Raw genomic sequence first — 72,089 nt, 5'->3', positions numbered from 1 at the left:
TCCATAACAGCATATAGAATGGAACCTGCAAAATTAAAAGAGTTAAAAGTGCAGTTGCAAGAGCTACTTGACAAGGGCTTTATCCGCCCTAGTGTGTCACCTTGGGGAGCTCCAGTGTTGTTTGTTAAGAAGAAAGATGGCACTCTCCGCTTATGCATTGATTATAGGTAGTTGAATAAGGTGATAATAAAGAATAGATATCCTTTGCCCCGTATTGATGACTTGTTTGATCAGTTAAGGGGTGCAGTTGTGTTCTTCAAAATTGACCTGAGATCAAGTTATTATTAGCTGAAAGTACAAGAGCAGAGTATTCCTAAAACTGCCTTCAGAACCCGCTATGGCCATTATGAGTTCTTGGTCATGCCATTCGGGTTAACTAATGCTCCGGCTGCTTTTATGGATCTGATGAACACTATCTTCAGACCATACCTTGACCAGTTTGTAGTTGTGTTTATAGATGATATATTGGTTTATTCGAGGAATGCAGAAGAGCATAATAGATATTTGCGCATTGTACTGCAAACTTTGAGGGAGAAACAACTATATGCCAAATTGTCGAAGTGTGAATTTTGGCTGAAAGAAATATCTTTCTTGGGGCATGTTGTATCGATAGAGGGTATCAAGGTAGATCCAAGTAAGATAGAAGTTGTCCTTAATTGGAGACCACCCATAAATATTACGAAGATTCACAGTTTTCTGGGTTTAGCTGGATACTACCATCGATTTGTGAAGGGATTCTCCATGTTGGCATCTCCATTGACCGAGCTGCTTAGGAAAGATATGAAATTTCAGTGGACGGATAAATGCCAACAGAGTTTTGATGAATTGAAGAGATGTTTGACTGAAGCTCCAGTCCTGACTTTACCTACTCCGGGTAAAGAATATACAGTTTACAGCGATGCTTCTCACAATGGGTTAGGTTGTGTACTGATGCAAGACCGGAATGTTATTGCTTATGCATCACGCCAGCTAAAACCGCATGAGAAGAACTATCCGACACATGACTTGGAGCTTGGAGCTATTGTGTTTTCTCTTAAGATCTAGAGACACTATTTGTACGGGGAAAAGTGTTACATCTATACAGATCATAAGAGTTTGAAGTATTTGGGCACTCAGAAAGAGTTGAATTTGAGACAGAGGAGATGTTTAGAGTTGATAAAAGATTATGATTGTCTGATAGACTATCAGCCAGGGAAAGCTAATGTTCTGGCTGACGCCTTAAGTCACAAGACTATGGCAAGTCTACGGGTTACTCCTTTGTCTTTGGTACATGAGTTGAGATCATTACATGCTAGCTTAGAGATTAATGATGAGGGGAAAACAGCAGTTGCATGGCATATACAGCCAGTGTTGATTGATCAGATCAGAATGGCAGCTCAAAATGATCAGAAGTATCAGAGGTTGTTAGAAGAAGTCAGACAGGCTAAGAAACCAGAATTCTTAGTAAAAGATAATGGCCTATTGCTTCACCAAGGCAGAATGTGTGATCCTAATAACGTTGACTTACGACAGATCACTTTAAAGGAAGCACATGAGTCTCCTTTTGCTATGCACCCTGGTGGCACAAAAATGTATAGAGGGCTAAAAGAGCACTACTGGTGGATGGGTATGAAAAGAAATGTAGCAGAATTTGTTTCCAAATGCCCACCCTGATGGCACAAAAATGTATAGAGGGCTGAAAGAGCACTACTGGTGGATGGGTATGAAAAGAAATGTAGCAGAATTTGTTTCCAAATGCCTAACTTGTCAACAAGTGAAGGCAGAGCATCAAGTACCATCTGGTTTGTTACATCCACTACCAGTACCAGAATGGAAATGGGAGAGAATAACAATAGATTTTGTGATGGGACTTCTGAGGACACAGAAGAGTCATGATGCAGTATGGGTCATTATTGACAGACTGACCAAGTCTGCTCATTTTCTGCAAGTTCGGATGGACTACAGTTTAGAAAGATTGGCCAAGTTGTACATTGATGAGATTGTGAGACTACATAGAGTGCCAGCATCCATCGTATCAGACAAAGATCCTAGGTTCACTTCTAGATTTTGGGGTAGTCTTTAGAGAGCCCTAGGAACTAGATTAAACTTCAGTATGGCATACCACCCATAGAACGATGGCCAGTCTGAGAGTGTAATTCAGATCTTGGAGGACATGCTATGGGCTTGTGTGATTGAGTTTGAGGGTAGTTGGGACACGCACTTGCCTTTGATTGAATTTGCTTATAACAACAGCTACCAATCAAGCATTGGGATGCCTCCATATGAAGCTTTGTATGGCAGAAAATGCAGAACACCCCTATGTTGGGATGAAGTAGGTGAAAGAAAGATGATTGGGCCCGAAATTATTCAGCAGACTGAGGAGAAGATTAGGGTTATCAGAGATTGACTTAAGACTGTATCAGACCGTCAGAAGTCCTATATTGATCTGAAGGAAGGGATATTGAATATGCAGTAGGTGACAAAGTATTCCTCAAGGTTTCCCCATGGAAGAGGATTATGAGATTCGACAGAAAGGGGAAACTGAGTCCTTGCTTCATTGGGCCATATGAGGTTCTAGAAAGAGTGGGTCCTTTGGCATATCGGTTGGCACTACCTCCAGAGTTAGAGAAGATACATAATGTCTTCCATGTGTCCATGTTGAGGAGGTATCGATCAGACCCATCTCATTTACTACCAGTAGAAGAAATTGAAGTGAATCCAGACCTCACATATGAAGAAGAACCCATAGAGATTCTGGCTTATGAGGTGAAGCAGCTATGGAATAAGCAAATACCATTAGTGAAAGTGCTATGGAACCATCATTCAGGCCAAGAAGCTACTTGGGAACGAGAGGAGGACATGAGGAGACAGCACCCACAGCTGTTCAGATATTGATACCAGGTAAAATTTCAAGACGAAATTTATTTTAAGGGGGGGAGAATTATAACACTCCTATTTGCATAGCCTGGTATATTTCACTATTCCGGTGATCGGTGTCGGTCCGGATAATTTAGGGGATTCGAACCACATCTAAGATACCTAGACAAGCCCTGAACACAAATAAATAGTAATTGCCAAATAGTTAAGTATAAATAAGAAAAATAGAATACAAAAATTTAAATAAGTCGGGAGTCACAGCGATGGGTGACCTTCTCAGGAATGACTGCGAGGTCAGTCTAAACTCAAATTTCAAATCGTAAAATGTGATGACGCGGTCCTTAGGGCCATTGTGAACACAGTGAAAAAGAGAAAATCACAAAAAAGAATTGTTAAGCAGGTCAAATAATTAGGTCAGAGATCCGGAAGAAATATAGAATAACTTGCAAACCAGATAAGACCGGCGAGGGGCAAATTGGTCAGTTGACCCCTAGAGGTGACTTGTTACCTAACCGTCCAATAAAATGTGAGGAATTAAAATTTTGATGTATAGATTTAAATTTTGATGTATAGACCAAAACTGAAAATTTACCAACCCAATTGGTGTGAGGCTAATTGGGAATGAAACTAGACACAAAATGACATATTTTTCATTTAGGAATTATGCTTAGAAAGTGACCATAACTTAGTGAACAATTAGGCCAAATCCAGAATTGGCAAAGTGACCTGTACCAAAAATGACGAAATGAATAGTAGTTACGTAAATGACCATAACTTGGACTAGGAAGGTCCAAATGACCTTAATTTTTACTAGTAGAAAGCTGAGACATAGCCCTAAAACTTTCATGAATGACACAAACCCAAATCATTTGGCCACCCAAAGTTGGTGACCTAAAACTGTCAGAATAAGTTTGGTGCCCAAAAATCTGGGTTAAGTCCAATCCGGCAGCTATGATTCAAATGGCTATAACTTGAGCTATAAAACTCCAGTTGGAGTGATTCAAAAAGGAGAATAAAGTTAAGACAATAAGGATGAATTTCTATGAAGAAAACTTAGCCCAATTTTAATAGTAAAATGACCAATAGAATAGTGCAACATAAGACACCAAAACTGAAAAATTGTAAATTTACCTAAAAGACTTAGAATTTGAGTAAACAACCAAAACCAACAAAATTGGTGATCAAAATGTGGTTTGTGAGTATAGTTGGAATTTCCATATCTATTAAGCTTTAGAAAGTCAACAAATTGACTTGAATAGTGTAGTGAATAGTAACCCCAAAATACAAATTTTAAAGAACGTCAAGTTTAGCATATTAAAGCTAGGTATAAGTGAATTCAAATTTTTTTTTGGACTAATGATGAGTTATGATACTAAAACACCGTAAAACTGTGTGTTTCAGTGGAAAAGAACACCGAGAAAGAACCCGAGGAATTGAGTCAAGGCCAAGAGGCGACTCGTATAAGGTTTGTGCACAACATAAACATTCTTTAAAATTTCTTTGCAAAGTGCATGAAATGATTTGTGGTTTATTTATATTGTGAAATAATGATTGAAATGTACACCGTGCTTTTGATCTAAATTATTGGAAATTTGATGATATGTGATTTAATTGTCAATAAATGTTTGATAAATTGATAAGATAGTTTTGAAACCACAGTGTTATGACCATATATTTGAATGTCTCACTAGCATGACTAGTGGAAGAAATTAGTTTCGAATTTTGATTCCTTCTCTGGCTGAAGTGTTGAGGTGTGTGCTAGTAGAAAAAGAAATTTGAATGGGTACCCATATATTTGAGCTAGCTAGCCTTGTGATGTGACTTCTCCTTAGCCTCTGGCTATTGAGATGATATTTGTTTCGAATGGTATTTTTATGAAATGTGTTTTGAGACTTTGAAATAAAATTGTTTGAACTAAAATCTTGTAAATCATGTTTTGTATTTATATCCCATGTTCAATTTAATTTTTGAATAAATATGTTTTAAATTCTGCATAATGATTATGTTAGTATGCTGTGCACAACTGAGTCCTAGTACTCAGCGATGGCTGTTATTACTATCGCAGATATAGAGACTAGAGGAGTAGCAGATTGAGCTGCTAAGGATTGAGGAGCTACCTGCTTTGAAGTTATCGGGTATATTTTATATCCTGATTGTTAAAATTTATTTTGATGTATGTAATGTATATAAATGTATGGACATGTAAAATTAGTTATGAGCAGTTGTATAAAACTTGTAATAAATTTTGGTTTGGATTTCTCTTAATGTAAATTTTTGTAATGATGTATATAAATTGTTTTATCTTTAATGAAATTTGAATAAAAGTATTTTGTTTTAATCTGAATGGAATTGATTAATAGTATTTTGATGATTGTTGAATTTTTGAAAATTGATAAATGATGTTGAAATTGATTTGGATAGTTGTGAATTTGAAGAAGTTGTTGAGACAAATTATTGGAAGTGCTTTTTACAGGAATTTGAAGAACTGTTTTTTCAAAATACAGACAGCACTCTGCCAAAATTTCTATAAAATTTGTGTAAAAATAAAATAGACAAAAATTTTAGCTAGCTTTAAACTTATATTAAATGTAAGAAAATGCTCACCACTTTCAATAAGTAAGAAAAAGGTTTTTAAAATCTCTTGTAGGGTACTTAATGAGTTATCAGTGGGTAAAGTTCGGTAGTTTATAAGGTATTCTACGGGATCATGTTATGCCTTACAGAGGGGTAAGATGTGACACAACTGATGGGATTAGAGTAGATCTCAAGAAAATAGAAGCAGTAATGGAATGGAAGCCTCCCAGAAATACAACTGAGGTCAGAAGTTTCTTGCGGCTAGTTGGGTATTACAGAAGATTTGTGAAAGGATTTTCTTTAATAGCTGCTCCAATGACTAAGTTGTTATACAACAATGTTAGATTTGACTGAAATGACAAGTGTCAAACCAGTTTTGAGAAGTTGAAGGCTATGTTGACAGAGGCACCAGTGTTAACACAGCCAGTGTCAGGAAAGGACTTTGTGGTCTAAAGTGATGCCTAGCATAATGGGTTAGGGTGTGTATTGATGCAAGAGGGGAAGGTGGTCGCCTATGCTTCCAGGCAGCTAAGGCCACATGAACAGAATTACCCTACCCATGATCTAGAACTTGTAGCAATTATCTTCGTACTGAAGATATGGAGGCACTACTTATATGGTGAAAAGTGCTACATTTACACAGACCACAAGAGTCTAAAATATTTGCCAACCCAGAAGGAGCTCAACCTTAGACAGAGGTGATGGATTGAATTCCTGAAGGACTATAATTGTGTGATTTACTACCATCTCGGGAAAGCAAATGTAGTTGCTAATGCTTTGAGCAGAAATTCCATCACAGCTTTGAGATCACTAAATGCCCGTTTGACTTTAGCTCAAGATGGAGCTATTTTGGCTGAGTTGCAAGTGAGGCCAAACCTGCTACAGCAGATTTTAGATGGGCAGAAGGTAGATGAGAAGTTAATGGCTACTATGAGCAAAATCTCAGAAGGAAAGGCAATTGACTATGAAGTGAAAGCAGATGGGTGTCTGTACTACAAAGGAAGAGTGTGTGTACCAGATGATGGGGAATTAAAAGCCAGTATTTTAAAGGAGGCACACACCAGTGTTTATGCTATGCACCCAGGAAGTACAAAAATGTATCATGATCTAAAGCTTCATTATTGGTGGCCTGGTATGAAGAAGGACGTAGCTGACTATGTGACTAAATGCTTGACATGTCAACAAGTCAAGGCAGAACATCAAGTTCCATCGGGTTTGCTCCAGCCTATATGCATACCTGAATGGAAATGGGATCAGGTCACCATGGATTTTGTAAGTGGTCTACCTCTCACCCAGAATAAATATGATGCAGTATAGGTGATAGTAGATAGATTGACGAAGTTAGCACACTTTCTGCCAGTTAGGACTGACTACTCATTGGAGAAGTTAGCATAATTATATATCAGTGAGATAGTTAGACTGCATGGAATTCCACTTTCCTCATATCTGATGGAGACCAAAGGTTTACATCAAGATTTTGGAAGAAGTTGCACGAATCCTTAGGTACACAACTCCACTTAAGCATAGCTTTCCATCCTCAGACGGATGGGCAATCAGAAAGAGTAATCCAGGTAAACATTGCAACCAATTGTGATGAGAATCAAGCTACATCCACACCAAAGGATTTCATCCAAGGTCCAATTACTAGAGCTAGAGCTAAATCACTTCAGAATTTAATTTGTGAAATCATAAGGAGCAAGGATTATGAGCTGGAATAGCATGAAGAAAATTATAAAGAATTAAATTTGGTGAAAATTAAGCTTAGAAGTGACCAGGTGTCATGTGGAGCATTAGGTTACATGGAATAACCTGTAGACATGCATGCACCAGATCCAACCCATGTACATGCATCTGCTGGCACCTTTTTCAAGGAATATTCCATCTGTTATAACCACCTCTCTTTTGGACTTAAATGCCCTTATTTGTTGCTGTATTAAATTTACTTTTTGTAAGGAGTTTTAGTCTTTTGATAGATTAATTTTTGTTTGGACTTAAAGCTCCTTACAGCTGTTATTAAAGTAGGGATATTTTTGTCTTTAGCTTTGAATCCAAGAGGCTATAAATACAAGTGTAATCAGAGAGTGGAGGACACACTTTGAATATTAATGAGAGATTGTTTCTGCTCCTTTAGTGAGTAAATTGGCTATTGCCTTTGTTCTTGTGAAGCTCATTAACTTGCTGAGATTCTATCTTGCAAGGATTAATGTGCATAATATTCTTGGTTTATTCATTCTTCATATGAATTAGGTCAAGAATCCCATTTCTGAAATTTTCTTTGAATTACACAACAATCTGATTGTGCTAGTTCAAAGATTCAAATTCATACATCTTGATTTGGTGCTTTCCATATTGTTCATTTAATTCTTGAATGTGGGTTTTCAAGTTACCAATTGCTTGAAGGTTCACATCAGTTTTGGTATCAGAGCAAAGGGACGTCCAAACAAGGTAGATTCTCTATTTTCTTCTTATTCTTTTTGTTTGTTACCTTTTTCATATTTGCTGTTTGGCTCTAGTTCCATATTTGTTTCTTCTTCTTCATCTTGCATCTGGTTCTTTCTTGCTAAACCTTATTTTGCTTCTTATTGTGTTTCTGTTATTCACATTTTTGTTCATTATATGCTTGACTGAAATTGGCTCTTGGGATTTAGTATGACTTGTTTGTTTAAAAATTTGTTTTGTTGAGTTTGTCTTAGGGTTTTGGGTTAATCAAGTCAAAGCCATTATTCTAGCTATACATCTTGCTTCCTTCATTTTGAAATCAAGCATGAGAGATTATTTGGGTCATTGAGTTCGACTTACTAATTTGGCCTGAAACTGTACCAGCATTATTTGGGTGTGTTTAAGATGTTGGGTGTAAATTATGGGGGTTGTTTGATATCGTTTGCCTGCTGAACCAAAATTTTGCGGTAGACCCGATCAAATTATGTTCGCATAGCAAATAGATCCAGAAATTCCTGAAAATTTACAGGGTGTTTATACCCCATATCAGTAGTTCCAAAATTAAATTTCAGCTTAAAATTCAACCATTTGTATAGGGAACCAAAATTTTGCGGCAGAATCGATCAAAATAAGTTCACATAGCAAACATACCCAGAAATTTCTGAAAATTTACCGGGAGTTTATACCCCATATCAGTAGTTCTCAAATTAAATTTCAGCTTAAAATTCATCCGTTTGTGTGGGGAACCAAAATTTTGCGGCAGACCCGATCAAATTAAGTTCACATAGCAAATCAGCCCAGAAATTCCTGAAAATTTACAGGTTGTTTGTGCCACATTTGAGCTATTCTCAAATTAAATTTCAGCTCAAAATTTAATCGTTTGTGTGGGGAACCAAAATTTTGCGGCAGACACGATTACATTTGATTTACATAGTAAGTCTGTCAAGAAAAGCCTAAAATTCTACCAGTAATTAGTCAGTATTGGGTTGCATTTGCCTACTCAATTTCAGATCAAAATACACTCGTTTGCTTGGTGATCCTAAATTTATGCAATTCTTGGTGTATTGTGTGAACTGCTGGTAATTGTGATAAGTTGGTGGCAAACTTGGATATTTAAGCTTGATATCACTTCTTTAGGTGACAACTTTTCCAGCTTATTGCTCTTTTATTTTGGTGTCTTCTTTCTTGATTCCTTATTGCATTGCATTTCCATACTTGAGCTTTTCTTTTCTTGACTTCTTGAGTCACATTATTGTTTTTTTTTATTACTCGTTTTGATCCGTCACGTTCAAGAATTTTATTGTGTGTTAAATTTTTGTGAGTACTGACTTTTAGTTTGAGTTACTTGAGTTTGATAAGAACTTGTGGACATAGCCAAGAGAGGTAAAAGGCACAGAGTGGTGAGTTCATAAGAGGGGAAAAGCCTTGTTGAGTTAAACACGAGTGGAGTGTCCCCTGTTGAGTGTAAACACGTAAGGGAGTGAGTGAGGTGTTTTCTTTACACTAACCATTTTCTTGCAGGTCTGAAAACATGTCTAGAAGGGGTGATGGTAGTGAGGGGGAAGGTGAAAATCCATTCTACATACAGGCTATCAGATAACAATTTGAAAGAATGAATGTTGTGTGCAATGGAATCATAGATAGGTTGGAAAGATTGGAGCAAAGAGATAGGCAAAATGAGAAAAGGCCAAATAGGAGGGATCTTGTACCTCCAGTAGTTGAATCTGATGAAGATGAGGTTGATAACTATGATTTTGAGGTTGAAAGACCTAGGAGGGGTAGATATGGGAGAAGAGCTGAAGATAGGAGGAATGGGGATAGGAGGATAAGAAGAGAGGAAAGAGAGAGGAATAGGGTAGATAAAAATATCAAAAGTATTAAAATGAGCATCCCTTCTTTCCAAGGGAAAAATGATCCGGATGTGTATCTAGAATGGGAAAGGAAGGTAGAAGCTGTCTTTGATTGTCATCACTATTCAGAGGAGAAGAAAGTAAAGTTAGCAGCAGTAGAATTTACTGATTACGCTTTTGTATGGTGGGATCAAGTGTTGATTAGTAAAAGGAGAAATTATGAGCAATCAATTGCAACCTAGGGTGAGATGAAAACTATAATGAGAAGGAGATTTGTTCCTAATCATTACTATAGAGAGTTACATCAGAGGTTACAAAGATTGACTCAAGGTTCTAAAAGTGTTGAAGATTATCATAAAGAAATGGAAATTGTTATGATTAGAGCAAATGTAGAGGAGGATAGAGAAGCCACCATGGCCAAATTCTTGAATGGGCTAAACGAGGAGATTACTCATATTGTTGAGTTACATCACTATGTTGAGTTGGAGGATATGGTCCACATGGCTATGAAGGTAGAAAGGCAACTTAAAAGCAAGTCAAAATTTGGAGGAAATACAGGTACTTCTTCATCTTAGAAGTCTAACTGGAAGAAGGAGGATAGGGAAAATGCTGTTAGCAAATATAAGAAAAATGAGGAAAAGGGAAAGAAGGTGGAGAAGAAATTTGTAGAAAGTAAAGGAAAGGAGGTTGCAACTACTACCCGAAATAGAGATGTGAAGTGTTTTAGGTGTTTGGGCAGTGGACACATAGCTTCTCAATGCCCTAACAAGAGGGTCATGGTCATGAGAGAAAATGGTGAGATAGAAACGGAGGAGGAAATTGTGAGTGATTCCACATCTTCAGGGGAGGAGGATGCAGAGGTAGAATATGCTGCGGAAGGAAGTGCTCTAGTGATTATGAGAGCATTAAATACTCAAGTAAAGGAGGATGTTGGTGATGAATTGCAAAGAGAAACAATTATCCATACAAGGTGTCTTATCCAAGACAAAGCTTGTAGTGTCATCATTAATGGGGTAAGTTGTGCCAACGTTGCTAGTACTATTTTGGTGCAGAGATTAGGGTTGAGGACTTTGAAACACCCTAGACCCTATAAATTGCAGTGGTTGAATGAATGCGGTGAGGTGAAAGTAACAAAACGAGTGCAGATTTCCTTTGCAATAGGAAAGTATCAAGATGAGGTTATGTGTGACGTGGTCCCAATGCAAGCTGGCCATTTATTACTTGGCCGACCATGGCAATTTGATAGAAAGGTGATCCACGATGGGTATAAAAATATGTATTCTTTTGAAATGAATGGAAGGAAAATCATTTTGGCACCTATGACACCAAAACAGATTTATGAAGACCAAACAAGGCTTAAGCAAGCAATGGGCGAGGTAAAATCAAGAGTGGCCGAAAAGAGAGCAGAGAAGAAAAGAAGGAGTGAAAGGAAATTGACTGAAAATGTTGTGAGTGAGCAAGACAAGGGTGGTTGTGAGGAAAGAAAAGAGAGTAAAGAAAACATTCCAAGAGTGCTTGAAAAAGGTGAAACTTCGGCGCAAAAGGAGAGCTGTGCGGAAAGAGGGGAGAGAAAATTAAGCTTGTACGCTAAAGGAAGAGATGTGAGGAATGCCATGTTTGCCAACAAGCAAATGTTATTAGTTGTGTTTAAGGACTTTTGTTTATCCACATCTGACCTTGACCCCAATTTGCCTAGTGTTGTTGTCCCCCTTTTGCAGGAATATGAGGATGTGCTACCTGAGGAGATGCCAGCTGGACTACCACCTTTTCGAGGGATTGAGCACCAGATTGATTTTGTACCTGGAGCAGTTATTCCCAACCGTCCAGCCTATAGAACTAATCTTGAAGAAACCAAAGAATTACAAAGGCAAGTTGAGGAATTGCTAGCTAAGGGTTACGTGAGAGAAAGTATGAGCCCTTGTCTGCACTCCAGTCCTTTTGGTACCAAAGAAAGATGGCACATGGCGTATGTGTGTGGATTGTAGGGCGGTCAACAAAATCACTGTAAAGTATCGCCACCCTATACCTAGATTGGATGATATGTTGGATGAACTTTGTGGTGCTTGTGTTTTTACCAAAATTGACTTGAAAAGTGGATATCATCAAATTCGCATGAAAGTAGGTGATGAATGGAAGACTGCATTTAAAACAAAACATGGACTATATGAGTGGTTAGTGATGCCTTTTGGGCTAACTAATGCTCCTAGCACTTTTATGAGATTGATGAATCATGTGTTGCGTGCTTTTATTGGAAAATTTGTTGTTGTTTATTTTGATGATATATTGGTTTATAGTAGAGACATGAATGAACATTTGCATCATTTAAGAGCTGTATTCGATGTGTTAAGAAAGGAAAAATTATATGCTAACTTGAAGAAATGTTCATTTTGCATGGAAAAGGTTGTCTTTTTAGGATTTGTCATTAGTGCTAATGGTGTTGAAGTTGATGATGAAAAAATTAGAGCTATTAGAGACTGGCCCATTCCAAAGATCGCATCCAAGTACGTAGTTTTCATGGACTAGCTAGTTTCTATAGAAGATTTATTAAGAATTTCAGTACCATTGCAGCACCATTGAATGATCTTGTCAAAAAGAATGTTAATTTTGTTTGGGAACAGAAACAAGATGATGCTTTTTTACAAAATTAAAGAGATGTTATGTTCCGCTCCTGTGTTGGCTTTACCTGATTTTTCTAAAACTTTTGAGATTGAGTGTGACGCATCAGGAATAGGTATTCGAGCCGTTTTAATGCAGGATAAGAGACCAATAGCATACTTTAGTGAGAAGCTTAATGGAGCAGCTTTAAACTATTCTACATATGATAAGGAGTTGTATGCATTGGTACGTGCCTTGGAAACATGGCAACATTACCTTTGGCCAAAGCAATTTGTCATCCACACAGATCATGAGTCATTGAAGCATATCAAGGGGCAAAATAAGTTGAGTAGGCGTCATGCAAAATGGGTTGAGTTCCTTGAGACCTTCCCATATGTGATTCAATACAAACATGGGAAAGAAAATGTGGTGGCTGATGCCTTATCTCGAAGGTACAACCTTCTTGCCCTTCTTGATGCAAAGTTATTGGGATTTGAATATGTGAAAGAATTATATGCTGAAGATAATGACTTTGCTAGAGTGTATGCAGCTTGTGAAAAGAATGCTTTTGAGAAGTTTTATAGGCATGATGGATATTTGTTTAGAGAAAATAGATTGTGTGTGCCTAAGAGTTCCATGCATGAATTACTTGTGAATGAGTCTCATGCTGGTGGATTAATGGGTCATTTTGGTATTGCCAAAACTTTATATGTATTAAAGGAACATTTTTATTGACCGAATATGAAAAGAGATGTTGAAAGAGTATGTGTTAGGTGCATTGTGTGTGCTAAGGCTAAATCTAGAGTTTTGCCACAAGGTTTGTATACACCTTTGCCTACCCCTAGTGATCCTTGGGTTCATTTGTCTATGGATTTTGTGTTGGGATTACCTAGGTCTAAACAAGGCCATGATTCAAATTTTGTTGTTGTTGTGAGTTTTCAAAATGGCACATTTTACTCCATGCCATAAAACTGATGATGCTACAAATGTTGCAAATTTATTCTTTAAAGATATTGTTAGGTTGCATGGCATACCTAAGAGTTTAGTTAGTGATAGGGATGTTAAATTCCTTAGTCACTTTTGGAAGGTTTTGTGGGGAAAATTGGGCACCAAGTTGTTATTTTCCACCACTTGTCACCCACAAACCGATGGTCAAACTGAAGTAGTAAATAGGACACTAACTACTCTTTTTGCGTCTTGTGGTTAAGCAAAATTTGAAGTCATGGGAAGATTGCATTCCACTTGTTGAATTTGCATACAATAGAAATGTGCATTCTTCTACTGGCTATTCTCCATTTGAAATTGTGTATGGTTTTAATCCTTCAACTCCTTTGGATCTTTTACCTTTGCCTGTGAACGAGCTTGCTAGTTTAGATCGAAAAAGAAAAGCAGAATTGGTGAAGAAAATCCATGAACAAGCCAAGCTTCAAATTGAAAAGAAAAATGAAAAATATGCTAGTCAAGCCAACAAAGGAAGGAAGAAAGTCACATTTCAACCTGGAGATTGGGTAAGGGTTCACTTGCGCAAAGAAAGGTTTCCCTCTAGAAGGAAATCAAAATTACAACCAAGATGTGATGGACCTTTGCAAGTCCTGGCCAAAATTAATGATAACGCCTACAAAATAGACCTGCCTGGTGAGTATAATGTCAGTGCCACCTTCAATATTGCTGATTTATCTCCTTGTGTTGATGCAGGAATAGATTCGAGGACGAATCCTTTTGAAGCAGAGGGGAATGATGAGAATCAAGCTACATCCACACCAAAGGATTTCATCCAAGGTCCAATTACTAGAGCTAGAGCTAAATCACTTCAGAATTTAATTTGTGAAATCATAAGGAGCAAGGATTATGAGCTGGAATAGCATGAAGAAAATTATAAAGAATTAAATTTGGTGAAAATTAAGCTTAGAAGTGACCAGGTGTCATGTGGAGCATTAGGTTACATGGAATAACCTGTAGACATGCATGCACCAGATCCAACCCATGTACATGCATTTGCTGGCACCTTTTTCAAGGAATATTCCATCTGTTATAACCACCTCTCTTTTGGACTTAAATGCCTTTATTTGCTGCTGTATTAAATTTACTTTTTGTAAGGAGTTTTTAGTCTTTTGATAGATTAATTTTTGTTTGGACTTAAAGCTCCTTACAGCTGTTATTAAAGTAGGGATATTTTTGTCTTTAGTTTTGAAGCCAAGAGGCTATAAATACAAGTGTAATCAGAGAGTGGAGGACACACTTTGAATATTAATGAGAGATTGTTTCTGCTCCTTTAGTGAGTAAATTGGCTGTTACCTTTGTTCTTGTGAAGCTCATTAACTTGCTGAGATTCTATCTTGCAAGGTTTAATGTGCATAATATTATTGGTTTATTCATTCTTCATATGAATTAGGTCAAGAATCCCATTTCTGAAATTTTCTTTGAATTACACAACAATCTGATTGTGCTAGTTCAAAGATTCAAATTCATACATCTTGATTTGGTGCTTTCCATATTGTTCATTTAATTCTTGAATGTGGGTTTTCAAGTTACCAATTGCTTGAAGGTTCACATCAAATTGAATTAATACAAATATTGAACTGAAATGATAATAATAACATGAGATATATCCTTAAGGATATGCTGAGGAGTTGTGTCATTGAGTTTGAGGGAAGTTGGGATAGATATCTCCCACTGGCAGAATTTGCATACAACAATAGCTATCAAGCTAGCATCCAAATGGCCCCGTATGTAGAACTCCAATGTGTTGAACTGAATTGGGTAAAGATAAACTGGTAGGGCCAGACCTGGTGGAACAGACTGAGGAGAAAGTAAAATTAATCAAAGTTAATTTGAAGGTTGCCTCTGACAAACAGAAATCCTACGCCGACCTAAAGAGAAAAGAAATATAATGTAACACCCTCATTTGTATAGCCTGGTATATTTCACTATTCCGGTAACTAGTATCAGTCCGGACAATTAAGGGGATTAGAACCACATCTAAGACAACTAGAGAAGCCATAAACACACATAATTAGTAATGTTCAATTAGTTAAGTATAAATAAGAAAAATAAAACATAAGAAGTTAAACGAGCTGAGAGTCATAGCGATGGGTGACCTTCTCGGGAACAACTGCGAAGTCATTTTAAACTCAAATTTCGAACCGTAAAATATGATGCCGCGGTCCTTAGGACCCTTATAAACATAGTGGAAAAGAGAAAATCACGAAAAAGAACTATTAAGCCAGTTAAATAATTAGGTCAGGGAGCCGAAAGAAATATGGAATTAATTGCAAACCGGGATGAACTGGCGAGGGGCAATTTGGTCAATTGACCCCGAGAGCTGACTCCTGACCTAACTGTCAAATAAAATCGGAGAAAAGAAAAGTCTGGGATCAAAAATTAAATTAAAGAACTAATAGAAAAATAAATAGGAAAAAAAAAAAAAGAGAAAATGGAAAAGTCGAAAGGTGATGACATCATGCATGACCTCATGCATGATGCCATAAAGAGTAAAATTAAGTTATTTACTTATTTGGATTTTTGGTCTTTCATAAGACTAAAAACAAAGAAAAGAAAAAAAAATTAAAATCATCTCATTTCTTCTTCTTCTTGGACGTCCCATATCTCTCTCTCCCTCACCACCATGTGCAACCACCATTGATGAATGCATCAAGCTTCCATAACTTGATTTTAGCTTTTCAAAATAAACCCTAAACCCTAAAAAGCTTCCAATCTACACTAGAAAAGAAGATTGAGGGAGAAGAAGAAAGAAGAAAGTGAAAGAATTGGTGGATTGTAAATCAAAGAATTAAGGTTAGTGCTTTTCTTCATTTTCTCTTTGAATCTATATTTAAGTAGTTAAGTTATACTTGGAAATATGCTTAAATGAAAAGAAAATTGGTTGAGAGACTAAACTGATTTTCGGCCTGCTTGGTTATAAGGATGATTTGCATGAATTGAATGGTTTGAAAGGGGTATATAAACCTTAGTTAGTTGAATGATTATGGTTAAAGGCATGGAATCAAGTAAATGCAAAAATTAGTGTGAATTAGGGTTTAGGGACCAAAAATGTGAATAAGTGCTAAATGATGTCTTTGACATAGTTTAAGGAGAGAAATGGTCATTTGTGACCTAATTAAGTGTGTTAGACGTGTTTGAATCAAAGCCAAATTCGGGTTGGGTATGCACCATGACTAAAAGTCAACTTTGAGGGATCAAAAATGAAATTTTACAAGTACAATTGGTATGAGACCAATTGGGAATGAAAATAAGTACTAAATGACACAATTTTCATTCAGGAAGCATGCCCAAAAAGTGACCAAAACCTAGTGAACAAATTGACCAAAGTTGGAAAATTATAGGCTGCCCTGTATAAACTGACCAAATGAATAGTGTTTGTTCATTTAGTCATAACTCGAGCTATGCAGGTCAAAATGACCTGAAATTTTACCAGTGGTTAGATGGGATTAGACCTAAAACTTTCATGAAGAACACTAACCCAAATTATGCCATTAACCCAATCAAATTACTGAGCAAAATTGGATCACTGAATCTGCAGGACTGCAGATTTACCATATGAATAGTAAAGTTTCAATGGCTATAACTCTCTCTAGAAAACTCTGATTTAAGCGATTCTTGAACCGATGGAAACCTAAGACATAGTATAACATTTCATATGAAGAAAATTAGACCAAATTATGGACTTAACTTGATCAAATTACTGAACAAAGTTGGAGCAATAAATCTATAAAACTAAAATTTGCAGCATGAACAATAACTGTATTTTGGCTATAACTTGAGCTATAAAACTCTAATTGGAGTGATTCAAAAAGGAGAATAAACTTAAGATAATAGGGAACATTTTCTATGAAGAAAGTTTTGCCAAATTCCAACAGAAAAATGACCAATGAAACAGTGCAACTTAGGACTCCAAAATTGAAAATTTGGCAATTTTGCCTAAAAGACCTAAGTTTTAAGAAAATGACCAAAACCAATAAATTTAGTGACCAAAATATGGTATGTGAGTGAAGTTGGAGTTTCCACACCTATTAAGCCTTAGAAAGTCAACAATTTGACTTAAATAGTGTAGTGAATAGTAACTCGAAACACAAAAATTTCAAGAACGCCGAGTTTAGCACATTAGAGTTAGGTAAAAGTAAAGCTAAATTTATTTTGGATTTATGTTAAGTTATAGTACTGAAACATTATAAAATTGTGTGTTTTAGTTTGAAAGAATACCAGGAAAGAACCCGAGGAACCGAGTCGAGGCCAAGAGGCGACTCGCTTGAGGTTTGTGCACAACATCACTATGCTTTAAATTTCATTAATAAAGTGAATGAAAATGAAATATGCATTTTACTTTTGCTTTGAATTGTTGAAAGTTTATTGTGACCTTATTTATAATATTTTGATTTAAATTGTGAAAGTTATTGTGTATATTTGAAATGACAATGTTTAGCAAATTGTTAAGATAAGTTTTGAAACCACAGTATCATGACCATATATTTGAACACCTCACTAGCACGACTAGTGGGGGTAATTAGTTTTGAATTTTGATTCCTTCTCTGGAGAAGTGTTGAGGTGTGCCAGTAGAAGAGGATTTGAATGGATATCCATATATTTGAGCTAGCTAGCCTTGTGATGTGATTCTCCTTAGCCTCTTGCTATTGAGATTATATTTGTTTTGAATGGCATGATCTAACTGTGAGTTTTATGAAATGTGTTTGATACTTCGAAATGAAATTATTTGGAATAAAATCTCATAATTTATGTTTTATGTTTAACTCGCATGCTCAGTTCAATTTTTGAATAAATGTGATTTAAATTCTACATAAAGATTATTTTAGTATGTTGTGCACCACTGAGTCCTAGTACTCAGCGATGGCTATTATTGCTATCGCAGATTTAGAGACTAGAGGAGCAGCAGAGTGAGCTGCTAAGGATTATCGAGCGACTCATCCTGAAGTTATATCGGGTATATTTTATACCCTGATTGTATAAATTTATTTTGATATATGTAATGTACATAAATATATGGACATGTAAATTTGGTCTTGAGCAGTTTGTACAAAGTTTGTATAAAGTTGTAATAAAATTTAGTTTAGATTTTTCCAATGTAGACTTTAGTATGATGTATATATAGATTATTTGTCTTTAATGAATGTAAATGTTTTATTTTAATTTGAATGAGATTGATAGATATTATTTTAATGATTATTGAATTTTTGAAAATTGAGAAATGTTGACTGTTGAATTTTGAGACTTGAGAAATTGGTTGAGATTGATTATGAAATTGAAGTAGTGGTTGAGAAAAATTATTGGAAGTGTTTTTTACAGGTATTTGAAGAACTGTTTTCTCAAAATATAAACGGAACTCTGTCAAAATTTTTATAAAATTTTGACAGAGTGAAAAAAATAAAATAAAATAAAATGAGCTAAAAGTTTTAACTAGTTTTAATTTTATTTAAATGTTTTAAATACCTATTAGAAAATGCTCACCACTTATCAAAAATAAGAAAATTGTTTTAAAATCCCTTATAGGGTACTTAATGAGTTATCGGTAGGTGAAGTTCAGTAGTTCATTAGGTATTCTACGGAATCATGTTATGCCTTACAAAGGGATAAGGTGTGACATATAATATGCAGTTGGCGACAAAGTGTTCCTCAAGGTGTCACCGTGAAAAAAAGTATTGAGGTTTGGAAGAAAAGGTAAGTTAAGCCCTAGGTTCATTGGCTCATATGAAGTCATAGAAAGTGTGGGACCAGTAGCCTACAGGCTAGCTTTACCACCAGAGCTGGATAAGATCCACAATGTGTTCTACGTATCTATGCTAAGAAGATACCGCTCAGATCCTTTACATGTCATCTCCATGGAAGAAATTAAAGTACAACTGGATTTGACATATGAAGAATAACCCATACGGATCCTGGCTCGAGAAATGAAAAAGTTGAGGAATAAGCAGATTCCACTAGTAAAAGTGCTTTGGAGGCACCACAACACCGAGGAGGCAACTTGGGAAAATGAAGAGATGATGAGGCAATAGTTCCCTCAACTGTTTGCATCAGGTAAATTTCAAAGATAAAATTTAAATTAAAGGGGAAGAGTTGTAACACCCTTATTGAAGCAATTATGTGCATTCTACTGTTCCGGTGATCGGTGTCGGTCCGGACAGCTAGAATGTTTGGAAAAAAACACATTTAAACTAAAGTGAGGAACCATAATTAACTCAAATATTAATAAGAAAAATTTAGCAAAAATTTTAGAAATAAAATACAACCAAGTTAAATGAGCCGATGCCCTAGCGATAGGTAACCCAGTGGGAAGTTACGGCCCTCGCAACTAGAAGCCTCAAACCCGAGAGAAAATTCATAAAATAATTTTTAGGACTCTAGAGAAGAGTCATTGAGATTTCTATGGCATTAGAATGCCAAGAAAATGCTTAGAAAAGTTTTTAAATCGGTACAGATGATTTTGGCTCAATAAGCCAAACGGATCACATTTTGGTCATTTCATCTTCAGAGATGATTTTTGGCTTACTTATCCGTTTAAGTAAATAATTATTATGATCTAAAATATGAATAAATATTACTAAAAATTTAATTGAAAATGAATAGAAAGAAAAGAAAAAAAATGAAGAAAAATGGGACTTTTGACATCATATGATGTCATTTTAAATCCTCCCACCCAATCACATTGTGACACATGGCAATAACTCATTTAAAATGACTAAATGGGCAGAAAATGAAAGAAAACAAATCAGTTTCTTCCACCTTCCTCAGCTGGCTGAACCAGCTCCAAGGTATTCCACTATTGCCATCACCAACCAAGCTTCCTTTCCCACCATTTTACACCATAAAATCCCTTGCTCCTTTCATTAAAAATTTTCCTTACACCTAGAGCAAGTCTTGGGCAGCAAAAAGAAGGAGGAAAAGAGAAGTTATCAAGCTTTGGAAATTATCTAAATCAAGGTTAGTGCCCAATTTATTCTCTCTCTCACTCAATTCATGTTTAAGGACATGATATAAGTTGAAATTGTAAGTTTCATGCATAAATTAAACTTTGAGAACTTGGAGACTTAAACAAAAATAAGGTTTGCTCATGTAATGGTATATGAACATTGTAATGGTTAATTAGTGACCATTTGACTATATGTGAGGAGGAATTGAAGTGATTTAGGACAATGGAATTAAGGTTAGGCATGCTACCCTTGGTGACCTGTAGGACTGGGTGTGAGTCCAGCAGCTTTGGGTAGCTATAACTAGAGTTGTGTAGGATCAATTGGTGCAAGGCTAATTGGACATGAAACTAGACACATAATGGCACAACTTTGGTGAAGAAACCCTACCCAGAAAACCAAACCAAGTTGACCTAAAAACTACCCTAATCCGGGTGACCAATATGCAGTCCCTGGAAAATGACCAAATGAACAGTGTTCATTTATTTAGTCATAACTCAGTGTAGAAAGGTCCAATTAACCTGAATTTTTACCAGTAGAAAGCTGAGACATAGCCCTACAACTTTCATGAAGAAAACAAACCCAAATTTTGACCATAACATGTCCAAAAACTGACTTGTAGTCAGTGTATAAAAACTGCAGAATTGATTCTGCCCAGAATTTCTGGAAAAATTGCAATCCGGCCAGTTATGGTGTTTAGGCCATAAGTTGAGTTAAAAAACTCCAAATAGAGTGATTCAAAAAAAGAAATGTAACTAGGCACAATAAGGAACAACTTTGATGAAGAATATTTAGCTAAATTCTCATTATAGAATGGCCTAATGGAACAGTAAACTCTAGCACCAAAAACTGAAATTTTTTATTTATTTACCATTGGTTAGAAGTATGGATTGACAACTAATGCAACACTTTTGGGAACCAAAATGTGGTAAATTTATGTGATTAGGACTTATGTAGCTATTATGCATTGGAAGTCAATAATTTGACCTAAATAGTAAAATGAATAGTAACCTTACTTGTAAAGCATGAAAATTCAATCAATAACTTGGTAATGTGCCCTAGTACACCTAGTAAGATTGGTTTGGATAGGTTGGCATGCCAATAGGGTTCAGTTGGCAGTACTGCACATGACATTATGTGTCACACCCTACCCCTCTGTAAGGCATAACATGATCCCGTAGTATACCTAATGAATTACCAACTCCGTCTACTGATTACCCATTAAGTACACTACAAGGGATTTTAAAAAACTTTTCTTACTTCTTTTACAGTGGTGAGTACTATTTATAGGTGTTAAAGACTTTGATGAACTGAAGTGAAACAACTAACTCATTTGGTTTATTTAGAATTTCTGTAAAAATTTTGGCAGAGTGCCATCTATATTTTGGACAAAACAGTTCTTCAGAAAACCTGTAAAAAGCACTTCAATATGTATTTGCAAATCTCAACTCCAACATATTTTTCAACACAACATATTTCTCAACTCAAATCCATAGTGATTTTTCGAAGACTGAGATAAAGGAAATATAATACAAAACTATTCAAGTAAATGAAATCTCAAATTTACATTTACAATAATTTACATTTAATTACATACCAAAATGTTTTACAAGAGTTTTTATACAACTGCTCAAATAATTTACATACATATTATTACATGCTTACATCAAAACCTATGTACATGGGTATATCTATGATATACCTGGAGCTGATCTGAATGTATCCTCAAAGCAACTTAATCACTGCTCTATGCTCTTCTTACCTGCGACAGCATGCAAAGCTATCACTGAGTGGTGAACTTCGATGGTGCACAACTATAATTTAAAACATAGTACAATATACATTGACAAATTTTCTGATAAATAATTTGAGAATCTGAATACTGATCAAATTCCAAAACTCAAAATATTCATTGCCAATAATGTAAATCATTTGTATAAATGACTTGGAGCACAAAATTCAATTTATCAAATCATGACTATCCATTTAAGTAATTCCAACAAAATCAATTATACATAAATCATAATTGAAATCACCATTCCTTACCATTCAAAAGCCATTCTGTATCTCAAAAATCATTATGTATCTCAAAAATCATACTGTATCTCAAAAATCAATCTTTATCTCACTAACTATGCAAGACTAATCCGAAAGGGCCATATTCGATGTGATTCTAACTCCCTATGGTCGGGGAGGTCGAATCTGATTCTAACTCCCTATGGTCGGGGAGGTCGAATCATCGTGCCTGATACCATCACAATAATGAATCTTCCGCAAGGGCCATAACGATAAAATAAACTTAGATCTAACCTCAAATCGGAGGAAAATCTAAGCACATTACGCGTACCATGGTAATCAAAACACAACTAACTCCATTGTCTTCTCAACAAATGAGAGAGACGGGTAATAACCTAATCAAGCATCTATAGTGAGATATAAAACAATATCACAATCCATTTAGTGAGCATAAATCACAATATAATTCGATTCAAAGTCAATTCTAATATCCAATAATTTTTATGCTCATCACAATTCAAATCATAAATTTGCATTTTTCCATGAAAATTACCTTCACAATTCAAAACATGTTCTATCACAATTTTCCAAAACATAATTTGTTCAATCCATAACAATGCTTAATACTTGTGGAAATACCATTTCACAAAGCTGAATTCATACATACTATAACTATTTTCAATAATCATTGAATTAAATCCAATGCTTGTTAAACATAATACATAAGAAAAATATGTCATTTAATCATATGAAATATTCAAAACAAAATCAGTTAAAAACTAGTTGTGCACAAACCTCTGATGACTGTCTCCCTGATCTGGACTCAGTGTTTCCTTCCCTTTTGCTGAGTCCTTGTTAACTGAGAAACACAATTTGAAGTGTTTCAGTGCTAAATTAAACTGTCTCTATCGATGGTGTTTGGTAAATAATGCACTGAACTCAATTATTCACTTAATCACCTAATATACCGACCCTCATTGCGTTTTAGGTAAATTAGGTTTTAGTGTCGTTAATATGTCACATTCGATAGGGTTTTAGGTTTGGTACGTTTTACCAAAGTCATTTCCTTGTTTAGTGCATTTTAATGCAAATTGCTGGATTCCGGAACACTGGTTTGACCTAACCGGACGATCTAGTTCCCTCGGTTTTCGGGTTTCGGTCAAAACTACAAACTTGTAGATCTATGTCTTATTGCACGCGGTGCAAAATTTCAGGTCAATCCGAGTTAAGTAGACCAAGTTATGGTCATTACACTATTGCTGGTCAAGTGGTACCATTTTAGGTCAATTTTAGGTCAAATTGGTCAATTCTGGTTCGGCCAGTTTTTGGACCCGAACTTGTGCAAGTTGTTTGACTTGCTTATGGTCATTTCTGGGCTTTGGTGTCTTCATAAGACTTGTAGGTATGGGTCTTAACTATTTTTGGTCAAAATTTCAGGTCAATTGGACCTGGTTTGAGTGAGTTATGGCCTAAACACTCACTGCTGCCCAATTGGTCATTTTTCAGGTCCTAATTGCACCTAATCCGAATTGGTCATTTTTTTAGGTCACCTTGCAAGCAGAATTTTGGCATGGTTTCTCAATGAAAGTTGGCACATTTTGTGCCTAGTTTCACCTCAAATTGGTCTCATACCAATTGAGGTTACACATTCAAGGTTATAGGCTAAAATATACACTGCCCTCAATATGCATTTCACACCCCAACTTCAAACACACACTTACCTTTGCCATTTGTTTACTTACCTACCAAACTGTTTTGGCACATTACCAAAAGCATTTTCTACATTACATTAGCATTATTTTGGGCAGATTCCAATCACCCTCAACACACCAAATATCATTCACAATTACAATTTCTAAGTACCATTACAAACACACCTAAACATTACAAACTTTACATACACTTTACAATGTTAATTTACATACATATCATCAATCATTCTAGGTCAATATTCTGCCCACACTTCCTTCAATATATACCATTACTCAAGTGTCCACAAGCTGCCACAAACCATTCTTCAACATCACATTGCCGTCCCATATACCAATTCCCATCAAAGTGCATAATTCACCATATAAACATGAAATAATTCACTAAGTTACTAAATCACCATGATTAACATTATTTCTCATCAATTATATGCACAAATACCTCATCAAAAACGTGACTCATGGCTGTCCAAAATGAAGACAACAATAACCCTTCAAACTCAAAATTTTCCTTCACCAAACTAACACCCATAACATGAACATAAACTTTAACAAAGAATTTCTCAAAAATGCAAACTTACCTTTAATTGTAACTTGCTAAACCTTCACCAAACTTCTCAAAATTGGTATCAATATCTTCCTTGTGGTGTGTAGACCATTTTTCATGAAGCTATTTAAGTGATTGGAGTTGAAAATGGGGAGTGCATGGAGCTTTGAAGAAAAACGTTAATGGTGGCTTTCTCCTTTCTTTAAATTCGGCAACATTTAATCCAAATGGGGAAGATGAAGTTTCAGCTGGTTAGTGGACTTACATCAGCCATATTTATGTTTAAATAAATCCCTAGTGGTCCACTAACTAAGTTTAAATCATTTTATAAGTTAAACTTTCACTTAATCCCACATTAACCCATGATTTTAGTTATTTACTTTAGGTACCACCCAATTAATTTTTCATTTCATTTTCTAAGTGTAATATTATTTATTTTTAATGGACATTTAGGTCAAAAGACACTTCGGAATGTCAAATGACCATAATGCCCCTGTTCGGGTGGCATTCCCGATTTTTCGGTATTATCGGGTTTTGTCTGTTTTTCGATTTCTCACTTTTCTTTGTACTAATTATTTAATTTTTCTTTGATCTTTCTAATGATATTTATTCTTCAATAAGGTTCTATTTAAGTCCAAAAAATGTTTTCCAGGGTTTCCATGATCGAGGAGCTAGTCAACGGTCCACGCCGTGACTTCCCGGTGCGGTCACCCATCGCTAGGTTTCCCGGCTCGTTTAACTTGATCACATTTCTTTGCTATTATTTTTCCTTTGTTTTTCTTGTATTTTCTTTTCTTGTATTTCATTATTTTATGTCTCCTCCCTCGTGTCAAAGTGTAGTTCTAGGCATCCTAGCTGTCCGGACAGCACTGGTCACCAGAACAGCAGAACGCACCACCGAACTTTGGGGTGTTACATTATGCCATTCTGTGATTTTATGGCTTTTAGCCATTCTGATATTATGATGATACTTGGCCTTGTGCCTAATATTATTACTGTTTATTAGTTGTTCTATTGCACACCGGGAGATACATATGTGACCGATGGTGTGACTGCCCGAGGTACTTGGTACCCAGTGCCAGTTTACCCGTTTATCCAGTCCAGTCATCCAGTAAAGGTTACTTGGGCAACCTAAAATGAAAGTTGATAAATTTAATAAAATAATGGATATAACAAGTACCAAATAAATAAGACTACAAATAATTATAAAAAATTTATTTGCATGAGACATCAATATATAAACTACATATTTATTTATTTTTAGTTCTTTTTATTTTATTATTGGCCTCACTAAACATTATTGCTTAGCGAGTCGCTTTTTGCCACGTGTAGATTCTGGAGAGACAGACAGAGAGCCCAACAGACCACAGACTAGGTGAGGTCACAGATCTGCATAGAGTCAGAGTCACCTCTCCTTTGCAGTGCATCAGTGGTAAGACCTTTAGGTCCCTTTTGAAATTTTATTTTTGCATTTTGTAATAAGTAGTAGTTTGTGATTTATAAATTATGAACTCATGTAAATAGTAAATTTATGTAATCATATATTGATGTACATATTTTGTAAAATTTCGTTAATTAATATAGTTTGAGAATATTTTCATGAAATTAAATTTGATTTTGATCTAAATGAAATTGTGGATTTATGTTGAAAACTTGAGATGGTTGTGATTGTTGAAAATTGTTGAGACCAAGTTGATGGTTATTTAAGTTTGAGAATATGGATGAATGTTTTGGAAGTGTTTTTTACAGGTTCCGAAGAACTATTTTCTCCATTTTTAGCCGGTATTCTGCCGAATTTTCTATAAAATTTTTGGAACCTCAAATAAATTTATAATTTCAATAAATGACTTAAATTAGTTAAATTTCACAATTGCTCTTCATAACCATGAAGAAATAAATTAATGAAGGATAAAAATAATTGAAATAAAATATGGTGTTTCGATACACTGTGTGACATATCTTACTCAGCTATACTGTAGACGGGTAAGGGGTGTCACATTCCCTCGGGTTTAGGGCTACTAGCTGTGAAAACAGCAATTTCCCGTTAGGGTCACCCATCACCGGGGTACCGGCTCATTTAACTTTATTGTATTTCATTTCTAAAATTTTTTCTTAATTTTTCTTACACTTATTTGAATTATTTATGACTCCTCACTCTAATCTAATTATAATTCCAGACATTTTAACTGTCCGGTCAGATATTTGTCACCAAAATAGTAGAACATATGAACTATCTAAAGTGAGGGTGTTACATTTCTAATGCCAGAAATTTCGTCTGAATTACTATGTATAGACTTGTAATATTTTATGAGATACTCTATGCTTATTATTTACTATTAGAGAAATTATATATATCTTTATCACTCAATATTTGAGAAATAAAATTTAAACTACACATTTGAGGCAAAAGTCTAAATTTGTAGTTCTATAAAATTTTTTCAATTGCAAAAATTTTGGTTTAATTGTTTAAAATTTAAAGATTTGTATAAAATAAGCAATCAACTCAATGGTTTGAATTTTCTGTTCAATAACCCATAAATAAATTATATTTTAATTTAATATTATTTTTATAATTAAATTATTATTATTATAAAAATTAATGAAAATTTATTTAAAAAAATTAATTAAGTATATACAAGGAGTACAAATGTGCGACGCACATTACAAAAAAAATTAGTTGCAGGTTCACCCCTCCTCCTTCTCTCTCTCTCTCTCTCTCTCTCTCTCTCTCTCTCTCTCTCTCTCTCTCTCTCTGTGTGTGTATTAGAAAATAAAAATAAAATGCATTAGAAGTTTACTTCACTATTATTTGTAAGTTATATAAAGTAAACTGAAAATCGCAAAAGTCACATATTAAGTAGATAATAAAACTAAGAAATTATATATAATATATACATATTAATTATTATTAATAATCAACAGAATAAAAAATAAAATAAAATATATTAAATTATATATATATATTATTGAAAAATAAAAATAAAGTACATTAAAAATTTCTTTTACTATTATTAATACGTTATATTAAGTAGTAGGAATTAAGAAATTACATATATATTAATTAATGATAATAATAAAACTAATAAATTATATTTAATGTGTATATATAACAACTATTATTATTATTATTTTTTTTTTCTTTTATAAATCATCATTGCATTAAAATCAAGAGAAAGCAAATGAGCTATAGAAAACGGCACTTCTTCGATCCAAACATACTAAAAAATATCCTGATTATTGTCCCTAACCTTAGCTAATGCATGAGCAATAGAGTTCCCATTACACTAAGATAGGAGCAAGTGCAAGCATCCAACTATTTAGCTCTTTCATTGCAGTCTTGCAGTACAATACCCAAACTATTATGGAAGCAATCTGTCACCTTGTAACAGCTCGATAACTCTTAAACAATCAGACTCAACAATCAACATATGGAAACCCAAATCAAGAGCTAACTAAAAAAAATAATATCTAAAAAAATATAACTAAAAATTTAAGTGTATCACTTAACGCACTCTAATATCTAAAAAATGAATTTGTGGCAATATCTCCATAATGTTTTTTATATATCAGACTTTGTGTAAATAATAACATATTTATATAATATATAAATTTAGGAAGGAAGAGGAACATTGGAATTTTCTAAAATATCTTACTTATTTTTATTATTTACAATTATATTATTTTTTATTATCTAATTAATTTTAGAATTTATATAAATTTAAAATTTATATATCTCATTTTGTATTTAAATTTTATCAAATTAAGTGTTTTTACAATTTAAAATATTTATTTATAATTATAAAATTATTTTTATTATTTACAACTATATTTTTTTATTATCTAATTAATTTAAGAGTTTATATAAATTCAAAATTTTTAGCTCTATTTGTATTTAAATTATATTAAATTAAGTATATTTATAATTTAAAATATTTATTTATAATTACAAAAATTAAATGTTCTATATAATATATAAAAGGGGGAAGATTAGAATTTTTAAAAATAGATTTCATTATTTTTATTATTTACAAAAATACCAAAAATGCATTTCTAGCACAGAAAAATAATTTGTGGCCAATGACACAGCTAATTCTTATCCTTTTGTCGCTAATTCCCTCAGCGACACAAATTCCATTGCTAACACTTTATCGATGAGTTTATTCATAATATCATCTTTTAGCGACACAAAGTTAGTTGCTAATATTTCATGAATGAGGTTATATAATTAATAATATTTAGCGACAAAATACCTGTCGCTAAATTCATAAGAATTTTAATTTCTAACTGACTAACATAAATTAAATTTTTTATATTATTTTAATAATAATTATACTTAATCATAATATATAAAATTATTTCAATAAGAACGTAGTATCAAAAGCTTATTTAATATTGTCGTCTGAACCGCTATATTTAATGCATTTTAAATATAATAATTAAAAAATAATTTAAAATTAAATTTAATAAATTTTAATCAGCAAAACGTCCCGAATATTGAGGCTGAACCGCTAAAGATCCGCTAAAGATAAGTTACGGACATATTTTACCCAAAAAATGGGACCTTTTATTGTAATTCACAATTAGCACCGTGACAAGAAGTTTGGCTAATAGGTGTTCCTAAGCAATCTGACTTCAAAAATATGACAAATTTTAAGCATGGGAGAAGAAGAAACCCTAAAACCACAATTTGGCGCCAGATTTCAAAACCACACGAGAAATTCCCACCCACTGTTTTTGTTTTCCCAAATCCAAAACCTTCTTCATTCTTACCTCACTTTGCCCTATAAAACCATCTCGTCTTTCTTGTTCCATATTTTTAATTTTTCTTCCCCAAATTCTGTCCCTATTGCTAATTAAGTACGTTCTCTGTGCTATCTGCACTGATCGATCTCTCGTTCTCGGTCCTTTGGCCATGACACATGGTATAAAGTCGCTCGATGTATCGACGGAATTGCCTGAAATCGAAGGCAATCACCCGGAAGCTTGTGGGTCCAAGGAGCAAGATGGAGGCGGCGATGTTCTGCCACAGGAAAAGGAGAATGTTTTGGAAAACCAAGAAGCCGAATTTGGAGGCCGAAACGGCGAGAAACTGGAAGGAATTGAAATGAGAGGGACGGAAATTTGTGGTTATGTGGACGAAATGGAAGGTGGGTTTATAGATAATAAATTACGTACTAAGATTGGGGAAGTGGAAACTGATCAGAAAGGGAAAGAACGTAGTGAGAAAGCAGTAGAAAATTTTGATTCTGGTAAGGACGGAGGTAGTATGTTGGTGAAGAAGCGTGGTAGGAAGCCAAAGAAACAGGAGGAAACTGAGCAGAAAGGGAAAGAAAGTAGTGAGAAAGCAGTAGAAAATTGTGATTCTCGGAAGGACGGAGGTAGTCGGTCGGTGAAGAAGCGTGGTAGGAAGCCAAAGAAACAGGAGGAAACTGAGCAGAAAGGGAAAGAAAGTAGTGAGAAAGCAGTAGAAAATTGTGATTCTCGGAAGGACGGAGGTAGTAGGTCGGTGAAGAAGCGTGGTAGGAATCCAAAGAAGAAGGAGGAAACTTTGCAGAAAGGGAAAGAAAGTAGTGATAAAGCAGTAGAAAATTATGATTCTGGGAAGAACGAAGGCAATAAGTTGGTGAAGAAGCGGGGTAGGAAGCCAAAGAAAAAGGATGAAACTTTGCAGGTTCAGGAGGCTGAGCGTGGAACTGGTGAACAGAGTGGTGAAAAAGTGGAAAAGCTTGAAGAGGAAAGCTCACAGAATGGTCAGGCGACAGAAGAGAAAGGTGAAGACGAAGGGGCTGATGCGGAGAATATTTGTAGAAAGGGTAGAAAGAAAGGAAGCAGAAGTGGCGGCAAAGTTTCAGGCTTAAAGCAGAGACAAAATGGGTTTGTGTTTCAGAAAGGAAAAGAAGATGATGAGGAATTGCAAGATAATGCTGGAAAAGATGAGGAAAATCGAAACAATCTAAAAGGAAAGAAAGAAGCGATGTTTATTGATAATCAAGAAGACAAAGAAGTAGAGAATGAAATAGATGGTAAATTAGATGAGAAAAGTGAAGTTTTTCTGAAGCAGGAAGACGAAGTTTCTCTGAAGGAGGAGGGTATAAAGCCTAGGAAGAGGGGAACTGATTTGGGAAATCAGGAGATGGATACTGAGGAAGCGCAGGAGAATGGTGTTTCTGTGGAAGTGAATGGAAATTCTTACAGGAAGAGACTGAGAGCTAATGGGAAAAAGGTTAGCTATGCTGATTACGATGAAGAAGATGAAGAGGTTTCAGTCAGGAAGAAGCGTGGTAGGAAGGGGAGGAACAGGACTACAGTAACAGGAAAAGAAGGTTCAGAAATAGAGGCAGTTAATGACAATGGAGATTTGACTGAAGGAAATGGAAAGGAAGTCAGTGGAAGAGGGCCGCAAAAAAATACAAAAGAGAAGGATGATGGTGGAAGGAAGTCTCTAACAATCAACAGTGGCATGGGTTGTTCTTTGCGCGATCTGAAAGTGTTGCAGCAAGATATGAAGGACGTTAAAATTAACAAGCACAGTAAAGAGGTTTCTAACTTGCTGCGTGCCATTTTTTTTGTAATATATAATTCTTGGTGGTTTGTGTTTCTGATTTTTTGGATTGCAGTTTACTGCGGAGGTTTGCTTAATGTGCCATCAGTGCCAGAGGAATGATAAAGGCCCAGTTGTTCGGTGTCAGAAATGCAAGAAGAAGCGTTATTGCATCCACTGCTTGGATAACTGGTGGAGTTTACTGATCTAATTTGTTTGTTTGTTTCTTTCTCCTACTGTATTCTTTTTAGTTGCATTCTTCTGTAAGTAATATTACAGTTAGCCTGAATTTTAATTTCGTTTATCTATATCATATGTATGTGCAGTCTTGAGGCCTTTACCATGTGCAGTGCTTTAAACGGTTGCAATTGAATAATAAGTACTTTATTAATGCTATATAAATAGTTGTAATTAACGTTTGTAAAAAGCTAGTACATTGAACTTATTATTAAAGGTAATTTACAGTTATAGCCAATTAGGAATGAAAATTGTACAATAAATCTGCCAATTTTAAATTTAAAAGATCAAGAGCTTGATTTGTTGGAATAACTTATTTCTATTGGCAAAGCTCTGATCTTTTGAAAGAATTAAAATTACTAAAAACTACATATTGAAATTAGTTGTTTCTGCAATAACAATTATGTGGAAGGCTGGGTCATATCTAGTCTTACATGATAGTGTTGCTGTCATATTAATTTCATTAATTTATACTCTTTTTTTTTTTGGGAGGTGTATTTTTTCTGTTGGTCTTGTTGTGGAAGTTAATAGGAGGTAACCTTGATTGTGCTTTGATATTTTTTCCCAAAATGCAACCCATTTGAGGAAATACTCAACCATTTGTGCAGGAGATATCTTATGGGATTTATTTGTGCTGATATATCTGAGCTAAAATTTTGATAGTTTACATTGAATAGGAATATCCATGAGGCATCAGGCTTAGGACTTCTTTTCATGCCATTGAAGATGAAAGCATAATGTGGATATGCTAAAATTTTTGTTGAACAGGATCATGTTTTACATGTTACTGAAAGAAGGGGTTACCATTAGTTAATTTCCCATTAGTGTTTCTGCTAGTAAAGTCTTTTTTTTTTTGGTTCATGTTGTAGGTATCCTAAGATGACAAAGGTTGAAGTTGCTGATGCTTGTCCAGTTTGTCGTGAAAATTGCAATTGTAAAGCTTGCTTGCGTGATACACCAAATGAAGTCAGTTCTCACCTTGCAACAATGATTCATTGGCATTTTCATCATATGCACTTAGTGTGCACTTGGCACATTATTTGTTTTCACCCCCCTTGTTTTGCATATTGTTGCAGTTCCTGAATAAACTCAAGAAAATGGTCGGCACTGATGATAGAAAAGTACTGCATTCAAAGTATTTGGTCCAAGCACTTCTCCCATACCTGAAACAGTTAAATGAGGAACAAATGGTGGAGAAAAAGATTGAAGCTAGGATACAAGGTACTTTTGGTCAGTGCCAGCTTAGCTTGGATTACAAAAGAATGTTTTAGGTCTGTTTGAAAATTTTGTGCTTGTAGCAATGGTTGTGTTAAGCTATTCGTGGCTGGTAGTTGAAGGCCCAAGTAGTAACAGTTAGAAATTCCTACTTTTAGCTGTCTAATTATGATTTTGAGTTGCTTATATCTTAAAATGCTGTTCCCACTGATATGTTTACCAAATACCCCAAATTAGCGGTTAGGAGTCCAAATGCCAACCGTTGGGCGTTGGCTCTCAATCAATCTTCCAAACAGGAACTTAGAAAAGCGAAATTTTGTTAATGTGATAGGTATACTCGGTGTTTTATTGCCATCACTTAAATGGCTAGATAGATGCCTGAATCTGACAAATTTCTCCTTAAATTACTCCTTTATTTATTTTATCTTGTTATACAGGAGATTTTTTCATATTACTACTTTCTGCAGTGGCTTCCAAAGTCATTGCTCTTTTCAGAAAGCAGTAGATTATTGGTTCATATTGAGAAATATATATCCTTTTATATTTTTTTTATGCATATGAATGTTTCTGACATCATTTTGGAGAAGCGAGCGGATGCAGGTCATGTGAGATTTTGTACTTGTGTCTAAGCATGAATGTTTAGGTTGCTTGTAGGCTTGTGTGAGAAATGTGGTATTTGATATTTGTAAAATGACAGATTTCATTTTTGCAGGTATATCACTTGCAGAGTTAGAGATACAAAATGCTAATTGTCCTAAGGATGAACGCATGTATTGGTAAGGCCTTCTACAGGTGTTAAGCTTTGAAGTTAAATCATGTTTTTTATTGTCTTGTCTCCCTTCTTCCTCACTTTTTTTTTTTGGTTGCAGTGACAACTGTGGAACCTCCATCTTTGATCATCACCGAAGCTGTTCAAACTGCTTTTCTGATCTCTGCCTTGTCTGCTGCCGAGAGATTCGTGATGGACACCTACAGGGTGGTGGGGAGGAGGTGGTTATGGAGTATGTTAGCAGAGGATTTGAATATTTGCATGGTGGAGAGAGCAAAGTTATTTCACAAGATGGGGTGCCACCTGGAACTACCTCTGAGGATTCTCTGAGGTCAAACATTGGATGGAAAGTGAATGAAGATGGAAGGATTGTTTGTCGTTGTGGTTTTGGAAACCTAGACCTGAAATGTTTGTTTTCAACAAATTGGGTTTCAGAGTTAGTAAAGAGAGCAGAAGATGTTGCACAAAGATATGAACTTGACATGGCTAATACAAATGTTGAATGTGCATGTTTTAATTCCTTAGGAGATGTTGACATAGGAAGTAATCAGTTGCTAAAAGCAGCATCTCGTGAGGATTCTGATGACAATTATTTATACAATCCAAGGGCCAGTGATATCAAAAAAGAGGATTTGAAGCATTTTCAATACCATTGGATGAGAGCTGAGCCTGTGGTAGTTAGTAATGTTCTTGAAACTGGAACTGGCTTAAGCTGGGAGCCAATGGTCATGTGGCGTGCCTTCCGCCAGATAAGAAATGAAAAACATGATACACTTTTGGATGTGAAGGCCATTGACTGTTTGGACTGGTGTGAGGTCAGTATAGTTCATTATTTATTGCAATATACTAAAGAAGATGCTGCTCACTTGATTACTAGATGTAATTTTATATTTAATCATAATATTTAGCTCTGATATTCACCAAGAATGTCAGTACATAATCTTTAAATAGAACATTTGCTTTCTTTTATGTGGAGGTGGTCTATTGTGGAATACTTTATTTTCTACAGAGATTCAGCCTTAATATTAGATTGGTGGAACTAGCCATATTTATGGTGATGCGCAGTGCAGATAACACCAGCAAAACATTTTCTAAAAGAAAAGATACAGAAGTTTTGTTGTCTTTATGGTAATGTGCTAGTATTTTTCCTACATTGAGTTTCAAGTGTTGAATAAGGCTTAAAATTAAGCAGTAGCATTCATTACCCTAGAAATTTTTCAGAAGCCAAGTCCTCATGTGTGCTCCGCAAATTGAGTTGGATTACTTTTTCATGATATGAATCTTATTTTCCTTGAAGCGACAAGCTTAACACAAATAGAATACATTCCATCTGGTTTATATGTATGATGTTATCATGTTTATAATATGCTTCGATGCTCTGATTAGTTTTGATACTTTTTTTAATCGAATTTTAATTGAAGATTTTGATGTGGCTTTTCAATGATGTGGATGTTGATTATTTTTTCTGTCTGCATAATTGTGTAATCCTTTTTCATTAAGATAATAGTTTCCAGCAGATGAATGATATGGTATTCCAGCAATAATCTATGGAGCTATTGGCATCTTATCATTCACCTGTGGGCACTATTTAATTTCAATTTATTCATTATAACCCACATATACATGTGAGTATTTAGTATGGGGATGTAAATACTACTGTGTTATGCCAGTTTGGAGAATTATGTGGTCAAAAATTGGGATATACTACAGTACTATAATTTAGGTTTTGATCTTCTATTTAGACTGATTATGAATTGTTTGTTTCCATTATAGGCTTCCAATTTGTTATTTCCCTTTAACCTAATCCTTCCAGCACTAATCTTGGAAACATAGATTTTTTCCTGTATGAGTTGACAAATACAGATGCCTTTATGATTGCCACTGTGTCCTCTTGTGAATGTGTTTTTGTATTGGGGTGGGGGATGTTATTCGATACTTTATTTTCCAGTGATTCTTGTAGCCTTATTTCCCCACATTTTTTTATATGTACCATTTGAAATTTTACTACTTTTAGTTACAATTCGAACTAATGATGATGAAATTTTGATGATAAGCAGGTAGATATTAATGTTCATCAATTCTTTATGGGATACTTGCATGGTCGATTTGATGCGAAAAATTGGCCTCAGATATTGAAATTGAAAGACTGGCCTTCATCTACTATGTTTGATAAACGTTTGCCACGACATGATGCTGAATTTACATATTGTTTGCCTTTTAAGGAGTATACACATCCTCATGATGGACCTTTGAACCTTGCTGTCCGATTACCTAAGAAATCTTTGAAGCCAGATATGGGGCCGAAGACATATATTGCTTATGGCTGTGCTCAAGAGCTTGGGCGTGGAGATTCTGTAACCAAGCTTCATTGTGACATGTCTGATGCGGTATGTTCAGTTTTTCCTTCTCTTGTTGACCCACTAAGGGTCACTGTAAATGGTAACACTGCCTGCAAGCTCTTGTGGGCTTGAGGCCTAAGAGCAGTCTGTCACTTTATTGAAAATATATATATATATATATATATATATATATATATATATATATATATATATATATATATATATTTTTTTAAGAGCAGGACCATGATTAAACTCCCATTCCCAGGATTCCACTTAAGAGGGATCACAGGGATCATAAGTGGGTATGCTTTGTTGGCTTGCTGGAATATTTAAATTTAACAAGTTAAATGTATAAATGCTAGAATGTACCGTCTCTAGCCTTGTTTCAGTTCCAGTTGAGCTTGCATATTTTGGTAGATTTAGGTGGTATACTATCAAGTTTAGGGTTCTGAAATAATTGCTTAGCTTCATAATCAATTTTTTTTTGGTTATTTTTCATTTACTAGCTATTATTGCACATGCATTGCATACAATTTTTATGTTTATTTTTTTGAATTTTAGCTTATCAATGTATTTCTTTCTGTAAGAGCTATTAACAATTATATATTTTCTTTCTGAAATTTTTAATATCTATTTTACCTTGTATCACGGAAGTGAAATGTTTGGAGCTATTTTTTAGGCGATTAATGGTGCTAAAAATCCAAACTTTTACAACTTTTGGCGTTTTAATCCAAATCTTGTAATTTTGAATCAATTGATCAAATTTTGAAAATTTGATTAAATTTTATCTGCTGTTGTGGCATGACACCCATTATATTTTATTATTTATGGGTGAGTCCCACATGACACATAGGATTTTAAAAAAACATTAACTATATTTAACAAATTAACTCAAGGGTAAAATGGTAAGATCAATCATATAAAATCCCTAAATTAAAACCTCTCTGCAAAAGGAGAGTTCTTCAATGACCTCTCATTCCTGCCTCATTTGCTTTCAAGTGGAATTCTTTGGTAGCTTTCCTTCTATTGCATTTTTGAACCAACATTTTCACGATGGATTTCAACATTTTTTGGGCCTCAATCTAGATCCCTTTCTCACTCAATTTTGTGTATCTTTCTCATAAATCTCTGTTTTGACAAATCCTCTGTTACGTATTATAGGAAGAAATATAAAAACAGGATGTGATTAGATATTCTGAAAGATTGGGAAGTTCGGAATTGGAGGGAAAATGTAGATAAGACTGTAGTGAGCTAATTGAATTTGTCAGTTAGCTAGATGAGTCTGCTGAGGCATTCCTAAGACAGTCTTTAAAACATATCGTGGGCATTTTGAGTTCAAAGTGATGCCTTTTGGCCTCACTAATGCTCCTGCAACATTCCAAGCTTTGATGAATCACATCTTCCAATCATTCTTGAGGAAGCTTGTGATTGTATTTTTTATGACATTTTGGTGTATAGTAAGAATATGGAGGACCATTTGCAGCATTTGGAGGTAGTCTTTGGAGTGCCGCAGGCTCAACAATTATTTGCCAAGAAATCTAAGTGTTTCTTTGGTCAAGCTGCAATTGAATACTTGGGGCGTGTAATTTCAAAGCAGGGCTATCTACAGAATCAAAGAAGGTGGCTGCAATGGTTGATTGGCCTATGCCTACTTCAGTTAAAGAACCTATAAGTTTTCTAGGCCTAACTGGGTATTATAGGAAATTTATTAGGCACTATGGCATTATTTGTAGGCCTCTAAATGATTTACTGAAGAAGGATTCCTTTCATTGGAATGAGGCAGCCTAAACTGCATTTGATACTTTGAGGAGAATGATGTCTGAAGCACCAGTCCTTGCCCTTCCTGATTTTTCTAAGCCATTCATTGTAGAAATTGATGCAAGCAATTGTGTAATGGGTGCTGTTTTATAGCAGCAAGGGCATCCAATTTCCTATGTTTCTAGGGCATTTGGTCTAGAAGTCATGCTAGGTCAGTTTATGAGAGGGAATTATTGGCAATACGTTTGTAGTTAGTAATTGGAGACATTATCTTAAGCAGGGAGAGTTCTTCATTAAGACTAATCATGAGAGCATTAAGTACCTTTTAGAGTAGAGGTTGCATAATAATTAGCAGCAGAAGGGTATCTCAAAGTTGCTGGGACTGGATTATAAAATTTTGTATAGAAAGAGTATTGAAAATAAGGTAGCAGATTGTTACATAACAGCCTGCACACTTAGTGAAACAGAGGAATTGGGAGAGAAAGAGAGAGAAATAGGTGAGAAAACAGATAGATTGGATGAGAAAAGAAATAGATTGGATGAGAAGAGAAAAGAAGAGAATATTCAAAGATGAGAGAAAAGCATTCTTGTTTATTGATTCTTGGAATAGTATATACACTCTTAACTATTGTAACTGCTTTGACTTTCTCCTAAAAAGCTGTAACATCTTTACAACTACTCAACTACCACACACCACCCTCACTATTTAACTCCTTCCACATACAGTTACATACCTTATTCTCTTTACTAGTATTCATTACATTCCCTACTCCTTGAAATCATTCTTGTCCTCAAGAATGAATAAGGGGGGGGTGCAACACTGAAATTATTGATTGTGCGCAATAAACTAGCACCAAAATGTCAATCTGTTTCCTTCATCATGGTAATCTTTCTTTCTATCTTCTCCTTCTTTCAAATACATCTTGTTTAAGAATTACAAATGCAATGTTCTTCAAAATTAATTTCTTCTTCTTCAGCCTTCTTGATATCTCCCATTTATCCTCTATGCACATTAAGAATTCATAATAGTAAAACTCACAATCTTGGTTCTCTTGAATTAGTAAACTCCATCCATTCCCAGTGCTCCCAGAAATTTTAGGTTTTTGGACTCTAGATTGTGTAGCTTCCAACACTTCTTCCATTCCTAACTGAGGCAAAATCATCCTTTGTTTTATTGAGCAAAGGAATTCCACTTCACATTCAGCTCCTATTCTCCCCACTGAATAGTCTAGTTGCCTTATATGCACTTTACTGGAGGCTTCAGTAATGTTATCATTCTCAAAATCCTGTGTATTCTCATCATTTGCACCATTAACATCATTCTCAAAACTCTGCTGAATGGAATCTTCAAGAATTTGAAATTTTTGCTCCTTCTTTTGAATCGACTTCTTCACATCTCCATCCCTATGAATCTTATCATCAAGAAGGACAATCTACTTCTTAGCAGCACTCTCCTTGGTCTTTCCCAATTCCTTGTCATCACCCCAATAAACTTCAGTTCCATGATTGTTGTCTTCTATATCTTCATCATTTTGCTCCCCAAAAACCTCATTTATACTAGACATATGAGGAAGAAAATCCTGCTCTAGATGTTGTAATGTTTCCTCTCCTTGTGCAAGACACAATTCCAATGCATCTTCATTAGTAAAGGCTGCAACATTTTTTGTTTTCTTTCCATATTCCGTAAAACCCCCTAGAATTTGGGATCTCAGCTCCAAATCTTGAAATTGACTTTTGGATTGTGCCTCTTGAAATAATTTTTCCCTCCTTTCTATTTGCTCTTCTAACAACTTGTTTAATTTTTCCATTTTTGATACAACGACTCCTCTAAGAGTTCTATTACTCTTCTTTCAAAAATTTCTAGCATTCCCTTAAGATCCTTTTGTTCCCAAGATTGTACTCCCATGGTTTGATGCTCTGATTGTATTTTACTTCCAAGAATTTGAGAAAGAAAATTTGAGGAAAATAGTAAAAGAAAATCAGATCTGAGCAGGGATAAGGAATTGATACTGGAAAGAAGAAGAAAATCACGGAGAAAAGAAGAAGAAAAATTGTGAAAAGAAGAATAGAGAAGAAATTACAGAAATAGAAAGAAAATATTTTGTAGAGAAGGAAGAAAGATTGAGAGAGAAGAAATATTTTTTTTACTTTTTTTTTAATTTTTTTTTTATTTCAGATGTTTCTTGAATTTTACAAAACCGGTCTTGATTTTGAAACCCTAACAAGGAAGAAATTGAAACTAGGGAAATGGAGAAGAATTTGATAGAGGGGAAAAGAAAATAAGGCAGCTCGCAAGAGATAAGAACAAGGGAGAGGAAGAAAATTTTCAAGAATTTCAAGAAACAGGTTTCATAAAATGCTGGAAATAAAAAATTAAAGAAGGGAATAGAAGAAAGAATCAGAAAGTGACAGAAGAAGAAAGAATTTGATTCAAGAATTTCAAGAAAGAAAGAAAAAAGAAGAAGAAATTGAGGTGAGAAAGGGAAGAAATTTCAGGGAGAGAGGAAGAAGAAAAGAAGGAATAGAGGGAAAGAAGAGAGAAAGAGAGAAGAGCAGAGAAAAACCTGGAATTCTGGAAGTTTGCAACACTCCCATGAATCTGCCCAGAGTTGTGTCTCTAACAAAAAATATTGGAAACAAACCCAACTCAGATCAAGGCTCTGATACCAAATTGTTACATAATAGCTTGCACACTTAGTGAAACAGATGAATAGGGAGAGAAAGAGAGAGAAATAGGTGAGAAGACAGATAGATTGGATGAGAAAAGAAATAGATTGAATGAGAAGAGTAAAAGAAGAGAATATTCAAAGATGAGAGAAAAATATTTTTGTTTATTGATTCTTGGAATAGCCTATTCTAATACAGATATACTCTATTTATACACTCCTAACTACTATAACTGCTTTGACTTTTTCTTAAAAAGCTGTAACATCTTTACAACTACTCAACTACCACACACCACACACCACTATTTTACTCCTTCCACATACAATTACAAACCTTATTCTCCTTATTAGTATTCATTACACAGATGCTTTGTCTACAAGGTGTGTTGTTGATGTGATCCCTCGTTCTATGTATTCATTGGTGATTCCTACTTGGATGCAAAAGTTGGTTGCTAGTTATGAAAATCATGGGAAAGCCTCTGAATTAATCAAGCAGTTGTTGTTGGATAAGTATGTAGTTGCTAGTTATCAAGTGAAGAATAGCATTTTGTATTATAAAGATAGAATATATGTGGGACTTACTACCAATTTGAGGTTGGTGTTATTGGCATCTTATCATAATTCAGCAATAGGGGGGCCATTCAGGTGTCAATGCTACTTATTTGAAATTAAAGAGAATTTTCTTTTGGCCTGGCATGCTTCATGATGTAATGCAATGGGTCAATACTTGTGACACTTGTGCCACAGATGTAAGGGAGAGCATTGTGCTTATCCAGGTTTATTTGCAACCTCTGCCAATTCCTTCTTAACCCTGGCACCAGGTGTCTGTGGATTTTATTGAGGGTTTACCTAAGTCTAAGGGAAAAGACACTATTTTGGTAGTTGTTTGCAGATTTACGAAGTTTGGCCATTTTATTCCACTAGCACATCCATTCTTTGCGACTTCTTTAGCTAAAGTTTTCATTGATTACGTTTCAAGTTGCGGGGAGCTCCTTAAGTTATTGTTTCTGACAGGGATAAGGTGTTTACTAGCTTATTTTGGCAGGAATTGTTTAGAAGTTTGGGAGTTAAACTTAATTTTAGTTCTGCCTATCATCCTCAGTCTGATGGGCGGACTGAAAGAGTTAACCAATGTGTGGAGAACTATTTGAGGTGCATGGTTCATTTGAGGCCTACTACTTGGGGCTCTTGGTTACCTATGGCAGAATGGTGGTATAATTCATCTTATCACAGTGCTATTCAGATGACTCCATTTGAAGCTCTATTTGGGTATGCTTCATGTTTGTTTCGTGAAAACTTTGTTGTTGATTCATCAGTGGGGTTTGTAGGGAGTTTGTTACAGGAGAGGCAGCAGCTTAATAATCTTTTAAAGGAGAATTTGCAAGTTGCCCAGTAGAGGAAAAAGCAGCAGGCGGACAGAAGGAGGACTAAGGGGGAGTTTGCTATTGGGGATTGGGTGTATTTGAAGCTTCTGCCTTATAGGCAGACGTCAGTAGCTGTTAGACAAGCCCTTAAACTTTCTGCTAAGTTTTATAGGCCATTCAGAATTCTTGCTAAGATTGGGAAGGTTGCTTATCAGTTGGAATTGCCTCCAGCAACCTGGTCTTCTTTTGCTTTTTTAATGGAGAAGTATAAAATATGTGTAATCTTCTAAATAGAAAAGCCACTTTTTCAATTTAGAGACTGTTTATTTAAAGTTTGACAACTTTACAATAAGCTACTTTATTCTTCTTTAAATTTGTTTAATTTTTCAATAGAAAGTATATAAATTTTTAGTATGAGTGAAATATAATCTCAGTTTAATTTCTAGTACCATTGGAGCACAATTAGGCAATGGTTAAGAAAAATTAGTTAGCCTTGAATTTTGCATAACCAAATTTATAATATATCTTGAGTGAGCAGAGATTAGAACACTTACAAATTGGGGGGAAAAATCACAAAACCCTACAATATGTTGTGGCTCAGATTTCAGAATACAATAATTTTCCTTTAGCGGTATCGTAGAAGCTGAAGCTATATGTACACATTCCGGCTTCCATTTTTATTTTTTAAATCTTTTTTCCTTTGTGACTCTTTATCCAGAAAGTTAGGAAATTCTTCGAATATAAAGTTTAGTTATTCAATTTTGTAATACGATGTTTAAATCATATATTGTTTTCCTGTTGAAATGTTCCACCCTCTGTACTCGTGTGTGGGTGTGTGTGTGTGTTCTAAAATTGGCGGTTTCAGGTGAATGTTTTAACACATACAGCTGAAGTGACCCTTAAACCTGCAAAACTTGCTAAGATAGAAGAACTGAAAAAATTACACGAAAAGCAAGACCGAAGAGAAATTTTTGGAAACAATCAGGTCAAAGAGGAAGATGTTGATGGAGAAATGGATGGCAGTTTGTGTGGCAGCTTACCTACAACTGACAAGGAAACTAGGGAAGATAACAACCAAAGTGAGGGTAGCAGACTGTCAAATTGTGGAAATGTGTCGCTGCAGCCAGATGAGGGAGGTGCAGTTTGGGATATTTTCCGAAGAGAAGACGTTCCTAAGTTGCAGGAATATCTTAACAAGCACTTCAAGGAATTTAGGCACATTTATTGTTGCCCATTGCAGAAGGTAATTATGATAGAACAATAAATTTGGCTTTGTGATTCTTTTTCATTGAATTATGTCTGTTATTTTTAACTTGTGCTGGTTCCAATCAAGGTTTTGTTGCAATCCTCTCAAATGAATTGCATAAAACAATGTATTAATCACTGTAGTGATGTTTAAAAATGTGTGAACTTCAACTTCTAAAATTGCCAGTGTTTCAACCTTATTTAAATAACAGTACCTGTTAAATGGTACAATATACATATTTTCAAAATTGGTGGCTAAGGACAAGTTGAAGTTATGAATTTGATGACAAAAGTTGTGAAGTATTATGGCATATTTTGCGGATCAGGGACTTGCAGTTAAAAAAACTATGCCAAAATTGCCTCATGTTTGGTAGCCATTGCTTTTTTGATCTTTTTCTTTGTGAATTACTGTTTTTTCTTTTGTAGGTTGTGCATCCTATACACGATCAGACCTTTTATTTGTCTCTAGACCATAAGAGGAAGCTAAAAGAGGAATATGGTTAGCCATGTCATTTATATTATCTGTCATAATTAGATATATTTTATTTTATTATTTATTTTCAATTTGAGGTTCTGCTTATGTGCTTTTGCAATACGATTAGGTATTGAGCCATGGACATTTGTCCAGAAACTTGGAGATGCAGTCTTTATTCCTGCAGGTTGTCCTCATCAAGTGCGAAACTTGAAGGTGAAGTAAACTTTTTATTAGAAAATTTGAAGTATGGCATGCTCAAATTTTTATCATTTAGCTCGTAACAATTTTGTTATTCAATGAGGTTTGCTCCCTGCATCTAGTTTTTATATAGTGCAAAGTGTCATTTGTGTATTAGAAAGACTTGCTTCTAGGATATGATTTCAAGTTGACACTTGATGAGTATGGCATGTTGTGTTCATTTTGTTCATGTTGTGTTCATTTTGTTCATGTTGACTTATCTTTGGACATCATTGTTGAATGTTTTTGCACATTTTGAGCATCATAGGAGGTTTCTGACATTAATTAGTTAAGCATTTGCTAATTTCATGCTCAATTAACTCCATACTTTTACTTGTTTTTTTGGTTGGCCTCCTCCAGGGGGCATGTGTGTATGTATGGATAAAGCGAGACTTGACAATTGTTTCCTTATTTTATAGTCATGTATAAAGGTAGCATTGGACTTTGTTTCACCGGAAAATGTTGGTGAGTGTATTCGTTTGACAGAGGAATTTCGTTTACTTCCCCCAAATCATCGGGCTAAAGAAGACAAGTTGGAGGTATAACTTACTTCTACATTATAGTTCTCTATTATGCATTTTATGTTGCATTATTACACCATGGTGATAGAAGTTGTTGAGATATGCTGTTGATTATGCCTTGATTCATTGCTCTAAATAGGCTGTAATTATGCATTAATATAGGATGTAATTATGTAATAGGATCTCCTATGATCATGTAAGCTCCTGTTTTGTATCTTCAGTAATATTATAAATCCCAACCAAACTTGAGGAAATAATCAAGCTTTCCCTTCACAAATCTTCTCTCTTTTTATATTCTTACATGGTATCAGAGCCTAGGATTCTTAGTCCCAGCTCTGCTTTCATCTTCTTCTGATCTAAAAAAAAAGACCCATATCTGGTCTGTGAAAGCAATACCTGAAACTTCAAGATCAAGCTTTCTCACCTCCATATGTTGGTTGTTAAGTCTCACCTCCCATCCCGGGAAGTACAACAGCTGTCCGCAACTGCCTTGCCAAAACCATGCCATCAGAAGCAGCGCTTGTGAAGTACACATGCCTTTTCAAAGTTCCTGCCCTTCTTCCACGTGCCAATGTGTGGAGCCTTTTCCGGTCACTGCCTCATACCGGATCTCCTCCTAGTGACGTCGCCCAAGTTTGGTGACCCCTCTTGGCTTGTCACCTGCAACAGAATCCCAAAAGGAGAACATCCTCTCGTATTCCAGTTAGCTAGTTCGTTGTTCTAGGTTTTTAATTAGTAGCTAAATTCTTTTTTTCTTCCTCGAGAAAAAACAGAACACAAACAAAAAAGAAGACAAAAAAAGGAGAGATGACTGATTATGCAGTCACACCATGACTGGAACCGACCATGAACAATACTTATACTATCAATATACCAAACAATGGTTATCATAGCAGTCACTTTCCTCTCTCATATGTGCTTCAGTCTAGTAATCTCTTTGGTCTAGTATGCAGTTTTTTTTTCTTCATCTAGCGTCACAGTGGAAAAGAGAAGTTCTTGTACTTCCATTATTTGGTAGTGTAGCTGTTATTTTATTTCCATAGTTTGTAGTATAGCTTTGAAATACTGATTGTACGGTTAGTCAGTGATCAGCAGAGGGCATGTATGGCTTAAATTCTAATCTCTTTGTATTATGAGAAATTTAAGTTTTAATTGGTATTGTAGTCGGACTGAATAAGATTTGATGCTGAAACTGGACTCTAATGTGAATAGCTGTCCTGAACAATGCCATTGGCCCGTCTTTCAAATCTTAGCTGTCCTGAACAATGCCAATGGCCTGTCTTTCAAATCTTAGTCTCACAAAGGACTTCTTTAGTCAAATATACAAGAGAAATTCTAACTGCATTGCAAATAATTTGCAGACTTGTATAGAAATTCAACTTTTTGTCTTGCTTTCATGAAGATCCTTTCTAACAGATTTTGATTTTCTATGAACAGAAATAATAATAAGCAAACTAGTTCATAAAAGTATGAATTTTTATTTCAAATGAGAAGCAAAAAGTTGTCAAGAAAATTAATTTTTATCTATTACCTTTACAAAATGACCCTAGAGGTTTGATCATGATCATAGTTACTTGGAATGCGGTACCCCTTGGATCGTGGTATGGGAACATGATACGCCAGTTAATTAAATATATGGTACGTAGGGATATACTTGGTACGCTAATTTGGTTCATGGTATGCAAGTTATATTTATTTGGTACATGAATTATTTTTATGTGGCACAATTTATTTTTTAATTTTATTTAGCATGATATATTTATATCAAAATTAGAAATATTGATTTAATATAATTAATTGATTAATTAAATGATAAGTTTTCAGCATACATATAATTAAATATTTAAAAGCCATTTATTGTTATTATTATTAATTGTTAAAAATAATACAATTTTAAATGATTAAAAAAATAATTAGTAATTATTAAAGTTTATATTTCGTAGAAACTCTCATTTAATAAGTCAATTAGTCAAACATCTCTTACCTAACCGTCTAATGGTTAAAAATAAAAAAGAAAATCAAGAGTACCATTTTCTTCTCCTCTCGTGTTTTCTTCTTCTTCTCTTCCTAGTTCCTATGCTTAGATGCTACTCTTGCTCATTGTTTCTTTCATTCTTGTTCTACTTCTTTGAAACCCCTCTTTTTGTGACCCAGATTACATCTCTTAGTGATTTGGATGCAAACATTCTACGAATTGGAATGTGTGACCTAGATCGTGGAACCCATGGGGGTGAGCTAATCTAGTAACTATGTTCATAATTATTGTTTAGTCCCCACTTCTTTAATTTGAAACAGTTTAGATACTGCTTGGGATTAAGGCTTAGCTGTTGTTTTTGTTGGGATTGAGGGAGAAATTGCTTTTTTGGGAAAATACCCTTTTAGATGTTGAAAAATGTAGTTTGAAATTGATGTTTTGAAATTCTTATAGCTAAAACTTTTCAAATTTATTAAAATCAAATTTTAATGGTTTCTAAAAAATATATTTAAAACATTGCTTTTCTTAATAACTCAAGTAATATTACGAAATAGACCATTGCTATGTTTTGAAACCATTTATTTATCAGTCCTGTCCAAAAATACTCTCAAATTGCCATTAGTCAAACAAGAAGATCCCAAATTATCATTTTAATCCCATAAACAAGAAGAGCTTTGGTAACTCTTGGTTGACTTGCTGTTTTGCTTTTTTTTTTTTTTAATCTTTATACTAAATTCAGGTTTTAATTAAAAAAAGCAATAATAAAAAAGTATATTTAAATTTGACTATAAAGAAAGAAAAGAAAAGAGATAATTACAATAAGAAATTAATTTGATGCTAACCAATTGTGATACAAAAATTACAAAACTGATAATTATGATAAGAAAGCAATTTCAAGCTAACTGAACACAATCTACTCATTCAAAGAATTCCTTGACACAAAGGAATGGATCTTTGTAGATTTTCATTTCGTTAATTAAAACACTATCCATAACATATGAACAAAAAAAAAAAAAGTATAATAAATATCATAGTAAAACCAAACTGTTAGATTGGACCACTAGGATCCTTTGAATTTTTATTGTTGCATAGCCACATTCTGCACCCTTTTCTTGTTTAGTTTCGTCTCAACTGTGCCATCCAACATCATATGTGGAATGTTCTGCTTATGGCACCATAATGCTTGTAACCTAAGTCCAAATATTTTTGCATAGTTTTTTTTTTTTTTGTCATTTCAGTTATCTTGTTTTAGTAATTAGTTGACTTGTTCCAAATTTGGTTTTTTGAAACAGGTGAAGAAAATGTGTCTTTATTCTATGGATTGGGCTGTGGAAGTTTTGGAGCATGGTGGAGAGTGAGTAGCCAATGATAAAAGCTAACTTACAAATTAATTCTTATGTCTTGATTTGGCTTGCTTCGTACTCAATTTTTTTTTTTCCACTAAACCATCAACTATAAAACTATCACGAGGAAATGTTTTCTGGTATTAACAATATTAGATGATGCAACTTTTAATTACTTGTGTTTTGATTTTTCTTGGTTGATAAGGTACGATGTGTAATAAATGGAAAATGATTGTATATATATATATGCATGTATGTATGGGTTTTTTTGAGAGTAGAAAATGAGCATATGGTAGTGAGTGTTATATGAGTATACGACCGGCTATGTTATATGATAGTGAGTGTTGAGCACTGAAGAAGTCGTATGCGTCTAAGATAAGAGTTGCAGAGATGAGAATGTTAAGGTGGATGAATGGCCATACTAGACTAGATAAAGTCTGTAATGAGAGTATTAGAGAAAAGGTAGGAGTGGTGCCAATTGAAGATAAGTTGAGAGAAGGGAGATTGAGGTGGTTTGGTCATGTGAAGCGTAAACATACAGAGGCTCCAGTTAGACAAGTAGAGCACATTGGGTTAGAGGATAGAAAAAAAAGGGTAGACCTAAATTGACTTGGAGGAGAGTAGTGCAACATGACCTAGAAGCATTATAAATTTTTGAGGATTTAACCCAATTTAGAATGGAGAAAGCGAATTCATATAGCCGATCCTAAATTTTTGGGATAAAGGCTTAGTTGAGTTGAGTTGAGGAAAATGAGCATATGGGATAGAACATGTTAGTAATTGTACTAGGCAGCCTGTGTAGATGTATAGTTATAGTATGATTGTGGCTCTACAAATGACTTCTTGTAATACTTAAGAGTACTTTCTTATAAATATATCCGAGTGATAACCCTAATTAATGATCGGAAATCACTCTTTTCAATGGTATCAAAGTTGAATTAATGATCGGAAATCACTCTTTTCAATGGTATCAAAGTTGGCAACTGATATCTAAATTTCCTCTCATTTGAAATCCCATTTCTGCCTAATTTTTTGCCCCTCTTTTTCTATTTGACTGCTTTCTTTTCATCAATGCATATGTGGATTCTACTCTATGGCTTCACATCAGTCCTCCTTAAACACAACCTTTATTTTCGACCTTTATTACCAATTGATCTCCTTCCTTTCTCTCTAGAGTCACAAATATGTCTCTAGAATCAAGCATCAAAATAACCCAAGTTCCTCTTTCACATCTTCCTCTTCTTCCTTTTCTTCTCTTTTAGCTCCAAACACAACCTCTCACTAGTTTTTGATATTAATAATATTAGAAATGATATCCTAGAAGCCCTAGAATTTCCTAGTTTCTTGTTTTGGAAGACCTTGTTTACAAATATTCTACACTGTCACAAAGTTGTTTATCATGTCGATGGTTTTCTTGTCCTTTTCCCTTTATTGTTGATGTTGTAGGTCAAATCTTTCCCCAAATCCATCCCCATGCTGCTTATTCTTTCTGGCAGCAAGTTGACATAGAATTATCTTTAGGATTCATGCAACTTTTTCTTTTAAAGTTTTGAAATGTATTCTTAAACTTGGGAAAAGCATGACAGCTTGTGAAACTTGGCTTGAGATTAAAATTCCCTTTCATAATCATGCTAATGCCAAGTATCTTTAATAAATCAAATTGTTGTGCAAAATCCTGCAAGTGCATGGATCATTAACAAGTAATAAAGTGATGAGTGAGTATCGTTTTCACGAGAACCATGTTGAGTACCAAACTACACAACAATTTCAATTATCTGGACGATTGAATTGTAGAAAAATTGTAAGTAAATTTAAATTAAATGAAATAAAATCTACAATAACTAACTAAACTTGAATATCAACTAATTAAAACATTCCAGAGTTAGGGGTTCACACTTGAATAAAGTTTATAAAATGAGAAAGATATGAAAATAAAATAGAATAAAAGAACCCAGATGTAGAATTGTAGCTTTGGACTTTGGAACTTCACTTGAAAATCTCTTCTAGCAATCTTGTAGATCTCATCTTTTCTCTTGCCTTTTCTCAAGGATAAAGTGCTCTCTTGAATGTAAAAAGTCAATCCTTCATGAAACCCTGAATTATAGTATTTATATTTGGTGAAAAGCACTTGTTTTAGAGTACTAGAGGCCTTAGAAAACCATCAGGAATAGTCAGGAATCGTGAGAGGTTGGGTTTGATTTTCTGTCACTGAGAATTGCAAGGGTCATGTAATTGCTTTGGTTTACACGGTGTTGCCCCATGTAACTCACCGCCGCTTGAATTTTTGAAGTTTCTAGGGCACAAAACATTACACGGGCCGTGTAATTTTGTTTCTTAAGGAACACGGGCCGTGTAACTTATAAGACGAGCTGTGTAACTCATAACACAGGCCCTATTATCTTCTGGCACCTTCTACACTGCATTTTCGCATTCTGACGCTTCGCACAAAACATGCCTGCTAGCAGATGCCATCTCCTATTTATACACTTCTTTACCCTCTCATCCAGATGTCATCACATACTCCCAACACCTCATCATTCTGTTACAAATTACCCTAGAATTCTCTAGGATTTTCCAGGCTCTATTTCACTCCTTATCAATACCACCCCCTCAAAAATAGCCTTGTCCTCAAGGCTATATATATTGTAGACACAAAAGGGGTAATTCAAGTCATGGTCTATCTAGCACATTCACCCCTTTCTCATCGGGAAGATCAATCTAGTTCATCCCAACATTTGTGTCCTTTCCAGCAGTGGCCCCACTCACTTTCTCATCTATTAAAGGCAATTCGATGTGCCTCATTCTGTTGCAACAAAAAAACAATATTGGCAACATCTTTATTCCCTTATTGCTTTGGTCGCCCTTTACTTTGGCCTAAAATCCCATAAGTGAAATTCACATTAGCTGGCTCTCTTAATTCACTTGATGATTCAAACCCTTAAGTGGTGAAAAAGCGTGTTTGAGAATGAACATTCCCTAGCTTGTAGACACTTGTAAAAATATTTGTATACGCAGGTTGAGCACAAACACATTTCATGTCACATCTGAAATTTCTACATGTGTTTAAAAACCCAATAATCACTTTTAATGTGAGCCAAATCTAAGGAATATGTGCATAAAATTGATATTTTTTTAGCCACTGGACCAATTAATATATATATATAAAATAGGTCTTGAACTAAAAGCAGGAGTATTATTTGAGACTCAACCACTATACTACTCATATATCACAAAATGGAGTAAAAATAATAGAAATGATTTAAATAGCTTTACTGTTTTATATAATGCAAGAGGCTGAAATTACATGCCACTTTGGTTTCTAGAATGATGTCGATTCACTCTGTATCACCAATAAAATTGGAAGGAATAAATCTCTCATACCTTGCTCTGGAGAAACAAATCCCTCAATATCATTGTATTTGATTGAGAAAATCTATCATAGAAAACAATGGAAGCTCCATTTGGATGAATTGGGCATTGATGATCTTCGTTGGTTGCCACTCTACCATGACTTTCGGCATCCTATTGACAGTAAGTTGGTACTGTTGTTGAGAGGCGTATCGTTTGGTGAAAGGGAACTGAGATATTGGCGAAGAGGGAAGTAGAAATACTGTCGATGGTGAAGGAGAAATAGATTTTCAAAGCTTTCTTGGGATTATGTGGGGAGGTTTTGGAGGTGGCCTTAGGAAATGTTGGAATCCTACTAGATTGTAAATCTCTAAATTAAAGGGATTGTAGATCGTAAATCCCTAAATTAAAGGGATTCTATTGTATTGTATTTCGTCTTTCCTTTCTTATTGGTATTTTCTTCTTTTGTATTTAGGATTGTATATAAATAGGAAGAGTATACAAGGCAAATACACATTGAAATAAAAAACTCTTTTCCTTCTCAACATGGTATCAGAGCTTTGCCATTAATTTTGGCGTGTGTTTCTTACAAATAGTATTAGGGTTGCTAAGATAAAATTATAGGCACCAGCCACCAAGGAGTTGTACTACACCACTCCTGACGGAGGAAAAAGAGCCTGTCGATCGGCTTGTTCCTGAAAAAATCTTCACTGTCCGATGTTGCGTGTGGTCACATGCGTCGCCGTAAGTTCCAACATCGATCCCATGCTCTGGCGCGTGTTGCTATCTTTGGGGGTTTTTTCTGGCCGATTTCTTGCTCGACAATCTCCCTAGGTCTTTGCGCCTATGTCCAGTTGGTTTCCCACCTTGGTTTGCACTTTTGATTCTTGGGTTTACTTTTTCCTCTTTACTGCTGCTACTTTGATTTTTTTGCTACCACGTTTCCTTTTTTTTGGCTTGATTCTTTAATATGGCTAATGGAAAAAGTGAATTTACTGAAACAAAGATGATTCCTATGAGTGATAACCCCTCGTTACAAATTAGCCCCCGTAAAGCTTGATGGTACTAATTATCTTGCATGGTCGAGATTTTGTTCACTGTTTATTAAGGTTAGAGGGCTACATGGATATATCATTGGAGACAAAAGCGAGTGGTTCTACTTGTAGCCAGTGGGAATCATAGAATTCCCTAGTGATGTCTTAGCTAATTAATTCAATGTAACCACAAATAGCCCATGAATATTTGCTTTTGGATAATGCTGTGGCTATTTGGAATGTTGCATCCCAAACTTATTTTCAAATGGGCAATGATGCACAGATCTATGAGATACGGAACAAGGTTCATAACATAAAATAAGGTGAGATGACCATTGCTCAATACTTTGTTGAATTAAGTGGTTTGTGGCAGGAACTAGACTATTACCAAGGCTTTCAAGCAACTTGTACTACTGATGCTGTTAAATTCCAAAAATTAATTGAGAAAAAATAGATCTATGACTTTCTTGCCGGATTAAACATAGAGTATGATCAGATTTGGGTCCAAGTGCTTGGTAAGGATCCCATGCCTTCCCTAAGGCAAACTTATTCATATGTACAGCAGGAGGAAAACAGGAGAAGTGTCATGATCCAATCTTTACCTACTAACAAGGCAGGGTTAGTAGTTGTTTCCTCTCAAGAACAATCACATGGTTCATCAGATAAGTATCATTCACACTATGATTACTGTGGAAAATCAAGGCGTTCTAAGGAACATTGTTGGAAGCTACATAGTCACCCATCAAAAGGGCGTGGAGGTAAACGGATGAGCTCAGCACATGCACAAACAAATGTTTAGGGGACATTGGATTTTTCTAAAAACAATACTCCTACTACCACCACTGGAACAGTCCCTGAGCCGTTTGCTGTCATAGCTGGAATCTAAAACTGCCGCAGTTGACTCTTCTAATTTTGTTAAATCAGGTAAAATTTTCTTACTAATCTTGAAAAGTCTCTTTGGGTTATAGATTCCGGAGCAAACAAGCACATGACAGGTTTTTCAAATAAATTTACAACCTATTCTCCATGTTCAAGAAAAGAAAAAGTCCACATAGTGGACAGATCCTTTGTTAATATCTTTGGAACAGGTTCTGTTGAGTGCACTCCTACTATTAATCTTGTTTCAGTTTTGCATGTGTCCAGTTTTCCTATTAATCTCTTATCTGTTAGCTCTATTACTGAAGCTTTTAATTGCAAAGTTGAATTTTTTCCTACCCATTATGTGTTTGAGGAATTGAAAACAAGGAGAATGATTGACAATGGTAGATTGCAAGATGACTTGTATTTGCTGGATGACAGTAATAGTTTCTCAAACCCCAAAGCTTTGGTAGGAAATTCAATAAGAGCTAATCAGGAGATCATTCAAGGCATAAGAGAATAGGACATCTTTCTTTTTCAACCTTGGAAAGGTTATATCCTATTTTGTTTGAACAATGCAAATTAGTTTTAGTTTGTGGTGCTTGTGAACTTGCCAAACACACGAATTCTTATCCTTCAATAAATAATAAAACTTTGATTCTTTTTATGATGTATGGGGTCCTGCTCAAATAACCTTTTTATCTGGTTATAGATGGTTTGTCACTTTTGTTGACTATTGCACTAGATTGAATTGGGTTTATTTGATGAAATCTAAATATAAAGTTTTTTCTTATTTTTAGCAATTTCGTAAGATGATTTGCACTCAATTTAATGCACAGTTCAAAATTTTAAAAACTGACAATGGGATAGAGTATATGAACAAAGTCTTTCAGTCTTATTTAGAGTCTCATGGAATCCTACATTAAACTAGTTGTGTGAATACAAGTGTACAAAATAGAGTATCTGAAAGGAAAAATAGTCATTTACTTGAAGCGGCTCGATCACTCATGTTTACAATGAACCTTCACACATCATATTGGGGGATGCTATTCTTACTGCAGCATATCTTATAATCGAATGCCCCTTCACATACTAAACTTTAAGAGTACTTTGGAAGTTTTTAGGGTACGAATTAATATATTATTCCTCCAAAGGTTTTTGAGTATGTTTGCTTTGTTCATCGATCAAATGTTGGGAAACTAGAACTTAGGGCTAAAAAATGTGTTTGTGGGTTATTCTAGCACTCAAAAGGGTTATAAGTGTTATCATCCTCCTTCTAGGGAATATTTTGTAAGTATGGATGTTACTTTTAAGTAATATGAATCTTATTTTCAACCACCTCTTCAGAGGGAGCATGATAAGGAAGAGGCTTCTATTTTGCCTCTTCAGGGGGAGATGTATTTTGAAACCAATCATAGCATTGAGGATGAGAATAAGAACCAACCATCACCATCAATTCCTCAACCCCAGCCTCAAACCAAAGGGAGATTGAATAGATTGGATTTAAGAACTTGCACTCGTCGGAATAAGACAAATATATCCATTGAGCATGATATGAATAATCAGTTAGAACCTCTGGATTCAGCTCCTGAACGTTTTGAGCCTGGAGAATTATGTGGTGAGTCTCCTTCTTTTGACACTCCTAATACTTCTATTGATGATCTAGATATACGCGTTGCTCTCAGAAAAGGAGTAGGATTTGCACTAAACATTTTATATCCAAGTTTGTTTCCTATGATTCTTTTTCTCCTTCCTATAGAGCTTTTGTCTTGTCTGTTTTTTTTGTTTCTATCCCACAGGATTGGAAAGAAGCATACCTTGATCCAAATTGGAAGGCAGCTATGGTAGAAGAGATGAAGGTTTTGGCAAAAAATGAGATATGAGATCTTATTACTCTTCCTCTGGGTTGATTATCAATAGACTTTTGCACCTGTTGCTAAAATGAATGCAATCAGGATCTTGCTATCATGTGCTGAAACCTTGAATGAGACCTATAGTATGTTTGTGGGTTATTCTAGCACTCAAAAGGGTTATAAGTGTTATCATCCTCCTTCTAGGGAATATTTTGTAAGTATGGATGTTACTTTTAAGTAATATGAATCTTATTTTCAGCCACCTCTTCAGAGGGAGCATAATAAGGAAGAGGCTTCTATTTTGCCTCTTCAGGGGGAGATGTATTTTGAAACCAATCATAGCATTGAGGATGAGAATAAGAACCAACCATCACCATCAATTCCTCAACCCCAGCCTCAAACCAAAGGGAGATTGAATAGATTGTAAGAACTTGCACTCGTCGGAATAAGACAGATATATTCATTGAGCATGATATGAATAATCAGTTAGAACCTCTAGATTCAGCTCCTGAACGTTTTGAGCCTGGAGAATTTTGTGGTGAGTCTCCTTCTTTTGACACTCCTAACACTTCTGTTGATGATCTAGATATACGCGTTGCTCTCAGAAAAGGAGTAGGATTTGCACTAAACATTTTATATCCAAGTTTGTTTCCTATGATTCTTTTTCTCCTTCCTATAGAGCTTTTGTCTTGTCTGTTTTTTCTGTTTCTATCCCACAGGATTGGAAAGAAGCATACCTTGATCCAAATTGGAAGGCAGCTATGGTAGAAGAGATGAAGGTTTTGGTAAAAAATGAGATATGAGATCTTATTACTCTTCCTCTGGGTTGATTATCAATAGACTTTTGCACCTGTTGCTAAAATGAATGCAATCAGGATCTTGCTATCATGCGCTGAAACCTTGAATGAGACCTATAGTAGTTTGATGTGAAGAATGTTTTTTTGCATGAAGATTTGAAAGAAGTATATATGGAGATCCCTCTAGGATTTGAGAGTGAGAAGAACAAAGGGAAAGCCTGTAGATTGAAAAAGGCACTATATGGCTTGCAGCAGTCACCAAGAGCATGTTTTGATAGATTTAGTAAGGGCATGATTTCCTTTGGGTTTTATCAAAGCAATGCTGATCATACCCTATTCTTGAAACACCGTAGAGGTAAGATCACCTTGCTCATTGTTTATATTGATATAGTGGTGATAGGAGATGATAAAGAAGAGATTGCTCATCTAAAGGAGCGATTGGCTCAAGAATTTGAGATTAAAGACTTGGGTAGATTAAGATACTTACTTGGAATAGAAGTTACCAATTCAGACAGAGGGATTTTTATTTCTCCAAGAAAGTACATATTAGACCTCTTAGATGAGACAAACATATTAGGCTGTAAATCGGCATAATCTCCTATTGAAGCTAATCACAAGCTGGAATTAGGGAGGCAGTTGTCATAGGAAGATATTAGAGATAAGTTGGTAGATTGATTTCTCTCTCATACTAGACCAGACATAGCTTATGCTATGAGCTTGGTGAGCTAGTATATGCATGATCTTTGAAAATCTCACTTAGAAGCTTTCTTTCGTATTTTGCGGTATTTAAAATCTGCACCTGCAAAGGGATTTCTTTTTTCAAAGCATGGCCATCTCCAGATAAAAGCTTTTATAAATGTAGATGGGACTGGATCTCTTGATGATAGGCGATCGACATCATGTTATTATAGTTTTGTTGGTGGCAATTTAGTCACTTGGAGAAGCAAGAAGCAGAATGTAACAACAAGATCTAATGCAGAGGCAAAATATAAAGCCATGGCATAAGATATATGTGAGCTATTGTGGTTGCGGAAATTGATGGAGGAAATGCAATTATTAGAAATAAACAATTTGTCCTTATTTTGCGACAACAAAGCTGTTATCAGCATAGTTCATAACCTAGTTCAACATGATTGGAATAAACATTTAGAGATTGATCGATACTTTATAAAAGAGAAAATAGCTAATGGGTCTTTAAGTGTCTCTTATGTGACTTCCAAAGAACAAGTGGCTAATGTGTTTACTAAACGTTTGAATAGCAAAATATTTCATACTCTAGTTTGTAAGTTGGGCATGTGTAACATACATGAATCAACTTGAGGGAGATTGTTGGAATCCTACTAGATTGTAAATCCCTAAATTAAAGGGATTGTATTGTATTGTATTTCTTCTTTCCTTTCTTATAGGTATCTTCCTCTTCTGTATTCAGGATTGTTGTATATAAATAGGAAGAATGTACAAGGCAAATACACACTGAAATAAAAACTCTTTTCCTTCTCAACAGGAAATAATGTGACTTGGTGTAAATTGGGCCTTCTTGTAGGCTAAGTGGCTTAGCCCATTAGAAGCACTTAGCCTCAACTTAGCAAATATGTTTGCAGCCCTAGCCCAATCTCATCCATCATCTTCCTTATCCGCTTGCTAAATAGAGAGCCATATAAAGCTCTCAACGACGCCCCATCTAAACAATCTTGGTCAATGCCCTTGATGAATTTCTTTGTGCGACGCACATCAGGCAATCGTAACAGCCCCTCGAGATCTCTTGAGTTCGGTAGTCTCATAACTTCGGCAATTAACTTCAATTGGCTCCAGTACTTGTGTTGCATTGGAGATCGAACCTTTAGTAATCTCTCATCATTGAACGAATTAATTGTTCATTGACGATTCATCAGAGTTGCCATTGTTAGCTTCACCAAATTGCTTTCAGAACTGTAATTTGAAATGTTCCCACGAAGGATTAGGGAATTGCTATCGAAACCCAAAAAACCATTAGTGAGGGTCTCCCTCCATGCTATTCCAAACAAAATAGATCCTCAGTCTCATGGGTGTTGTGTGTTGCAAAGCATTGCTCTTTACAAACAAGCCAACCTCAGGATCTTCTTTGAATTTGGGAATTTCTATTCTTTTCGTGATAGTTTTGAGCTTCACTATGAGTTGGTCAATAGATCATTATTAGATGATTGATGCTTAAGATATTGTTCGATAGCTTCCTCATGCCCATCTTTACTTCCTTCCATATCAACTTGATAAGTAGATTTTTGATTCTATTGAATTTTTTTTTATCCAGCTCATTATGGTAGATAGCTAGGTTTTCGTGAAATGTTTCCATGTTCAACTCTATCGTATCAATGTTGGAATCCAATTTCATGTTTGGCATTCACAAAGAGTGGAGGAATTCAGCAGGTCAAACCAATTGATAGAGTTAGGAACTTTGGGAACGTGAAATTGATTGAAAGGAATTGAAGGAAAGGAATATGTATTTAATAAGCAATGGTAGAATGCCTTTACAACTAGTGTTTCACAATTTCACTGCTTGTTCCTTCCTCAATTCTTCAAAATTACCACAAGAATACAAATTGACAAAATAGCAAAGAAACAAGAAAGATAAATGGTTGATAAACAACCTCCAGGACTCAGTCCCATGTAAAGAAGGCTCTGCCCTTCTGAACCAGAGAAATACCAGATTCTAAAAGCATGCCCTGCTAGCAGATGTCACCACCTATTTGTACTCTTCTTTACCCTCTCATCCAGTTGCCATCACATGCTCCCAGCATCTCATCCTTTCTAATACAAATTCCCCTAGGATTCTTTAGGATTTTCTAGGTTCTATTCCATATCCCTATCAAATAATCAATGGATTTAGTGGTCCAATTAATCTTTCGCTCTTTCATTTTTGGGCGAATGACCTATCTAATGTCAAAATTGAGTAGTTTTATCACAATCAATATCTATTTGCAATAGTCGAGTTCAATCTATAATTTCTAAAGCAACTTATCCTTGTATGCATCTTAGGAATCGACCGCAATGTCGACTATATGGAATTTTGATATTGAACAATGCATCACTTGACTAATGATCCAGGTGTCCTAAACTCTTGATCATTATCTAAAGGTTTGACTCAACTGAAAATGGTAATAGTACTATTACTTACATTGGAAATAAAGTTTGATGTACTCCAAGTTCTAATTCCTTCTTGATGTTCTTATAGTTCAATCTTTGTGTAAAAATATAAGGGGAAAGTATAAAAAAGAACTTTGGTTTTGCGCCATTTTCAAGTAGAGTCTTGTGGTTTGTGTTTTGACAAACCAGTAACATATGGTTAAGTATGTTGGTACAAAAGTTACAAATACTCCAATGCTGTTAATATATGATGATGTGGTTGTGATGTGGTGGGTAGAAAAATATGCTACATCAACAACTATTAATGGCGTTGGGAAATTTGTACCTTCTTAGCTAACGGACTTAACCATGGTTATTGGTTTGTCAAAACTCAAATCACAATACTATGCTTGAAAATGGCTAAAACCAAATTTTAATTTCATTTCAAAATTCTCTCTTTATGATTCTTGTTATATGAATTTGTACACTAATGTTTTTTCTTTAAAGGAACTTTCAGTGTAGATGCCACTTTTGCACTGGAATACCTAGGATCCTCTATATCCTTTCCATGTGGCTGCAGAACCTAAGGGTGTGCATTATTCGGTTATAATCGAGTAATCAAATTGAACTGATGAATTATTTCAATAAGAGTAAGTTTGGTTCGGTTCAATTTTTAGTTAGTAATAATAAAAATTTTCGATTTTCGGTTCGACTGCCTTTGATTTGGTCAGCGAAATAACCGAATTTCTATTAATTAATATATTAATTATAAATTTATTAATATTATATTATTTATAATTGTTATTTATATGATTTTATAATAATATTTAATTTATAATTATTATTTTATTAATATTAAATCATATTTATTATTTTTAATAAATAAAAAGGGTTATAAATATATTTTAATTATATTTCATTAAATAATTAATATTATAAAATATATATTATATATTTTTATTATTTCGGTTATAATCGATAATCGTCTAAATATTTTTTGTTTTGGTTAATATCGATTCTCACAATTCCGAATCAGCTCGGTTAATATTTTTAGAATCAATTAACAATTCAACTAGATGAAAATTCAGTTCGGTTACCTGAATGTTTACCCCTTGCAAAACCATTCCGTCAACTTTTGTTGCTTTGCTAGCTCACCTTTGCTTCCAAGTAATACCAAAGTCGATGCTTAACACAAACGGTCTTAAAACAGATCTCTAAGGCAAGTTATGTAAAAATAGAACTATAACACCTTACCAATTTACCAAAAAATATATCTTATCACATAGAGTTTGGAAATGACCAAATGCAACGAAAATTGTCACTAAAGAGCTAGAATAGCCAAGTTGACGCCAGAGGGAGAAGCAGGAGCATGACTTGTCATTGGGTGTGCCCTCACTCGCTAATGCGTGGGGCAACGCTAAATTCCTGACGTGGCGCATGAAGGCCACCTATTGAGAGTCATGTCATTGGACTTTGTGCATGGGCCAATTGGCCACCAATCTACCTTCCTAAGGTGGTGGTGAGAAAGAAAAGTCACTCTAGAATAAGAATAGTGACCTAGCATGGTAGCCCTTCTTCACACACAAGTTTTAAATAGAACCGAAAAAAAAAAAGAGCCTCGAGTCGCTTTAGCTTTGATACCATGAAAAGAAAATAATTCTCATTTATTTTAGAGTAATTTGAGTGCAAATATATACCCTATTACTTCCTATAATTATACTACACAAATCCCTATAATTATGCTCGACTAACTTGGAATACAAATATATTGCTAATTCGATGACTTTCCATAATATCATGCAACTCTATTCTGTCAAGGTGGCCACTGTGATGGTGTTTAGTGATGTCTATTGGACTGGTTGTCCTAATACTAGGCATTCAACTATGGGTCATTGAGTGTTTTTAGGACATAATCATGTGTCTCGTGTTGCCAAGAAAGAACCTATTGTGTCCCAAAATAGTGTTGAAGTTGAATATCGTGCATTGTTTGCTATTGCTTTTGAAGGAAGTGGGCTTCAATCCTTGTGACATGAGTTGCATGCCATTTGTCCCAAAATAGTGTTGAAGTTGCATATCGTGCATTGTTTGCTATTGCTTTTGAAGGAAGTGGGCTTCAATCCTTGTGACATGAGTTACATGCCATTATTTGGCAACCAGTTGAGGTATATTGTGACAATATTTTGAGTCACGTATTTAGCCAAAAATCCGATCAACATGCCCACATTAAACATTTAGAGATTGACTTCTTGTTCATGAACAAGTCCTTTGTGGTGACATTCTCATTCAGTTTGATCCTGTCAATGCAGAACTAGCTAATATTTTTACAATAGGTCTGTTGATGATGTTAGACATAGCCGTGTTTCAAACTTTGCATTCTACCCCACGCTTAGCTTGCCAATGCTAGGCTGCTGGCCTTGGGGGGGCCGGGGAGGGGGAGGAGATGACAAAACACATTGGTAGCTGTACTAGGTAGCATATGTAGATGTGTGTTATGGATCAAACAAAGAAGATGGGCCATAAGAATTGAATAATGGCCCATTAATATTAAGTGTCTACATTTGAAGAAAATGGGAAATTCATAGCATTCTGGAAATACCAAGCTGGCAGGACGTTCCAGAAGGGAATCAAGTTTGTTAGAGGGAATTTTGGATGAATTGCCAACTGGTGATGCTTACGATGATGCATAGTAGAGGAGCGTATAGAACCTTATAAAGAGGCATAGACCAAATGAAGAGGGCATGAGAGTGTTATGAAACGGGATTTTCCATTCTAGAGATGAGCATAAATTAGAGAGAAATAGAGAAAGAAAGGGGAAGGAAATAGGAGAAGGAAGATAGAGAGAAAATAAAACTTATAGAGAAGAGAATAAAGAGAATTAGAGAGGAGAATTGACTAAAATATTGAAGTCTTAGTTACAGCCCTTAGCAAATATTTATACGACTTCCTCTTGCCTAACTGTTCCCGCTACTCTAACAACTATTTGACTTATCTAACTACCTCATCCAGCTCATCTCAATTATATCGTCTTGTTCTATTCTCTTTACCATACAATTATAGCCCTTTACTTATTAGTATCCATAAAATTCCCCACTTCTTGAAATCATTATTGCCCTCGAGAATGAATAAGGGCAGCTGCAGCTGTAACATTGAAAGGAAAGACCAAAATCTTGAATTGGAAGATGAACACATCCCCATATATCAGTAGTTTCCTTGTTATTTTGACTGTAAAACTGTTGCTTCCATATCCAGAAAATGACCATATATTGTAGCAGAAAATAACCAGAAAGAAAGAATTAAAATGTTGAAGTGAATTTTTTTTTCCTCTGCAGCATATGAGATGGATTTATTTCTTTACCTTAATATTTTCCATTCATCCTCCATAGAAATCAAGAAATCACCAATCCACCTCTTTCCTTCTCAGCTGAAGATTATGTTGCAAGGCTTCGCTTTTGACTAAATTGCTACTGAACAAAATACTCAAAAAGAAAATCTTCCGCCTTGCTAGCCCTCCAAACCTTAAGAACAATAACCCCACTAGAGAGCTTTGACAACCCTTCTTGTGCTTTCTCTTTGTCAACTGATGCAGATAATGTTGTATGTAATAGAATAGTAGCTTCTTCCTCTCCACCAGCCTTGGTTGTTTTGCCCACAAGATTTTTATCTTTTAATCTTTCTGCTATCAATTTCTTATCTCTGCCATTAGGCAAAATTGTTTTGTTGTCAAGAGGGATGGTCTCTTTAGCCAAGCCAAATATGAAAATACTCAAATTTTGGCTCAGGAGCCATGAGCCTAAACAATTTATTATCTTTTGGAATAAATTTTAGATGTAACAAACTACTCACATATTTGTTCTTTTTAATATTATTATGTACAAAATGTGTAACTTCTGTAGGCCAAGAGCAAATAAAGTTGATAGTAATTATAGTTTCTATATAATTTGCCTTCAGTAAGTAATTTTAAACAAGTATTTGTAGATATGTTATAACTAAATAATCAGAGAACCAAGAGTATAAATAAAATTATTAATGAGTGTTTGTAGGAATTAGCTCAGGAGCTTATAAATGAGTCAACTCATGAGTATGAACTATGTATTTTTCACCCATCACAAGCTTGTTCATTTTGCTCATTTGTTAAACTAGTTGTATGCTTGTCCATTTTGTGCAAAATATTAAAAAAAAAAAATACCATAAGAGACCAACTTGATTAATTCTCTGCAATTATGAGTTCTCATTTCTTCTCAATTGATAGATTAATTGTATTTGAGACCAACCTTATATGCTCTAAAAGTGAGCTTAAGCAAGGCTTGTATACATAACAAATTAAATGAAGTGAGGACTGTTTATTTGTAGCCTTATTGTCTGTATTTGGACATAAAATTTGCTGACATCTTGTGAATTGTTGTGTTAGGTACTTTGGTGTTAAAATGAAAATTGAATATGTTTGTACTAGTTTGATTAAGATATTTGAGTTAAATTGTGGTAAATTAGGCATGAGCTGACAGTTGCAAGCAATAGCTTGATGTTGAAACTCTCACAAATATGAACGGATAATGTAGTTTCAATCGGATAATGTTTCAATATGGTCAGCTGGAATCTTGCAGTTGTACGTTATCATTAATATAGGTTTCATCTCAAGGTCTCAGGGTTTTCTTTTGCCTATGAGCCTTCTAAATTCACTCATGCAAAGACGACAGTTAAGAAGAAAGCTTTGAAGTTTTCAGTTACTATTATTATTAGGATTTGCCCTGAAGTCCTGGTGGTGTTCCCAACATTTTAGTTGAATTAACCGACTGAACTCCTTGATTTTCAGGCCAAAGAAAACAGAAAATGAGGAAAAGGCAACTGCAAAGAAACAGAGAAGGAAGAAACGAAAATCATTAGGGTGATACACATGCTCGTTATCTATGCCCTTATTGCAGCAGCATTGTATTATATCCTTGCTTCTGGCAGATGGTTGTTCCTTAGTATTATGCTAATGCTCTTTGATCTACTGTTCTTTGGTTTGTAGTTTACCCATGCCACCAGAAACTCGTCCTTTAGGCTACGAAAACGACAAGCAATTTAGGCAACCATGGGAACAAATCGTCTTAACTGTTAGAAATATTTTGTTTAGCATATAAATCATTATTATAAATCTTACCTGTCTAAATCTCTAGTTATGCTGAAGATTTTCTTTCTTGTGGGAACAATTGAGCCAAGGATGAATTGTGCAGTCTATTTCTCAAGGAAGTGGAACATGGGACAAAATGTTTTTTTACGAGCTACACTAGATAAATGCAATGTATTTATTTGGGTTTTATAAACTATATAATGAGAAATTATTGCTAACATCATTGCTTTGTTTGGTTTAGCCAATTCATCATGAAGGTTATTCTGGAGCAGGCTTAATTACTATATAAATTTTGTAGATAGAATTGAGAGAGACCCAAGTGCAAGATTAGAGTTGCGATTTAGAAAGGTTGCCTCATGTTTGATGCTTCATTTTCTTCATTTCACTTTAGTGTGGTAGATTACAACTGCATACTAATAATATAATTGAAGACTTAATTTTGGTCTGCAAACTTGGTATTGCAAAGGAGAGATTTTATGTTTGGTTTGTGGCTAGAGGACTTTTGATCCCTAAAAGCATCACATTTATTTGCTGGCCACTTCAATTTCTATAAATGAAATCAAATGGTGAAAACTTTAATAGGCATTGAAACATTGAAATTTAATCCCCATTTCAACTTCTGCACAAATGATATTAAAATTCAATCAACTCCGCCCAGCTTAATGCTTTTGGTCCCTTGAGATTTTAATAGCTGATATGGATCTTAGCCCTATGATATGGTTATTGTTGTAGGGAGATGGTAAATATGGAAATTTTATGTTAATCCTCTCATTAAAATATACTCACTATATAATTCTCTATTGGGGGAGCAGAAAAAGAAATTAAAATTAAGATGAATTGAATTCAAATTATAATTAAAAATCTCAGTTTTATGAAAGAACTGGATTTAATTGTTCCCCATCTAAACTTTCTTCCATACAAATGGAATCAAATAAGATGAACACTCAATACGCAATGTCTTAAGAATTTCTACAGACTAAAGATCATGGAATATATTCTAAAAAAAAAAGAAAAAAAAAGAATCATGGAAAAAAACCAAATGATTATCATATTGTTACCGGTTGAGGAGGGAGTATATACTTATAAAATTGAGAAATGTTCTATTAATTTTTTAAAATAATTTTAAATATTATTCTTCAAATAATTATCACATATTTAATAAATATTACCTAAAATTTAAAATAAAATTTTATTAAATAAGTATTATGCTAAACTTTAAATTCTTAAAATAGAAAAATGACATAAAATTAATTATAAAAAGTATTTTTAGATGAATAATAAAAGTATTCGATGTGCATATAAAATTTTAAATAAAATATTTTAAAATACCCATAAATTAAAAAGAAAGGAAAATCACCATAATTTTTTTTTATGAGCTCTTGGAGTATGGGGGCCCAATATTCATTGAATTGGCAGCTCTTAAGTTAAAATAATTTAAAACACTCATAAACCGCTATGGGAGCTCTTATGTTTGAGAAATATATGCTTACACTCTTTAACTGTATTTGGATTAATACATTGAACATCTAAATTCAAACCGTAAACTATTAAATACTCAAATTTATAAAAATCATAATAATTAAATACAAAGTAGACATATCATTGAAGACTTATTAAAAAAAAAAAAAAAGAGAGTAAAACATGCCTTACTTAAACTGGCTGTACTTTTAATTTTGATGAATGGATTTCAAATTTTTACTGATCACAATCATTTTATTAAGGGTAACTTTATCATTTTATAAAAACGTAGTATAATCAACAAATTTAATATACGTTCAATAATAAGTGAAGTTATTTTATTTTTTTTATGTTATTAATGATATAATTAATTTATATTTAGTTATTATAATTTTTATAAATTCAGGAATTCAATATTTTACTTTAACTCATGTATTAAATATGTAGCTAGCTTTTTTATGTTGCTATCTCAATGAGATCTTTATACTTTTGACGCCAATGTTCATTGAATTGAACTCTAGTACCGGTGGCTTGTTGCTGAGTTAGGCATTTCGCTAAATCCGGTAAATATAAATGTTTACCTTTTTTTTAATTTTTTTTTTTTTAATTTTTAAGGAAGAAGTTTACCATCCATATAGCTGATCAGAGTTGATAATTTTCTTTAGCCTTAGATTTCATTTTAATTTTCATTTCACTTTGTAAATTCTGTCCAAACAACTTCCATATTTACAGATTTAGTATTTTTCATCCACATGCACATCATATTAACTTTTTTTGCCATTTCACTTTAACAAATAAGCACCGACTCCATGCGTGTTTTTGGCTTCTTCCTTAAGGTATTAAACCCTTTATGTTTGTAAAATACTGAGACTTGCTAGAACTGTTGGGATTCATACTCACACACCCAGTGGAAGTAAATATTTAAAATTTTTAAAATTTAAGTAAGGTTTCCTTTAAACTGATTTGGCATGATGAGAGCAAGCATGTGAGTCATGAATATTTATCTCTGTTTACACAATAATAACCAATTTTATTTAATAATTATTTTCAGATATAAAATTAATTAAATTAATTTTTTTATAAAATTAATTTAATTACTTACTTTTATTCTATTAGTTTAATGAGTTAAAAGTCTAACATATTTAGTAAATAAAGGTAGCTGAGATAAATATCAAGAGTGAGCTAGCAGATGGTGGATAGGTAACTCCTATCAACTGTAAAATGTAATCTTTCAAACTTTTCTAGATACTTGCAAAGAGAGTTATAAATGTTAAAAGGCAAGCAACGTGAAAAGGGTAGCCAACAATAACAATCAACCAGTCAAATCAATCAACAAATCAAGAACAATCCAAAGAGTCTATCAGTCCAATCAATTTAAAACTCTAGCAGTCAATTTGTCATTTACATTTATTATTAATTTCAATTTTGAACAATCTTTAATTTCCAAATTGTTGTATTTTAGTTTTCAAGCCTTGTAATTTCCTTAAACAATCAATATAATCTCACTTTTCAATTTAGTTATCTTTCACACTCATATTGCATTTAAAGATGAAGTTATATTCAATGTAATCAATTCTGACAATCATTTGATTCAGAAGTTAAAAAGCGCAATTTCATAGCTGGTACACTTAGTATCTGGTATGCCCTCATTCAAGTTGTTTGTCAGCTAAATTGTTTTTACAGAAAATAATTTTTGGCATGCCTAGGGAGACAAATTCTACTATTGCACACTAACTTTCTGCATTCTATACTCCACTAATCTTAATCAAAATTGCAAAAAATTTTTGGCACATTTGATAGGATCTATTATTATTTTTGCAATCATCACAGAATGACAATCTCCTACTTTTTTTTTTTTGTAGAATTTTTTGTTTAGGTTCCTTAAGACCACTGGAAACAAGAAGTTTGCTAAGCAAACTATTAGTTGTATATGCCCTAGAGCATACACTAATCTTGTAACACCCCTCACCCGGCTACAGTATTATAGAGCAAGAAGTGCACATTCGGTGTCGGAGCACCCTATCTTATCCTGTCGTGTCCATTGTTAATTTTTAAACTTTGTAGAAAACATGTGGTAAATTTTTTTTTTATCACAATTTATTCCTGTGGAAACCCGGGTAGAGCCTCCTCTATTTTATTGGCATTTGGCGGGTTCAAATAGTTACCTGTTAAAAACAATTTCATATCTGTATCATTTTTTCATGTACCATATCATATCATTTTAAGAAAATGAAATTCAGTTCATTCATATGAAAATTATATACAAAAATTCCCAAACTTATTTACAATTCCAAAATATAAATTACATTTATTTACAATGTTCAGAATTAATACACATTTCATTATACATGAACCAAAATGCAAAACCCTAATTACATTGGGCCCTACCAAAATAAACACTACTGAGGTGAGTTCTGGACTGTAGCAGATCTGGATAACTGTAATCAGAGTACTATTGTGGCGACTGTTGCTACGGCGGCTACTGTGTCTGGTCTCTAGTACCTATGCGATGAAAAATCCAACGCGCTAAGCAGATTGCTCAGTGGTGCATAATCTTAAAGAAATTCAACTAAATAATTATAAATAATAATTTTGTATAAACTTTTACAATTCTAGGTCATTTGCATATTTTACTGCACTTTAGGAATAAATTAATTAATAGTATCTTTTTTGTGTATTTATTTCATTCTCTGTCTTTTTAAACTCATGTCAGAGTCTTTAAAATCACATCAGTATCTTTCATGTCATATCAGTGTAGTTCATGTCATATCAGTGTATTTCATGCCATATTAGTATATTTATGCCCAAGTAACCTATAACAGACTATAATGCTGGATATATGGGAGTATACGGGTTAGACCTCCATATGTCTACCCTGTATATAACTATCATGTCAGGCATAAGGCCAGCGGGTAGGCTGTTAAAGCCAGAAATACAATTATGCACAATGGCATCTATCATGTCAGGCACAAGGTCAATGGGCAGGCATAAAATATCCTGTATACAACTGTCTGTCAGGCACAAGGCCAGTGGTTAGAAATCATATCAGACATATTTTGTCAATCAATGATTATTCATGTAAAAATCATATCAAACATATATTGTCAGTCCATGACTTTTCATGTAGGCAGTACTGCTATTTGTAATCCCTAATTGGTATATCAATCGATCCAACTATATACATAAGTCTAGGCTTATTGTGGGCAATTAAGCATTATTAATTATGTAATAGAATTTTCATGTCCATATATAGTGGGAAAGTAGGTCCCACATAGCTATTTCATATAATTTAGCATGTAGTGACTTTTTAGGGATAAGTCAATAATTTGTTTCAAGAACCTTTCTTTAGATTCAGTTTTACTGTCTTGACTTTGCATATTAAATTGAGTAATTTATGGCCACTGTTTAGCCCTACTTCCTTTATGGAAGTTGTTCTTCTATGTCTTTTCTTTATTTTCCTTTTTGAATAATATCATTTGGATTTGTATAACTCAAGTTATGGTTAAATAACCATAACTGATTCAATTGCAAATTCTAGTTTCTTATAAATACTTTTATAAGAATCCTTTAAAATCCAGTTAAATGCTGAACCAGAGTTTTGAGAAAAGTTTTGTGAAACCAGTAGTTCATTTGATTTTAAAGTCAAATCCATTGAAGGAACAAGTTTAGAAGTTGAAACAGTTTGAGAAAGTTACGGGTTGATTAATAAGGCCTGCAAGCCAAACTTGCAAGTCATTTGGAGAAAGTTATTCTGGAGGAGTTTGGGAAGTTGAAGGTTGGTCAAGTTGATCTATTTCTTTCTGGAGTAAAGCATTCCATGAGACATTAGGGCTTTGGGAAGTCCAAATTTCAAAAACATCAAAAGACCTCCTTAGAAGCTGTGGAACAATGGCTACTCAAACAGCCTAAGGAATAAAGACAACTTCCTTCAATTTCTGCCCCAAAACCCTATGACTTTTTTGGCCCAAAACTCAAATGCTCAAGCCCTCTTGGCCCATGACAAATAGAAAATACTGTTTGTGTCACACCCTACCCCTCTGTAAGGTATAACATGATCTCGTAGTATACTTAATGAATTACCAACTTCGTCTACTGATAACCCATTAAATACACTACAAGGGATTTTAAACCTTTTCTTACTTCTTTTTAGAGTGGTGAGCACTATTTACAGGTGTTAAAAAAATTTTTTTAACTGAAGTGAAACCAGATAACACATTTAAAGTATTAATAATTTCTGTAAAAATTTTGGCAGAGTGCTATCTGTATTTTGAATAAAACAGTTCTTCAGAAACTTATAAAAAAACACTTCCAATATTTTTCTCAATCTCAAACTTCAATATCCAATCAACACAATAAGTTTCTCAACATTTGCCAACTCAAATCTACAATAATTTTCTAGTGTTTTCAAAAGACGAGATAAAAGAAATATATCCCAATATTTACAAGCCAAAATAATTTACAAATTTAGTTTACAACTTCAATGTATAATTTTAATTTACAACTTTAATTTACAACTGCTCAAAACCAAGAACAATATATACATACAGTGAAAATACATTACAATACAAAATACAAAATATGGTATACTTAATATACCCGATGAACTCTCAATATAGCACTAGCAGCCTAGTCTGCTGCCCTATCAGTCTGTTTACCTACGACAGCAATGAAAAGCTATCACTGAGCTAATGTCTCAGTGGTGCACAATATTATCAAATGCAACTTTAAATCATAAGCCATAAATCATATAAATAGTGGATACTTAAAACCATAGTTAAAGAATTTAAACTCCATTTCACAATATCACAATAAATATCAATAAATCACACACACAGCTTAATCATATTCCAAAGTCCAATTCGTCCCAAAAGCTGATGGCTAGTGAGGAATAACATAGCTAGCTAGCAATAATATGAGTACTCATCCTATTCGTTCTTAACAGGCACACACCTCAACACTTCAGCCAGAGAGGGAATTCAAAGTCAATTCGTCCCACTAGACAAGCTAGCGAGGAATTCAATCAATATACATGATAGCTGTGGTTTTAAACCATTTACAATGTTTTTCAAGCAATAAGTATCCATCAAATATCATTCAAACAAATTTTCGCAATATAAACAATAATAGACAAATTGTCATAATTCATTTCAATTGAAAAATTCAAAAGAAATAACTATTGTGCACAAACCTCTGATAAATGTCTCTTGGCCTTGACTCAGTGTTTCCTTCCTCTTCCCTGAGTCTTTGCTAATTGAAACACACAATTTGAAGTGTTTCAGTACTCATTTAAACCGTCTCTAACAATAAGGCTTAATAATTAATTTATTGAATTCTATTATTTCCTTAGTCAACCTAAGATGTTGACTCTCGATGCATTCTAGGTGAATTAGGTTTAATGTTACCAATATGTCACATTTTATAGCTCTTTAGTATTGGTATATGTTACCAAATTCATTTTCAAGTATATTGCATTTTATTGTAATTTGCCAGATTCCGGTATACTAATTTGACCTAGCCTGATGACCTAGTTTCCTCGGTTTTTGGGTTTCGGTCCAAACTATAAACTTGTAGGTCTATGTCTTATTGCACGTGAGGCAAAATTTCAGGTCATTCTGAGTTGTGTAGACCAAGTTATGGTCAATTAACCAATGCTGGATAGAATACACCAAAATGATAACTTTAGGTCATTTTTAGGTCACTTTTGGTTCGACCAGTTTTGGTACCTGAACTATGTAAGCTATTTGGCTTGCTTCTGGCCATTTCTGGGCTTTGGTGTCTTCATAAGAATTATAGATATATGTCTAAACTATTCATGATAAAAATTTCAGGTCATTTGGACCTGTTTTGAGTGAGTTATAGCCAAAACACTAACTACTGCCCAAATGGTCAATTTCCAGGCTTTCAAGTCACTAATCCGGATTTGGTCATTTTTCAAGTCACCTTCTAGGCAGAATTTTAGTAAGGTTCCTTCATGAAAGTTGGCACATTTTATGCCTAGTTTTACCTCCAATTGGTCTCATACCAATTGGAGTCACACACTTAAGGTTCTAAGCCAAAACATATACTGTCCTGCTACACACTTCTCATCACTTACCAATTACATATTCAACACTTACCAAATTACTTCCTTCATGCCAATTCTGGTTTGTACCTTACCATTAACACATTTAACAATACATTTTGGTCATTTTGGACAGCTTGTAACCATTCTCAATATGCACACTATAAAACAGAATTTTTCAAAGTCCATTTACATACCCAATTCCAAACCATTATACACATATCCATGCTGCCATCAATAACAACATCTTAAACAACCATAAACAAGTAAAAACAAGCTACATATACTGAATTTCCATGGCTGCCAAAATGGCTCAACTCCAATAATTTATCAAACATCAAAATCTCTTCCATAAAACAACTACCCACAACCTTGGTTACACTTTTAATGAAACAAGAATTAAAAACACTCACTTACCACTTTTGAAGCTTGATCAAAACCTCACTAAACTTTTTAAAATTGCTATCAAACTCTTTCTTGCAAGGTGAGGAGCAAAGTTAATGAAGGAACCTAGTGGAAAAAGTGGCTAGAACATGGTGAACTTGATCTTGGAGTGTGGATGTCCATGGAGGCTTTCGCCCAAGGTGTTTCAGCTGGTTTTCTTCCTAAGGTTGAAGATGAATTCTGCACCTCCCATGTGTCCCTTTTAGGTGTCCAAATGCTGAAGTTAGTGGAGCACTATTGAAGATTATTACTTATTTAATCCAAGTTTTTCAATTTTTACAATTTGGCCACCACACTTTCACTATTTACATAATGTATCTTATTTTAATTTTTCATAACATTTTCAAAGTTTAATATTATTTATTTTTAATGGACATTTATCGAGTTTTGTCGTTTCCACGATTTCTCATTTTTCTTTGTACTAATTAATTAATTTTTCTTTAATATTTCTAATGACATTTATACTTCCATAGATGTTTATTTAAGTCTTAAAAAATATTTTCCAGGGTTCTCCACGGTCCAGGGCTAGTCAACGGTCCACGCTGCAACTTTCCAGTGCGGTCACCCATCGCTATGGTTCTCGGCTCGTTTAACTTGGTTACATTTCATTGCTATTATTTTTCCTTTGTTTTTCTTGTATTTTCTTTTCTTGTATTTCATTATTTTATGTCTCCTCACTAATATTTAAATGTAGTTCTAGGCATCTTAGCTGTCCGGACAACACTGGTCACCGAAATAGTAGAACGCACTACCGAACATAGGGGTGTTACAGTTTTTTTTGATCTTCCGAATGCTTTTTGGGAAAGAAAACAACATGTT

The 72,089-nt window shown here is 34.4% G+C and overlaps 1 protein-coding gene across 5 annotated transcripts; it reads left to right on the top strand.

The window, feature by feature from the left end:
• Positions 1-29,114: 29,114 nt before the first annotated feature.
• LOC110659337 (lysine-specific demethylase JMJ25) lies at positions 29,115-63,525 on the top strand. 5 transcript variants are annotated; one of them, XM_058145629.1, is made up of 13 exons: positions 29,115-31,061; positions 31,141-31,256; positions 32,171-32,267; positions 32,378-32,531; positions 33,229-33,292; positions 33,386-34,100; positions 35,508-35,672; positions 42,278-42,655; positions 43,084-43,156; positions 43,260-43,345; positions 43,789-43,908; positions 47,158-47,219; positions 63,008-63,525. In XM_058145629.1, the coding sequence occupies exons 1-13, from the start codon at positions 29,436-29,438 to the stop codon at positions 63,081-63,083; spliced, it is 3,732 nt and encodes a 1,243-aa protein (XP_058001612.1). In that variant the 5' UTR covers positions 29,115-29,435; the 3' UTR covers positions 63,084-63,525. The 5 variants fall into 5 exon arrangements, with proteins under 5 accessions (XP_058001612.1, XP_058001609.1, XP_058001606.1 ...); XM_021817249.2 differs by having other exon boundaries at positions 29,116-31,061; positions 32,378-32,522; positions 35,343-35,672; XM_021817245.2 differs by having other exon boundaries at positions 29,116-31,061; positions 35,343-35,672.
• The last annotated feature ends 8,564 nt before the right edge of the window (positions 63,526-72,089 follow it).

Source organism: Hevea brasiliensis, chromosome 1 (genome assembly GCF_030052815.1).
Source record: "Hevea brasiliensis isolate MT/VB/25A 57/8 chromosome 1, ASM3005281v1, whole genome shotgun sequence".
In the NCBI taxonomy this organism is placed as follows: domain Eukaryota; kingdom Viridiplantae; phylum Streptophyta; class Magnoliopsida; order Malpighiales; family Euphorbiaceae; genus Hevea; species Hevea brasiliensis.
Note: the sequence above shows the minus strand (reverse complement) of the source record. Positions and strands in the feature narration are given on the sequence as shown.

What these genes read in the sequence shown, in the direction of transcription:
- LOC110659337 (XM_021817245.2), top strand. Translation starts at nt 29,436, where the DNA reads ATGACACATGGTATAAAGTCGCTCGATGTATCGACGGAATTGCCTGAA. An exon ending in AAGGATGAACGCATGTATTG is followed by an intron (nt 33,293 to 33,385) that starts GTAAGGCCTTCT and finishes TTTTGGTTGCAG; the next exon opens with TGACAACTGTGGAACCTCCA. An exon ending in ATTGTTGCCCATTGCAGAAG is followed by an intron (nt 42,656 to 43,083) that starts GTAATTATGATA and finishes TTTCTTTTGTAG; the next exon opens with GTTGTGCATCCTATACACGA.